Source organism: Brassica napus, chromosome C9 (assembly GCF_020379485.1).
Source record: "Brassica napus cultivar Da-Ae chromosome C9, Da-Ae, whole genome shotgun sequence".
Lineage (NCBI taxonomy): Eukaryota > Viridiplantae > Streptophyta > Magnoliopsida > Brassicales > Brassicaceae > Brassica > Brassica napus.
The window spans coordinates 11,298,930-11,353,069 of record NC_063452.1 but is presented as its reverse complement, the minus strand read 5'-3'; the positions used below and the strand labels follow the sequence as shown (position 1 = coordinate 11,353,069).

Genomic DNA, 54,140 nt, shown 5'->3' with positions numbered 1-54,140 from the left:
AAATAAACATATTAATATTCAAACTGATAAGTGTTTATATATATATATACTATTATTTGCAAAGTGATTTTTCACGTTCGAGCTCTTACGTTAAAAGTTGAAGTGGTTAATATTATTTGTACCCTTAATGAATAAAATATATATATTAGCCAAAACTAAAAACGAATTTTATTTTTTTGATTAGATAAATGATTAATATTAATAACAATTAGAATGATCCAAAATCTAAATATATATATTAAAATAAAACGATAATTATAATATATGTATTAATAAGTAATTATGAAATGTATATATCCGCATGTGCGGGCGAAACACATAGTATATATATTATTTAGTTTTAATAATAAAATCAGTGATTGTTGTATTTTTATTCTATTAGTTTTTTTTTGTATTTGATTATATTGTATATATAATTAATCTATTTTTATTTAACAAATTTACTATATTTGTTTCCTTAAAAATGTTTTGCTTTTGTTAAGTAATTTAAAATCATTTAAATATTATATATGATGTTTTTTATCAAAATATTATATATCATGTTGGAAATATATTATATGGTATAATTTCGGATCAATCCACGTTTGTTCATCAGATTGTTTTTTAAATATAGTCACATTCTTTGAAAATTCAATGCCCACAAAACATACGAAAAGAAAGCCTTTCACAAACAAAGTCTGAGAGTAACTGTATCGTACCTACATAATAAATCAACAAAAGAAACTAACTTTGTGAATGAGAGGAGAAAGAAAAACCAAAAGTGATAAGATACAACATTTGTTCAGCCAAACATTACTTCCATAGAAAAAGTTCCATCTCATGTGTGAACTGTTCTAGAGGACCTTTCTTCAGTTCAGCCGGATCAATCAATTGTACCAAAACAAAGTTGATCAATAATGAGGAGTAATGCCTTGTTTGTCTATCAAGCTGGCAATAGTTTTAATTACAAACCATTTTTACTGCAGTGCTTCTAGTCTTTAAAACTTCTGAACCTTCATAAGCGTTAAATAGTCATAAGCGTTAATAAACTGCATTTTAACCAAAAGAAGCATTTTACAACAGTTACAACAAAGATAAAGGAAAGCCAAGAGAGAGATGGATACAGTGTAAGTCCATTGTTGCCTTCACCAAAGCAAGATTGAAAAAAAGTAGGGCTTCGGGAGAGAGATGATACCTTTTTAACCTTTTCCTTTGGCATACCTGCAACAAAAAGTCCAGCATAACCGAGAAGCAGCTGAAAAAACATTCCAAAACATATGAAAACACACATAATACAATAGTTTAGACCAACAAATATAATACAACTTTAAGAAACATAGTACATAATAAAAAAGAATTTGTTCATTTGCTTATAATAATAGTATGTGTGTAAGATCGGTAATATTCGAGCCTAGAGACACTAATTCCATGGATTGATCTGTATATTTCCTTCCAGAAATTGGCTGCCCTGGTCTTGTCTAAATTTTTCATAAACAATATAATAGTCTTTTACACACAATTATTTTGTAACATGTTGTATTAATGGTTTTCTTTTATTATTTATTTTAAAATATTTTGATACAATAATTTGGTTTCAAAATTTAGCTGTTAATATAAATTTCAAAGAAATTCGTAAACAAAATCATATTTATGTGACACTTTATGAAGGAAATAGTTTCCAAATATATGAATATATCGATTTTATTTCAATTCCGGCATTATCGATTTTGGATTTTTGTAAAGCAAGTCAAAATTAAATATATACTTGTATAATATATTAACTTCTTGCAGAAGAATACTTTCAAACATTTTAGATAAGAGTACCTTGAAACCTTTTTGTAAGCGATACCTTTGGCTACAGTAAAAGGAATCTACATCTTCCCAACAAATTTAATTTTCTTCTTATTTATTTTTTGGCAAGGATCTGACGTAATAGGTAAGCTTTTCTGTAAACCCTGAAGTTTTTCATTACTATAATACTGATTTCTGCCACTTGTGAAGAACACTCATCTGCACCCCAATTTGAGAACATTCCCCTCAATCGTTTAGCATTCATCAAAATTATCACCAAAATATATCAACTTATATACATATGTTCCTGCCTGGTCATAGCTACACACATCGGATCAACTAATAGAGATCTATAGTACTATCAACAACCAAGACAGCTTTGTTTCGCTTACAACCCGACAAAAACCCATAAGATCGGACGTTAGCTGCAATCGCATGTTTCGTTTTAACCACCACCGAACCACTTATTGTGTCCCTCTTTATCAGATAGTAATCTGAAATATAAAAATTGACCTGCCAAGGTTCCAGTTACCACACTCCATCCAATGCTAGCCTCACTCTGATCATAGACACTGCTCGCATCTTTGTCTTGAACAAATTACAGTTTACATCTCTTGCTGTTGAGTCGTCACTGCGCATTAAAGAGTTATTATCATTCTTGTAACTGTTGTTCTGGAAATATAAAGGCTTGGAAAAAATGTGAACCATAATTCAAAAGACTCACAATTACTCACACACACATAAACTATGATACATCATCTGAACTAAAACCATAGAGAACAGAACATGAAAAGTTTGATTTTTTAAGAAAACAGAGTAATGATGCCATTACCTCTTGCATTTCCTTGAGGATGACATCACGCTCTCGGTTAATCCTCTACTCCTCATCTTTTTGAATTCCCAAACTATATTTATCTTTTTGCCACATATGTATATGTTCTTATCATCTTCCGACCTCGCTACAACAAAATCTGCATTAAAAAAAACTGAACTGCAACACATCAAAGAAAGTAAGAAAGAAACCAAATTTTCTAAATATGATCATTTCATTTGAAAGCTACTGACTAATCACATTCCCAAATAAGATCCTTAAAGGCGCACACCAGTTTAAACAATAAACTCAATTCAAACAGCATATCACATAATATCTTGATACATTCTAAAAAATCAAAGCTCAATAATTGCATAACCTGAGATCAAAAGTGAGAATAGCTAATCACTACGTGAAAGGCATTACTTCTCTAGTCTCACACCTATCAAGAAACCCAGAAAAATGTGACTAATCGGACAGTTCTTACTCGTATGATTCCATTTTATGGAGTTTACAACAGAACCGAGTGTGGGAGTATGGTAGATCCGGGAACCACCGGATACAGCCTCCATTGTTGGTTGACCTAATTAGAGCTTGCAGTAGACATGAACCCTAGAAACTAAAGGTCACAAAAGCTCATAAACAAAGCAAATGAAAAGAACGAATTGTGAAGATGATGTTCAAGGGATGAAGCTTACCTTTTTATAGGGGAGATACACCGCCTATATAAGAGAGATAAATAACATTGAATGTGAAATCATGACTGATGTGAATTGATGGAGTTAAGAAGTCATGAATCAAGACATCGTTTCGGAGGATATGAGCCAAATACGAATCGATGGAATCAAAGCTTAACTCACAGACTATTCACGACGGTACATCTCCTGAATCTCAATAATGATTTTACAAAACAGAAACCCAATAAATGAATACGACACAGCCTATAAAATGTAAGAACAAATGAAACAAAACGCAGAGTTTAAAGGGGGACAGGTGTCACATGTAGATTGAATGAATTTATGACGTGGCATCACCGGGAAATAGACAAAATCTACTTTATATAATAAGATATGTAGTGTTTATATCACCTAAATTTATTTAGAGAAATTCTCTATGGTAACTTTAAAAAGTCTTTATCATATAAATATAGCATAAAAGGGTTAGAATGACAAAAGTGTTTTATCATAACTTATCTCAGATGTGATTTTTTATTTGGATTATTCCTTAGAAAATTACTTCAATGAATTTTTGTATACATATTTGAATTATTTTAATGATTCTAAGAGAAACCAAATAGATATTTCCATATTTTCTTTGAATAATTTTTTTTCATATATTTTATTTACAATATAAATATATATTTCATTTTTCATTAAAGCAAACATTTTAAATATTTAATTACTTTCATATTTATTTATTTACAATACAAATGTATATTTAGTTTTCACTTAAACTGTACCTTTTAAATATTTAATTAATTTTGTAATTATGTTAAATTCATGTACAATTTTGTATTAAATTTGTGATATTAATTTAACATAATATTTTTCAACTAAAACTTTGATCTCTAACAGTTAAGGATTTGTTAATTTAGAATTTTATACCATAATGTTGATAATATGCTATTAATATGAATGATCGGTCTACAAATGCTATTTTGAAAGTGCATTTAGTTTCTGTTATTAAATATAGTGACCGATTTAAGTTTATATTTCAATAATAGAAGTATATGACTGTTTGTTTACAAAATGATAATCAAGCTCATTTTTATATAGAACATATTAATATATTATTCATTAATATAGTTTTTTTTGTTTCTTTTATCTTGTGCAATTTTGAAAGTAAAATATGTATCATACCAATTTATGTCGTTAACATAAATGACAGATGAATGATATATTTCATGTGAATAATTTTATTCTCAAGGTGTTTATTATCAAATGTAGATGTAGGTTAAAGTTTTAATTATATAATGTGATGTATGATAGATGAAGAATTGCAAAAGTTTTGACATTGAAAAAATTCATTTTAAATAATCAAAAAATTTCTGAGTAAAAAAGTCTAAATCACCAATAGACAACATAGGAAAACTAAAAAATAATAATAAAGAGAAAAAATCAGGTTTAAAAGGACAAAACAAACACAATGCATTACAAATAAATAATTAAAATATTTATTCAGAGAAAATATGGGAATACCTGTTTGATTTCTTTTAGAATATTTAAAATAATTCAAATATGTATACAAAAATTCATTTAAGTAATTTTCTAAGAGATGGTCCAAATAAAACAAATCACATATAAGTTATGACTTCTATTTTAATTGAATAGATTGAACATAATTTATTGTAAATATCATATAATGTAAGGTTTTAGTTAGTGTTCATGTATTAATAAGAGAGATATCACTAATAATCTGAAACAATAAATTAAATTATTGCATGCAAACTATAAAATTGTTATGTCTGAAATATTATATTAAACTATTAGTAGTATGGTAAATATTAAAATTATATACCACTAATCATGTAAATCAAATATTTATATGTATAAAAAAGAAAATAATCATCTGCACGGTTGTGCGGATCAAGATTATGGCTTTGAAGGTTGAGTTTAAATTTTTTAAAAATAAATAAATAAATACTTTAAATTTAAAATAGTTTCAAAAAGAGTTTTCGGATTTCAAAATAAAAATAAAAATTCAATTTTTTTTATAAAAGTTCAAATTCGAAAATAATATTTTTTATTTATTGAAATAATTATTTATATTTATATATATATCTATAAAGTAGGGGTAAAATGATTTTTTTACCTCTTTAATGAAAATTTCTTTTGATTATTTTCCTCTCAAAATCCCCTATATATTAATTGAGGTTCATTTAAAAAGTTGTAATCTTAACTTTGTACTAATTAAAAAGAGACCCTGCTTATGTGTCAATTAATTATGTTGACAATTTAGCTTACTTGGCAGCTTAAGAATTAATCAATTGAAAAAATGTTGGTCCAAATCCAATTAGTAGAGAACATTATATTAACCCAAAATATAAAAGCGTGTATTCTTTCCTTAAATAAAAGCTACGAAATTACCTAATATGATTAAAATGTATACGACAACTAATGACTATGAATAATAAAGATTTAATAACAATTTTGCATCATTCTTCATTTTGTTTAATTTATATTATTAAAAAAAATTAAACATTCACATTAATCATATAATAAAAAAATTAATTTTTTTCTTATATGTTATATTTTGTTTTTTTTAAATTACTTTAAATTAAAAAATAAGAAAACCTTATATGTTATATTTTAAAATTTTTAAAGCGACTTTAAATTACAAAAATGAGGAAACCTTATATGTTGTATTTTTCTTATATGTTAGATATTTTTCTTATATGTTATATTTTGAATTTGTTTAAAACGACTTTAAATTACAAAAATGTAAGTTTTTCTTAAGCATACGACTAAAAACATTAAAATAATATGTATCAACATGGTGGTTGATCTGAAACCTTTCAAAACCATATAGAAGATAAATGTCAATATAATTCAACTGTGGAGACAATACTGTTCACTTTTTTCAAGAATGTGTTCGGTGGAAAAAATAAGGTTTTTATGTCATAATTTGTTTAATGTTTAATCTGGTCAACCCATGATATATTAATTATACTTTAGTTCCACAATTTTTAATAAAAATTGATCCGGTCCATCGGAAAAAAATTATATAATAACAACAAAAAACATTGTAGATGTATGAATAAAATGATCAAATATATAAAAAAAATTATCGATAAAATATACAAGTAAACTCACCATGCGCAAGGCGCAGGTCTTATCCTAGTGGTGAGTGTATTTTACGAATAAATTAAAGAGGAGTTAAGGTAAGTAGAATAGAACTGAAATGATAAAAGAGTATTTCTCTGTTGGACGAGTGAATATAAGAAATAAATGTCATAAATGTTGGTAAATGAGAAATGTTATTTCTATATTTTTTTCTTTCTCATGGCCATTTGATGGAAACAATTCCGTTTTTCTTACTATTTTTTAGGGACAATGAAGCAGAAATGATCGAAAAGATTGCAAGAGATGTTTCAGATAAACTGAATGCCACACCGTCTAGGGATTTTGATGGCATGGTGGGACTTGAAGCTCATTTGAGAGAAATGAGGTCTTTGCTAGATTTAGATAATGACGAAGTTAAGATGGTTGCAGTCTCTGGTCCTGCTGGTATTGGTAAGAGTACCCTTGCTAGAGCTCTGCAAATTCAACTCGCTGATAGGTTTCAGCTTACTTGTTTTGTTGACAACCTTAGAGTAAGTTATCATAGTGGTCTTGGTGAGTATGGTTTGAAGTTGCGCTTACAAGAAGAATTCCTTTCAAAGGTTTTGAACCAAAATGGTATTAGGATAATCCATTTAGGTGCAATAAAAGAAAGGCTCCGCGACCATACAGTGCTCATCATTCTTGATGATGTGGATGATATAAAGCAGTTAGAGGCTTTGGCTGGTGGAACTACATGGTTTGGTCCTAGAAGTAGGATTGTAATTATCACAGAAAACAAGGAGATTTTGCAGCAACATGGCATCAACAATACATACCATGTGGAATATCCATCTGATGAAGACGCTGTTAAGATCTTATGTAGATATGCTTTTAGACAAAACTATCCACTTAATGGTTTTGAAAAGCTTGCCGAAATAGTAACAGAGCTTTGTGGTAGCCTTCCACTGGGTCTCTGTGTGGTGGGTTCCTCTTTACGTGGGAAAAATGAGGAGGAATGGGAAGAAGTAATACGCAGGCTAGAAACTATTATTGATCATCAAGACATCGAAGAAGTACTAAGAGTCGGCTATGAGAGTTTACATGAGAACGAGAAATCTCTATTTCTTCACATTGCAGTCTTCTCCAACTTTAAAGACGGTCATCTTGTGGAAGCCATGTTCGCTGACAATAACTTGGATACCAAATACGGGTTGAAAATCCTAGCAAACAAATCACTCATACATGTATTTAACAATGGGGATATAGTGATGCACAAGTTACTACGACAAATGGGTAGACAAGCCATTCAGAGACAGGAGCCTTGGAAACGTCAGATCTTAATTGATCCTCAAGAGATATGTGATGTTCTTGAACGTGCCAACGTAAGTTCTTTCTCTTGTATTTGTTATATTCTTTTTCACTATTAATAATGGAGGCAAGAAAATAATATCTATCCTATTAATAATATATGTATACATTGGTTTAGGGTACAAGAATTGTGTCCGGCATATCATTTGATATATCTGATATTGAAGAAGTGTATATAAGCCCTAGAGCTTTTAAAAGAATGCCTAATCTTCGATTCCTGAGAGTTTACAAAAGTAAAGATATTGATGGGAATGATATAGTGCATATACCTGAGGAGACGGAGTTTCCGCGTGGTCTAAGGTTACTACATTGGAAGGCATACCCGAGCAAGACTCTTCCTCGTACATTTCATCCTGAATATCTTGTCGAATTCGATATGCAGTTTAGCAAGCTCGAGAAGCTCTGGGAAGGAACTCAGGTTGGTTTCTATGTTTGCTTATTGTATATGTAGTTTCTCATCATATATTAATGCTCTTTTCCTTTTGTTGTGTTGTTTTACATTCAGCCACTTAAAAATCTCAGGAAGATGGATTTGTCATGGTCTTCCGAATTAAAGGAGCTCCCTGATCTTTCAAAAGCTGCAGATCTCGAGTTTTTGTTTTTGTATGGTTGCTCCAGTTTGACAGAGATCCCTTCCTCAATCGGAAATCTTGATAAATTAAATTGGTTGGATATGAGTTTCTGTAGAAATCTTCAAGTTGTTCCGACCCGCTTCAACTTGGCACCTGATGCATTTCTCAATATGAAAGGATGCCCACAATTGAGAAACTTTCCAGAGTTTTCCACCAACATCAGTGCACTAGTCATTGCAGACACAATGTTAAAAAAGTTGCCTGAAACAGTTACCCTCTGGTCTCCCCACGTGGGTCTTAGTATATACGGCGATGACGCAGGTATCGAGGAACTTCCAGGCTGGATCAAGGATCTTCATGGGTTAAAATCGCTTAACGTACAAGACTGTTCGAAACTTGCATCACTGCCAGAGCTCCCTGACTCACTCGAAAGACTAATAGCAAACAACTGTGAATCACTGGTGGCCGTAACTCTGGATTTTGACTCTCTAGTATATTGCAATTTCGTCAACTGCTTCAAATTAGGCCGAGAAGCAAGGAGAGTAATCCAGCTGTCAATGAATGCATGTTTACCCGGAAGAAACATACCTGCGGAGTTTGATCACCGAGCTATAGGGAATTCATTGACCATCCGATCACTGAGTTCAGATTCCAGAGTGTTTAGGTTTTGCGTAGTGGTTTCCCCTAAACCACATGTTGAAGTATATGCTGGCAAATTGTTGTGTCGCATGCGCGTAAACCAGGGTTGCTTTATTGACAAGAACATCTCTATGCATTTTCTGGAGACTATCCAAGCGGGACATCTATGCATATGTTACACTGAGTTGGTTCACGAACATGGATGGCTTGAACATGAGGATGAGATAATGTTCGAATTCATCAGCACCTACCCTGAGCTCGACATTGTTGAATGTGGTGTCCATGCGTTGACGGAGGAAAGCGAGATAAGAAGAAGGAAAGAGTTTGATCAAGCCAACAAAGCGTCTCAAGTCTCTTCTCTCAACACTGAAATTACTGATGGACTAATCCGCGACTCGAAAGAAGACAACAATGGCGAAGCCGAGAATCGTACAGATTGTTGGAACTGTCTCTTCCTCTGCTTTGGTCTCTCCGACTTTGTGAGAAGAACTGCAAGCTTGTTTTGGGGAAGAAGACAGATATAGTCAAAAGCTGGAAGCAAGGAAGATTTAAACAAGTTGAGCTGCAAACACCTAATGTCATTGGCCGCGACAAGATTAATTAAAAACGAATTTACTGCAAACACCGTATGTTTTTATGTAATTCAATTGTATTGTTCTTGTATTCAAACAAGAGGGGATAACGAAAACTAAATTGTAACGTTTTGATTGATCTTGCGGTATTTACAGACCAGACTCGAGTAGAGAATGCTTCTGAGTCCTGAGTTTGAGGTTGCTCAGTGACGATACGTAATGCTTCTGAGTTCTGAGTTGAGTTTGCTCAGTGACGATACGTCTTAACCACCTGATCTATGCGTCTCCGGCAAAGTGGACAGCTTGTCAAGTGGGAGGAGCATGCGGTGCAGCAGCACATATGACCACACCTGCGAGAAAAACACACAACACACACACTCTTTTTAGCAAGTTGCAAATGTGGAAACAGTTAAAGAAGTGGAAGAATGCATACGGGACAAACACAGCGTTGTAGTTATGCTCTAGACAGATCACACACAGATCAGGAACAGCGCCTTCTTTCTTGGTAGAATCTGATACGCTCTCCCCGTTTGAACCTGGTGGGAGAAAAGTTTTGTGGTCAGAACCTCTGCAACCTATTTATGAGTAGAACAAAGATTCAACAATGGATACCTTCAGTCTCATCAGCTCTCTTAGCTGCTGCATCAAGCACTCTGCAACAATAGCTGACACTGCTTAGTTTGTGCTGACAAAATTCTCGAGGGACACAAACTGAGCTAGTACTCATATACTTAAGGGCACCTATTCACTTTCTAGAAGGACGAATATGTGACAATACCTTTTCTGTAACTCTCGATGGCGTCTTCTCTCAAGAACATGATCAATGACATGCTTTGTAATTAGAAACACACCAAAAACAGTTAAACCCATGGAGGCATACTTGTACCACCTGTAAAATAAGACTTTTATCAATCAATTTGGCTCATCGTGTTTTCCTACAATAGAATAAGTACCAATAGAGAAGAGAGACATGACCTTGACCATTTCCCCAAATTGGAAATGAGCTGATCTAGTGATTTAGGAGAGACGTAGAAAGGCCCTCTTTCAGGTTTCTGAATCCTGAGATCTCCAATATCGTCCTTGACAGCCTGTCATACATGCCAGTAACAGAACTTAAAATCAAACTCTTCATCAAGTCTGCCTCTGTAGAAAGATCAATCCAGCATTCTACAAATACTATTTCTGAGAAATTTTCATATAACAAAGAAAAAAAAAACACTAAGAATACGACATACCTCACCAACAACAGTTAGAGGCATTCCAGTAGGAAGAACGCGCTCAATGCGCTTTACTCCAAGCATCTGAAACATAACAATACCCGCTTAAGCAAATAAAGAGGTCAGCAAAAAAGCAACCCGTATAGAAAAGCAGAAAACCTTAAGGCCTTGGAGATAATCAAGTGTTCCCCGTACAAGGGAACGCCCTGACTCTTCAAAGACTTCACTTCCAACAGTCAAGGCAAAGCCTGTTGCACCACGAGCTCCCACTACATTCAGACGACTTGTCCCATCATCCTATTCACAAACAAATTTCGAAAATGTGGGAGATGGTTTTAAAGAAGCATCCAATCACAGCTGCAAAAGAGTATTGTTACTATATTTGACTTACCAGGAACCAAGGAACCTCCTTGCTCATAGATAGCATCAAAGCACTATCTTGAACCCAAGAACCAGTCTCATTGTGCTTCAGAAAATGTTGCTCCGCCTGAAATACATCAATATGATTGCTATAGTTTCACATACACCTAACCAAACACAAACTAGATTAATAATAAGTAGACACATACCGTTTCCTCGACGATAACGCCGCGTATGCCACTATGCTCGCACTTGATAGGTGTGTCGGAGCCAACTCTTCCAGACACTGCCACAATGAAAGGCAGGAGCTTGCTGCTATCTAATTCTAGCAATTGCGCTGCAAAATACAGAGAAAGCAGTATCAACAATCATTGAACAGATAAAAAAAAAAACAGAGAGTAGAAGAATGAATACCTAACTCCTTGAGCTGGTTAACCCTAGTGACGGTTTTGAGAACTTCAGCGTCCCTGCCGCTACTCCTGCCGAGAAGATAAAGAGCGGCGGCGCTGAGGCAGCAGGTAACCCCACCCCAATGAATCATCTTCCTAACAATGCCTAATGTTGGAGTTTCAAGGGTTATGGAATTAAATATTGGGGATCAGGAAGGGATGGAATAATAGTAGCAATCGAATCTGGATTTACACAGAGCGGTGCGAGACGATGGCGACAATCTTCCGCTGCTGGCGAGAGCTATGAGTTTGTTGATATCAAGGAAGCGCTTCAAGGAATTAGAGACTGATGGAGTAATCTGTGAATCGAAAGAAGGCGAGAATTTCAGAACGTTGTGCAATTGGATGATGATTCTTTGCTTCGATCTCTCTCTCTCTCTCTCTCTCTCTCTCTCTCTCTCTCTCTCAGGGTTTGGGGGCAAGAGGAGGGCGATAAAAGTCAAGCCGCGGAAGCAAGGTAGCTGATGACGTGGCCACTTCCCAATATTCGTTTGCGTGGGCCTACATGTTTTTATATTTAAGCCCAACTAGGTACTAAAGTCTTTGTTAAATAAGTGTTTTATATACAAAAAGAAGACTATCATCACGATACTAAAACGGCAATAAGAAGCTCTCTGAACTATGTCACGTCGTTTAAAATAATTATCCAATGAGAAAATTTGTTTTCGCCACATCACTTTCGTTTTTTTTACTAAAGAAGAGTAAAGTCAATGTTATGCCGTGGCTTTTCCACTTCGTGTTCGTCTCCAAACTCAGAATTTTCAATTACCTTGAGACAATATTGATCAATCAATGATTATCTCTAAAATCTTCTTGATTGTTTCGTTTCACCTCCACCCAAAATCAAGTTGGCTGTAGAAACGCATCTCGAAATCGTTTTCAAACGGAATTGGTTTTATATTTTGTTGGGGCTTATGTTTTTGTAGGCAAATCCTTGCGACTTGATCTTCGCGATTGCATATTTTGGTCCAAGTTGTGGTTCATAATGATCTATCAATTAAAACACAAGCAGAAGAGTGGATGCTTATTGATTGATCAAGATTCAGATACCATGTCAACTTAATCTTTCCATCGTTGAGTTTCTTGGATTTCTAGCGACTAATTATTGGGGGTTTTTCTTAGCGCTTTATATGATTATGTAATTTAAATACTCGATATTGACTTCTCTCTTTCCTTCTCCAGTTTCCATCAAAATCGATTCTTTTTTTTCTCTCTCAGCAAAACCCTAGCTTCGACGAATCGCGTACACTTTCTTCTTCGGGTACGTTTCTTCTCAATTCAACTATCTAGGGTTCTTCTGGTTCAGATTGATTCACCGATCGTGTTTACAATTTCGAAATCATGATCTTCGTGTGCTTGAAATTTGCAGAGTCAGATCGAGTCGCCATGGCTAAGAGCTCATTCCAGCTTTCTAATCCGCTGGGTTAGTTTCTTAGATCCTCTCTTAGCTGTGTATACACATCTAAATAGCTTCAGATCTTGGGTGACAGATCATCATGATCTATTGATAATAGAGAGTGATGAACCTACGTCCTTTGAGGAAGCTATGATGGGCTCAGACTCCGATAAATGCCTTTATAATCACCAGTTACGGCTGATGTTTGACAAGGTCAAAGTGAACTAATCCACCAGTAAAGAATCATGACGAACTCAGGTCTAAGGACTATACTCTATAGTCGTAATGAGAAACTCTTATGACACTCATATAACAATCTTGCAGAGTTCTCAAAGCGGGTCAGTCCGATCATGTGTTCTCTAACACATATCCATGTGATTGACTTCAATACTACATATTGAATGAGTCCATGAAACTTAGTCATCAATCACCTTACATAATAGTCATTCTCGGTTATTAATGTCCCAAGTTAACAACCTTGACTATGGACCTCAATAATTTATAACATCTCTCACATATAGGGTTTCATGATCAAGTCACGTACTTGATGACCTATAAGAATGATATAAATTAGTTTGAGACTGTTATTTAATTATCTAATAATCAAATAAATCTGAAACAATTTCATTAGTTTGAATACATAATCAAATGTATGTCAATGTGAACATCATATCATAAACATAAAGCCTCCTACTAAAATCAAGATCACATCTTAAGATATTTAATACCCATGGATGCAGTATGACTCTCATACTTAGGCCATGGAAGAGGCTTGGTCAATGGATCAACAACATTTGCATTCATTGAGACTATACTATGGTGCTTTGTTTGGAACTCTTCCAACTCGCCGCTCCTCCATTAAGACAAAAGATGAAACCAGATTGTGATCAGAAATCGTCTTTGTCCATTTAAAAGTTGGCATCAGTGTGACCACTCACAACAAGCTCATCACTTCCTCTATAGACCAAAAACTTATCCTTAGTATTTCTCAAATACTTGAGGGTAGTCTTGACTGCTGTCCAGTGACTTTCACCTGGATCAGATTGGTACCGATGGAGGAAATTTGATCCATTCAATTTGTCCTTCTTAAGGGCATATTGGAATGAAAATGAGTTGTGAGGAGTTAACATTGCTGGAATAGAAGAATAGCGAATATTAATATGATGTTCAGGAATTAGAGAAATCTCAACAATTAAGAAAACTCATATTATATTCAAACAATTTTCTCAAATGAATATAATAATCCAAGATCCATATTTCACTAAAATTCGAGTGAGCTTTGGCTCATCGCCCGAATGTTTAGCTATTTAGGTAAGCAGCACTTTGCTAATTATATCCAATATAATTCTTGGTTGTCAGACGACATCTTATGTCTTATTCAACCTATGTCTCTAAGCCCAAAACCGTTTTGATAGCCTAGTCAAGTAAACCAATCTTGTTTCACATGGTAACCGTTACCATCCACCTCACTCATGTAATTGTAGACACCTTACTTTGGCAAGCCCATGTTACAACGAAACGAGCCTTTGATGGTTGATAAGATTGGGTAGACATCAAAAATACTTGAAATTAATTGAGGAATGAATTTTAATCCAATTTGTTTTATATTTAAAATTTATATCCAATATAAAATATAAATATAACTAATACATATCTTATATGTATTTTAATTGGGTTGTAAATAATTATATTAATTTTAATCTAATTAAAATGATTAATTATTTATATGTTTGATTTTAGAATTTAATCTAATTAAAATCTAATCAAACGACCAAACCAATTGTATTAAACAACTTAAACCAATTGTTGGTTCAATTGGTATATACACATCTCATATGTGTATTAGGTTAAGTTAGAAACATGCATTCAAGCATTACAATAATACGAGTTAACCTTTAACAACTAGACAATGCATGAACACATCATAATATGTACACGGTAAGCGACAAACAACACGTGCATCTAGCTAGTGTAATTCAAATACTAATTAACCGTACGAACAGTTCTGGGTTACAAGTAAACAGATTGACCAAATCAATATTCTTACATGACTCGTTAATTTCACATGTACAGACTAAAGATATTTACGGGGTCAATTCTATACAATAGATTTGAAACAATTTCAAAACGAACCATTACGATCAGATCATTAAACATTTTAACAAGATCTGAAGCTATTTAGATGTGTATACACAGCTAAGAGAGGATCTAAGAAACTAACCCAGCGGATTAGAAAGCTGGAATGAGCTCTTAGCCAAGGCGACTCGATCCGACCCAGCAAATTTCAAGCACGCGAAGATCATGATTTCGAAATTGTAAACACGATCGGTGAATCAATTCGAAGCAGAAGAACCCTAGATACTTGAATTGAGAAGAAACGTACCCGAAGAAGAAAGTGTACGCGATTCGTCGAAGCTAGGGTTTTGCTGAGAGAGAAAAAAAATCGATTTTGATGGAAACTGGAGAAGGAAAGAGAGAAGTCAATATCGAGTATTTAAATTACATAATCATATAATGTGCAATGATTTAAAAGTGAGTTGAACAGTGGAAATTAAGTATAAAATGATATCCAAAAGTAAGCTTCTTTATTTCCCTGTTTTCTTTAGACTGTGTAGTCGAGTTTAGTTTCATCTCTGGTTCCGGGTGGTTTCTTGTACCACGTCGGCTCTTGGCTCCGGAAAGGTTTCATATCTTTGCCGGCTTTGTGTAAGAACTGATGCAAATCGAATTTTAATCTAACGGATGATAAAAAAACATATTGGTTTGTCTTTACTACCAACAATTTTCGTCTGTACTGTAATAAATATATTATAATAAATAATTATTGATATTTTTGATGCAAAACTTTTCATATTTCTCTTTCTTTTTTTTTAAACGTCTGAATTCAATTAAGAGAAGGTACAAAGTGAGAAAAGAAGGGAAATACAAAAACCAAAAGCCAAAACAAGATAACAACTCAAAACCAACATACGATCTTAAGGGAAAGATTTATCTGATGTTGGTGTGAGCCTCATCTTGAATCATGTTATGAAGCCAAGCCGGACCGTCCAGTGCAAGGTAAGACTGGAACCTGCCATCTCGTAACACACTCCTCGCTATGCCTCGCACTATGGAATTAGATATCAATGATTCTTGTTCGAAAATCACCGTTCTAAAACAACTTTTCAAACCCATAATCCGCTCAAGTAATGATCTACATCGCGGCCAAGCTGACAAATTTGAGAGAGCTGATAATGCCTCCTTACTATCAAGGCCAAAGATTACCTCTTGATAACCCAGATAAATTAGACTTTGCATGGACCAAGCAATGCAACGAAGCTCTGCAATTAGTCTTGTCGGAGAACATGTGAAAGCATCTCGGGCATGATGTAGAACCATTCCTTGGTGATCTCTAGATATCCACGCTTCACCATACAAAGACGATGAGTTCCTCCAGTTGACATTGACATTGCACTTTATCAATCCAGTCCTTGGCGGTGACTATCGAGGTGCAATAACCAAAGCCGGTGGTTGGAAAGAGGGAGTCTGATTTGTGATGTTAACCTCCGTCCAAATCGTAGCTTCCTCAACAGCTTGACGATTTAAAGCATCCGTAGATAGTTGAGTCCCAACATACATGATGGAATTAGTGGCGGAGGCACATGGAGTAACAGGGGGCATCTGCCCCCAACTCATTTTGAAAATCCCATGTAAAGTATTGACTAATTCTAAATATGTACCCTCCTGTTTTAACAAATCGGTCCTTAGTTTTATGAATAGTTTTAATTATACCTCCTACAAACGTTTTCTCTAGCTCCGCCCTTGGATGGAATTGCGATTTTTCCATATTGTCCATAGTAACAAGGTATCGCTCTCCGGTTGATCTCTGGTATTGTTACATCAGACATCATCTCCAAGGCCAGCTTTATATTTCCACAAAGACTTCGGAGAGATGAGGGATCAGGTGGAAGATTAACCGAGTGGAGGATTTCACGTGTCGGTAGACATTGGAACAGAACATGATTTATTGACTCAGTGCTGTTGTTGCATAGTTTAGAAACAGTATCCAAAGTAAGTCCTCTCGTATGCAGTATGTCTGCTACAGCCAAAGCACCCGAAACAGCTCTCCACAAAAACACTCTAATTTTGGGAATCGTTTTAACTCTCCAAACATTCTTTTTTCACATCAATGATCTCCTGTTCCACAACAGACCGGGAGCTTCCAACATTCCGAAAGTTGTTTTAAATTATTTTGAATTTAAATTTATTTTATAATTATATATATAACTTATATTAATAATATTATATTATTTTAATTAGACATGTTATTTTAGATATATAATATCTAGTCGATTTAATTATTACTTGGATATGTTGAATTGCATCTACTTCTCGGAATTCAACTTAATACTTTTTGTTTTAAATACACCAAAATTTTGATTAATTTTGTTGTTAAATTTGTAAAATATATCTAGCAAGACTATGTACAATTATATATATATATATATATATATATATATATATATATTGTTTTGATAATGAAATGAAAAATAAAATAAAGTGTTCAACTAAAAATTATTAAAAAAATAGAATGATATTATTTTGAAATCTCACATATATATATATATATATATATATATATATATAAATTTATAGAAGAACCAAGCTGTAACTATTGGTTAATATTATCATTCATAAACCGAGAACATCACTCTTCCGCTTTTCCTCACCAGTTATATATATATACTAGAGGTATTCTGGCGCTACGCGCCGGGTTCGTATGTTTTGTTGTCTAATAAGTTGTTAAGGATTTGGTTGAGTCATTTGGTATTGGTTAGTGACAGTAATATATTTGTCTCTTTTGAAGTCGTTCGTGGAAAAAATGTAGTTTGCTGGAGATTAGGGTGAAGTTAATTCTTAGATGTGTTGGAGCTTGGGTTGAAAGTTATTGTTTTATAAGGACGTGGGTTCAGAGGATATTGCATGGGAACAGAAAGAGAAGGGTTAATAAGTATAATATATTATTGATTAATTGTAATTTTGTTTGAGCACTTTATAAGGGATAGCAAACAAAGCATAGAGGTACAAAGTGAAGATCAACAGAAATCTAGAATTCGGTAGCATCGATCCGTTATCATAAGGATATGATGTCATTGTTTGAGAGCTTAACTTGGTACTTGGTACATGTTGAATATACCAAGATGGATTTTATGGCATTGGTGATTTTATATTTGTGGTATGTAAATTTGAGTTTCTGATTTAGAAACGGAGTGGTTTAATAAATATAGAAATTTGTAATTTTGCGAAAGTAAAATATCTAAATGGTGTGAAAGAGATAGAAAAATATTTTTTAAAAAATATCTTATTGAGAACAATAATGACAGAAGTCATATTGTAAATAAAAACCCAATAAAGCCTTTTATTTTATTTTTATTAGGCAGACATCATATAATAGTGGAAAGCCTAGTACCAGATGTTATGTTGCGTTTTGTTTTTCGCTTTTTAGCGGATAGAGCCGGTGTTGTTCTAAACATTGATAATATCACATAATACATAGAAGTCAGTATAAATAACACAGATCCTTAAGTTCTAAACGTATAGATGCAAATGGTTGACACCTTAGAGTAAAAACGATCAAAATCATACAAAATCAAAAAATTATTATATTTAGCTAACCGGTTCTAAATCAAACAAAACAACAATCTAGTATAACTGTTCTGAACTAAATAAAACTAATAAATATGAAAATTATAAACAAATTTGATTTCAACTTTTGTAATCATAGAATGAAAACAAAAAGAACGGAGTTTTGTATCCCACGTTTCTCCATGGGAAGTGAAGAATAACAGCATCAGAATGAGGAACAAAAGAGGTCCCTGGGAGAGATACCTTGCCAAGGAAGGAACGTCCATTAGTAGGTCTGTTTTGACTATAAGCCTGTCCATTAGTAGGTCTGTTTTGACTATAAGCCTGACCTTCAAGAGTGAGATAGTGAAGCCTAATTTAATGGCGGATTAAAGAATCCAGAAGACGTTACGGCTCGAGAAGAGGGTGGTGTTTCGTCTGGTGTGTGGGTTCGGCGAAGAATCAGCCGGAAGAAGAAGAACGATGAATATCCCTAATTCAAATGGGCCACAAATAGGAAATGGGCTCAATTTTTTTAAAAAAGAAGCGAGGCCCAATTCTAACACAGCATTTCACCGCAACAGAACGGATCGCGCGTGAACGGTAGGGATATCAACGCGTGAGAAACACCATTATCACAAAATTTTGACACGTGTCGCGAAATGCCCCACTCTCCATAATGACGTGGCGCAAGGAGAAAAGAGTATAGTCTACTTTATTGTATAAGATATTGATCAGTGTCAGTCGGCACCTAAAATATATGAGGAAAATATTGTCATGTAGTTTTTATTTTATACGTTTTAAATATATTTTTAATTAAAATAATATAAAATGTTATTAAATTAGTTTTCATAGAAAAATAAATACATAAATACTAATAAAAATTTCACCTTTTTCATGAAAATCGGTTATCAACTTTGAATATTCACTTGTTTTATCTATTTCCTGTTCTACTGATATTATTAATAATCTATTTAATCACTCAAGAAATATAGCTGAATGTAGACATTTTTAATGAACTGTTGACACCGACAAGACCACGTCGGAGCGAGGCGCGATCTACTTTTGTTTGTTTTCGAAATAGGGAGAACTTTCTAGAGAGAGATTTATGTGCTCCCAAATTTTTTACAACTTTTTATGGTATAAACTATTGTGAGTAAATTTTTTTATAGGGATTAACTTCATCTTAAAAAAAATCACATACTCTCTCTGTTTTTTATTGTAAATAGTTTAAGCAAAATTTGTTTGTTTCAAAATATAAGTAGCTTTCATAATTTAAAATAATTTTTATTTTTATTGGGTATAGTGTTACCAATCAAATAATATATACTTATTTATGATTGATTTAACTACACCTAATTTATATATCAAATGCTATTTCTGGAAAACTTAATAACTTTTCTAATATTTGTGCATTCATCTAAAACTACTTAAAAAAACAGAGGGAGTATTAAAAAAACTCTAAAAAGATTATTTGGAAAAATATAATACCATTGTGCCCAAAAAGTATCAAACATGCGATTTTTGGCAGTAGTCTGTGAGAATCTCATGTAACCACTAGGCCTATTAATATATCATACAAACCCAGCTGTAATTCCACAAGTTTAGTTGCCTACAGCTGTTCTTGTGTCTGACTCTATTAGGTTTCGTCTTTATTACCAGCAATAATCTGTTTTCTGGCTTAATTTCTTCTCTTATATCTATCATGACTTCGTTTGAAGCTTAAACACATCTTTCTTCAACAAGAAGTCAAGAACCAACAAAACAAATGGATCCGAAGGAGCTTCCGTCCAACGTAAGAGACGACGAGATAAGTGAAGAAACCAAGAAGTTGATCTCTTCGCTTCCTTCACGCATAGATTACCAAGGGAATAAGATTTGTAAATATCAAGGATGTTGGTACTTTTACAACACCCTCCAAGGTGTTCTCAATTTCCAGAGAGGTTTTCAACCGCAAGACACTGATATAATCCTTGCTTCCTATCCCAAATCAGGCACTACTTGGCTCAAGGCCCTCACAGTCGCTCTCCTTGAGAGATCTAAGAAACATTCTTCTGATGATGCTGATCACCCTCTTCTATATGATAATCCTCATGGCATTATACCATTCTTGGAGATCGATGTGTACTCCGAAAGCTCAAGTCCTAACCTAGCCAAGTTCTCAGCACCTCCGAGGCTGTTCTCGACTCATATGCCACTGCACACAATCCACGCGCGAAGCCCTCAAGCACTCTCCTTGCAAGATTGTGTACGTGTGTAGGAACGTGAAGGACACGTTGATTTCGTGTTGGTTTTATAGCAGTGCTATTTATAAAATTGAACCAACCAGAAGCGTTCTCGAGTCTAGGTTTGAAGAGTTCTGCAATGGAACTAACTATTTTGGACCTTTTTGGGAACATATATTGAGTTACTGGAGAGGAAGCTTGGAAGACCCCAATTATGTCCTTTTCATGAGGTATGAGGAAATGAAAGCCGAGCCTCGTGATCAGATCAAGAGACTTGCGGTCTTCTTGGGTTGTCCTTTTACTAAGCAAGAAGAAGATAGTGGATCTTTGGACAAGATCTTGGACCTTTGCTCTCTGCGTAATCTGAGAAGTTTGGAGGTTAACAAAACAGGGACAGTCCATAAACAATGTGGAGCACAGTTTTTTTTTCCGTAAAGGGGAAGTCGGTGACTCGAAAAATTATCTTACACCTGAAATGGAGAACAAGATAGACATGATCATCCAAGAAAAATTGCAAGGTTGTGGTTTAAAATTTTAGAGTTTTATGGATTGTGTTTTCTTTGATATGATGCAGCATAATAAGAGCACCTTCCGTTGTTATGGTCATTTTTTCCTTTTTAAAGACAAACTACTCTTCATCCAGTGAAACACATTTTTTTCTGTTGCATTTCATTATTCTCTCATTCATGCTTATTGCTATGTCTTAGCCTACCTTCTGGTTTATAATGCTGATCTTGCAAAAACAACACAAAAATTTCCAAAGCGCGCAGTTGAGGTTGCTCCGGAAGATTTTGACTTAGTCTTTGATGTGCACGTTCGGTTTTGATAACCACATAGTTTTCGTTCAACGTTTCTAATGATCTTCTTCTTTTCTTTCTTGAATCCTTTTAAGGCAATGAACCAACCTCCAGTTGTCAATATAAACAACAACACCTTGATCTTCAAAAGTACTGTAGTACGAAATTCTTTTTGAATATTAAACCTAAAAAGTTTAACATAAATATTTTATTATAAAAGAGACTCCAAATAAATAACAGAGTTAAAATTATATTTACTAATATGTATATAAAGAGTAATTATTTTTACTAATTATACTATTTTGAAAAACTTCATTGGTTTTAAAAGAAAATAATAACTTACAACTAAACAACTAAGAGCATGTTTATTGTAATCCCTTAAGAAGGGATCTTAGCTTAAGTGTGACTAAAAATAAATGTAAAACCCATTTTAAACGAAGACGCGTCCCTTAATTAAGGGAGCGAAGGCACGGCTCTTAATAGCCATGTGTCTTGATTTCATTGGAGAGAGGAGCGGTGGTGTCGCGATGTTTCGTCTCGTTTCTTCTTTTCCTTTTTTCTTTTTTCCTTCCCTCATCTCCCGGCGACGAAATGACGATTTCTCTACTTCTCGGTGGCTCTACCCAATGAACGGCGTGTCTCTCGGTGGCTCATGTCGACGAAGGAAATCGGCGTCTCCTCTAACGGTTGCTCTCATTGACCAAGGAAAACGGCGAGATCTCTCTTGTGGTTGCTGTCGGAGACGAAGGAAAACGGTGACTGTCGGCGAATCGAAAAGTAAAGATGAGTTAATATGTTTTAATGTTTGAATATTTTAATTATGCATGTCTTAGATTGTACAATTTCATCGTGAATCTTGGACGTGATCAAGACAACAATTGAGCTTGGATGCCTCTTTGAAATTATTATCGTTTATTTTAGTAATCTTTGTTTTATGTTTTTATGTTTTTATTTTAAAATCTATGTTTCAAATGTTATGTTTAACTTTGTTTTTGTTTAAAAAAATAAATTTTATCTTTAATAAAATAATGTTTAATTAATTTTTTTTAAGAACCTCTAATTAAAAAAATATCAATGGAGCACTAAAATTATAAATCTCTTACATGAAGTTTTTAACTTTACTTTAATATTAAAAAAAATCACTAAGAACTCACTTAGGGGTTGCCCTAATATGTTGAACAAGGGGGAGACTTCCCATTAATATAGGAGCCACACTTATCACATCATTGACCATGATCCTATCAGTATGCAGATGCAAAAATATAAACAAACAACATCCAGATGAATATCTTGATGCACCTTCCAATATACAAACGAACAAATGAACAGTATTTTTAAAGCGGTCAGATAATGTTTGTCAAAGTCTATAACTAATAAACACAAGGGTGCTCTCTTTTTTGTTTTTATGTACAAATAATTAAAAATTTAACGGTTGTATTAGGGCTGGGCAAAAAATCCGAATCCGAAGAACAGAACCGAATCCGATCCGAAAAAGTAGTACCGAATCCGAACCGAAATTGATTAAATATCCGAACGGGTTCAAAATTTTGGTATCCAGAGAACCGAAACCGAACCCGACCAGAACCGAAGTATTTCGGGTACCCGAATGTATCCGAAATAGATTTATATATCTAAATATATTAATTATTTTTAGATTCGATGTATATTAAAAACATTCAAAATATATAAGATACTTTTAAGTTGTCTAAAATACTTGAAAATATATACAAATATTCAAAAGTAAATTTCTAAAATAGTATAAAATATACTCAAAAACCAAAAATAGTTGAAATGTCTACTGATTGTCTATCAAAATATTCAAACAAACCAATTTATATGTTAAGTTTAGGTACTCTGACATATGTTATTCAAGTTTATATGTTATATAGTATTTTATTTACAGATTTTGAGAAATTGAAACTATATATTGAATTTTAAAATTTTAAAAATCATTTAAATGGGTTATCCGAACCCGAACCGAACCCGCAAAGATCCGAACCGAACCCGAACCGAAATTTAGAAATACCCGAATGGAGCTAAAATCTTTAACCCTGAAAACCCGAAACCCGAATAAACCCGAACCGAACCCGAATGGATACCCGAACGCCCACCCCTAGGTTGTATATTGAATATAGGCAAGTACAGTTTACCGAAGAATATGACGAGCAGAATATCTGATTTTATTTTTATCTTCACCAACTCATGTCCCATTTCCATCTTTCTTAGCTCGTCCGTCTCTCATGGCTTCTTCTTCCTCTTTTACGTCTCGTAACTACAGTTACAATGTCTTCCCGAGCTTCGACGGGCCTGACGTCCGCAAAACACTTCTCAGTCACATGCGTGATCAGTTTAAACGCAATGGGATCACTATGTTTGACGATCAAGAGATTGAGAGATGTTTAACAATTTCCCCTTCACTCACAGAAGCTATAAGAGAATCGAGGATCTCGATCGTGATTCTCTCCAAGAAATATGCTTCTTCAATCTGGTGTCTGGATGAATTGGTGGAGATACTGAAGTGCAAGGAAACTATCGGGCAGATAGTGATGACCATCTTCTTATTGAAACCCAAAGAAAAGCCCAACCTTATGAGCTTTTAGACTAGGGTTATAGACTCATATATATATATATATATATGTTGTTAACGGTTCTGAAGTTGTAATTTTGGCTGCGCTTTCTAGCAGCCTCTCTTCTCATCTTTGTGAATCATCAATACAACTCTTGAATCTCTTGCAGACAACCCAAAGTCTTTCCCTTTCTGTTCTTTATATTTCAATAAAGCTCATTGAGTTATCTTAGTATATGTTTCAATAAAACACAACTCTATCTAGTTCTCAAATGTTCACATGGTATCAGAGCACCAGGGATTAGATCTTGGTGTCTAGACTTCATCTCAACTTCTCCCAAGCTCCATCAGTCATCTCTTTTTCCTCTAAAAAAAAAAAAAAAAGAAGAACCAGCGACCAAGACAGATCCTATCAACACTGTCCTGACCAAAACCAAGACTTGCTTCTTTTATTTGAAGAAGCTGGCTTGCCAAGTTGTCTCATTTCTCTTTCTGTCGGATGGCACAAGCAAGGAGTCCAAGGTCGAAGCTTTCATCAGATCTGAACACAAGCTGAGACAACAGTGGATTGTTTCTGGGTTCAGAGACACGTGACAGCAAGGGTGATAATTCTTCTGAAGATGCAATCATCAGACATAAATCATGGTAACTGTTTCTTTTCATCTGAAAAAAAAAATGAAACTGACGTTTGATAGATGGAGAAGAACATTGTGGTCGCTTGGTTTGGTGGTTCTGTTGGCTGGCTAGGATTGGAATCTGGAGTAATGCCGGGTAGTCATAGTTTCATAGGACAATGCCGGTATGGTTTATTGGTCTGGAACTGGTTATTGATGGAAGATAGATAGTGGAAGGGATCTAAGTTGTTGTGGGAAAGTCCCTTTTGTTATTAGACAAATTTGATGAGTTACATGGGTCACAAAAGAACCCGGGCTCTTTGTGAGAAAGAAAGGTCACAGTGTACCTCTGAGTGAGATCGACTAAGCTCTCCAAGTTCAAGAGAAACCTCTGAGTGAAGCCATGCGATACTCTCCAAGAATAGACCAAACAATCTCTTCTGTGTGGTGAATTGAAGATTACACCTATAGCTCCATGTGATCATTCTTCCACTACTTTTTCCACCAAGCCATCATTTGAGGTTCAAACTTAGGCTCCGTTGAGATCCACCTACGCTAAGTTTGCGGGGGAGTATTGAAGCCCAAATAAAAGCCCAACCTTATGATCCAGTAGAAGCTTTTAGACTAGGGTTATAGACTCATATATATATATGTTGTTAACAGTTCTGAAGTTGTAATTTTGGCTGCGCTTTCTAGCAGCCTCTCTTCTCATCTTTATGAATCATCAATACAACTCTTGAATCTCTTGCAGACAACCCAAAGTATTTCCCTTTCTGTTCTTTATATTTCAATAAAGCTCATTGAGCTATCTTAGTATATGTTTCAATAAAACACAACTGTATCTAGTTCTCAAATGTTCACACTTCTACGGAGTGAAGCCATCCGATGTACGGATACAGACAGGCGATTTCAGGATAGTTTCAGTGAAACTTGTGCACGTAAGAATCTGACGGATGAGGAAAAACAGAAATGGAGCAAAGCTTTGAACGATGTGGGAAACATTGCTGGAGAAGACTTCTTAAGATGGTTTGTGCTCAATTAGTCTTTTATTTCTTAGGTTCTTTTTTGTGGACAAATTATTTCTTAGAGCATATAATTAATGGAAAGTTCTTAAGGTGATGTTCTTACCGGAATATAAGGGGAGGTATTGGAACATGAATTTCTGTGAAATTTGATGATTTTAATAGTTGAGAGGATTTTACAAGTTAACTAGATTTAACAAATTTTATCAAATACTTTTACATAGATTTTTTTACTTGTGTATAGAATTCTACTGATTGTTATTAACTTTTAAAGTAAAAATTAATGGTGGTTGAATAAAAGGAAAGAAAATCATTTCAATTAAGGCAATTCTTAAACAACTTTTAAAAAAGTTTTTGTCACAAAAAAAATCTCAAGAAATAAAATAACCAAAAACATTAATTTCTACTTCTTACTTTATAGATATAAATAATAAAAATAAAAATAAAAATTTTATATAATTTCGAAATATATGTTTTAAATTTGAATTTTGTAAAAAAAAATTGAATTATTATTTTTGAAATGTTTTTTTTTAAATTCGAAAGTGCTTTTGAAAACTATTTTTACAATTTTTATATTAAATTTTTAATATTTTTTCTATTATTTTTAAGTTGTGAATTGTATTATGTTAAAGTTGTGATTTGTATATTATTTCATTTTTCAATTTGAGTTTTTGTATGTGAGTGTATTTTATTACATTGATTTCAAAAATCTTATGGGTATAGATGATATTCTCAAAGTTGTGTACTACGAGTAAAAACAAAGAAAATTTACATCCCAATAACAATAGATTTTAATAGAATCTTAAAATCAATGAAAACTAAACTTTTCCAATAACAAATTTGAGTGGAATTTAAAAATCATCACTCAAATAACAATGGATTCTATTTAGATTTTAAAAATTCACAGATCAATAACAATGGAATCTCAAAATTTAATAACTCCTCTAGAATTTTTTGCCCAATAACCCCTCTCCCCCTAAGAACCCGTCGCTAAGAACTCCACCTTAGGAACCTCCCATTAATCATGCTCTTAGGTTCTATTAAGCGTAATCTCCAGGGAAAATAAAATAAAATAATGGTATGGTGTTAATAATGAATAAGGATTACATTTAATTACGAGCATGTTTTTGTTGAATAAATATTAAAAATGCATGTCATAAAATTATAAATGATTGGGAACAGAGGAATGTTTTCTCTGTGACTATTTGACGGAAACAATGCTTTTTTTTCTTTTCTTTCTCTTGTGATAGGGATAATGAAGCAAAAATGATCAAGAAGATTGCCAGAGATGTTTCAGATAAACTGAATGCTACACCGTCTAGAAATTTTGATGGCATGGTTGGACTTGAAGCTCATTTGAGAAAAATGGAGTTTTTGCCAGATCTAAATTATGATGGAGTTCGGAATGGTTGCGATCTCTGGCCCTGCAGGCATTGGCAAGACAACCATTGCTAGAGCTTTACACAGCCTACTCTCTAATAGGTTTCAGCTTACTTGTTTTGTTGACAACCTTAGGGGAAGCTATCATTGTGGTTTTGATGAGTATGGGTTGAAACTGCGTTTACAAGAACAACTCCTTTCAAATATACTCAACCAGGATGGTATCAGGATATGCCATCTAGGTATGATACAAGAGAGGTTACACGACCAAAAAGTGCTAATCGTTCTTGATGATGTGAACGATGTAAAGCAATTAGAGGCGTTGGCGAATGAGACTACATGGTTTGGTCCAGGAAGTAGGATTGTAGTTACCACAGAAAACAAAGAGATTTTGCAGCAACATGGTATCAATAATATGTACCATGTGAGGTTTCCATCTGATGAAGAAGCTCTCAAGATCTTATGTAGATATGCATTAGACAAAGCTATCCACACAATTGTTTTAAAGAGCATGCTAAAAGAGTAACAGAGCTTTGTTGCAACCTTCCATTGGGTCTCCGTGTAGTGGGTTCATCTTTACGTGAAAAAAATGAGGACGAGTGGAAAGGCGTAATCCACAGGCTAGAAACTATTCTTGATCGGGATATTGAGGACGCAATACGAGTCGGTTATGAGAGTTTACATGAGAAAGAGCAATCTTTATTTCTCCACATTGCCGTCTTCTTTAACTATAAGGAAAGTGATCTTGTGAAAGCCATGTTCGCTGACAATCACTTTGATACTGAACAGGGGTTGAAAATCCTTGTAAACAGATCTCTCATATATATGTCAACCAAAGGAGAAATAGTGATGCACAAGTTACTACAACAAATGGGTACACAAGCCGTTTATAGAGAAAAACCTTGGAAACACAGGATCATAATAGATGCTCAGTAGATTTGTGATGTTCTTGAACATGCCAAGGTAAGTTCTTTCTCGTGTATTTGTTATATATTCTTTGGTCATGATCATTTTTACTCTTGGCATTTGGTGAAGATTTTAGAATCAATTTTTTTTTTTTTTGTAACACAACATTCATTAATTCATAAGTTTTATGCAGCAGAGCCACATGATACAAGGCTTAGAGCCTGTTTTGCTAGCCGATCAGCCTCAGAGTTGTCACCTCGAGGGATCCAAGCAAAGGAAGAAGAAACAAAGTAACTACAAGCAATTCTAATGTCAGCAACAATTCCATAAATCTCTGGAGGCTCCACCATGGAGTTTAATGCCTTGATAAGTTGTGATGAGTCCGACTCAAAGCTGACGTTCTGGAGCCCCAGTTCCTTACATTTCTCCACTGCCTTTCGCATTGCCAAACCTTCCGCAACTAGCGGGGAGTTCACGAGCCTGTTTGATCCTTGGAAGCGAAGAGTGCCCTCTGTTTTCCTGATGATCCATCCCAAGCCTGCATTCTTTGTCGTCCCATTCCAAGCTGCGTCTGTTTGTATCATTATGGCGAGGGGTGTAATAGGTGCATATCTTCGAGGAGGGAGAGGCCTACTAACTTCCTTGCACTGTGCATTCAGCCATTCTCTGGCTGCTGCCACCGCTCTAGTGACCACTTCCTCCGGCGAGCAGAGTTTGTTGTTGAAGATCATTTTGTTGCGCGCTGTCCAAATAGACCAGATAATCCATGGCGCTAATTGTCCCGCTACAATCCCCACTGGAGGTAGACAAGGTACCTCAATCAATCTCATCCAATCAGTTTCCAAATCTAGTAATCCTCTCCTATCGATTCTATTTGCAAAAGGGGCTGCTTTCCAGACTTTCTCCGCAAATTCACATTGAAATAGAAGATGATTGATAGATTCGAGTTCACCGCATCTTTTGCACAAAGGGTCGATCTTGACTTGGCGTTGAAGTAATTTTTCTCCCACCGGGAGAATGCCTTTAAAGGCCTTCCAAACTAACAGTTGAACCTTGGGAGCTGTCTTCAAGTTCCATACTCCTTTGTTCCAGTCTAGTCGATTCTGATTTAGATTTTGTTGGCCATCTTCCTGCTCTGTTCTGAAGGCCACCGCAGCGGCATAACCCGTCTTGGTTGTGTAGATGCCGTCACTCGTATGAATCCAGAAGAGGCGATCTGGAGCTCCCAATGTACTTGGTTTTATGCTCATGATCTTATCTGCGACAAAAGGAAAGATTTGATTGACCTTTTCTATATTCCATTTGTTGGTGTCGCTACATCGAAGGTCTGCTACCCTGAGTTCGTTGTGTCCTTCTGGTTGTGGCCCCCATAGGTCTGATCAGACTCGTAGTACTCAGCCAGGAGTCGTTACAGGCATTGATCAGATTGCCATCGCCAACCGACCATCCCATATTTTGCATCAGAAGGTCTCTGCCTAGCAACATGCCTTTCCAGCCGTGTGATTATGATGTTCGTTCAGGCAGTGTAAAAAATCCTGAAACTTGCAGTATTTGCCAAACAGGATCCGAGCTAGTAGGCAAGAGGGGTTGTTTAATATTCTCCAACTTAACTTGGCAAGCAAAGCATCGTTGAAGCATAGGAAGTCTCTGAAACCGAGCCCTCCATTGGATTTGATTTGCGATATAGCCTCCCAAGAGACCCAAGCCATCTTTTTTTCCCCGGTGTTGGAATCCCACCAAATCTAGTGACAGCGGATTGGATCCGCTTACAGAGTGATACCGGTAGTTTAAAACAGGTCATGGCGTGAGATGGTACAGCAGTGAGAACGCACTTGATCATGACAAGCTTACCGGCCGTTGAGAGGACTCTGTTTTCCAGCTTTTAGTTTTCTGCTTGATTCTATCAACGATTGAGGCAAATAGATCTTTTTTACGTCTCCCGAAGTACTCGGGTAATCCAAGGTATTTCCCGACTCCCCCTTCGTTGTAGATTTGCAGAGTATCTTTCACCCCCGCTTTTAAGAAAGGCGGAGTTCTTCTCGAGAAGGAAACAGACGACTTTGCTGTGTTAATCGCTTGGCCGGAGGCTGTTTCATATATAAGCAGGAGACGTCTAAGAGCTTCGCTGCTGTCTTCGGTGGCATTGACAAAGAACATCGTGTCGTCTGCGAACAACAAGTGATTTACCCGAGGACAACCCCGTGCCACTTTAATGCCTTTCAAGGTTCCATCTTCTTAAGCTTTGTTACATAAACCCGAGAGAACTTCACTACACAAAATAAATATGTATGGTGAGAGTGGGTCTCCTTGACGGATTCCCCTATTCGGTTGTACCCTTCCTCTAGGCGAGCCGTTGATGAGAAAGGAATATGTAACAGTGGTAATACATTGCATGATCCATGTAATCCACTTTGGATGGAACCCCATCCTATGTAGCACTAGAGAGATGAATTCCAATTCAAGTTTGTCATAAGCTTTACTCATGTCGGTTTTAACCGTCATCACGCATCGAACTTCCGCTTCCGAGTTCTTCAAATAATAAAGAACTTCGTGAGTAATGAGAACATTATCAGATATTGCTCTTTCGGGAATGAACGCCGACTGGTTCTCCGAGATTATTGACGAGAGAAGAGGCTGTAGTCTCTTTGTCAAAATCTTCGATATGATCTTATAGTATACGTTGCAAAGAGCGATCGGCCTGTACTCCATGACCGTCTGCGGATTAAGACCTTTCGGGATGAGCCTGATATGTGTATCGTTGATCCTTTCCGGAAGAGAGCCTGAGTTGAAGAAGCCTTGTATTTCCGATACTATCGATCCCCCCCCCCCACACTGTCCCAATTTGATTGATAGAAACATGCGGAGAACCCGTCCGGACCGGGTGCTTTGTCCGCATGAATGGAGAAGGCAGTTTCTTTGATTTCCAAAAGGGTGGGAACTTGGATTAGTTGAGAGTTAGTCTCTTCTGAGATGACCGGATCCAGTGCGTAGTTGACTGTTTCAGCGCTGTTTGTATCAGCTGCGGAGAAGAGTTTCCCAAAGTACGAAACAATAACTTGAGCAATCTGTTCTTCTTGATGCACTCCATTGCCATGTTCGTCCTCGATAACAGTGAAAGTATTTGTCCGCCTTATGCTCTTAGTCACCGCATGAAAGAAGCCTGAGTTTCGGTCTCCGAGTCTAAGCCATAAGAGTCGGCTTCTTTGTTTCCAATAAGCTTCCTCCGCAAGGTTAGCCGTTCTTAGGTCCGTAGCTATTTGCTTGATGAGCACTGTATCATTCTTCTCGTCTGTCAGTGCGGCTTCCAACTTGCACTGTTTTGCTTCGATTTGCATTCTGCTATTTTGCTGTTGGCTTTTGTTCCATAATGATATAGCTTTGCGGCTCGCTTCTATCTTTCCACGCACTGAAAGTTGAGCATCATCTTCCCATATTGCACGGACTATCTCCTTAACTCCAGGGTTATCTTTCAACCGCATATCTTATCTGAATAGACCATGTCTTCTCTTTTTGTGGGGCTCTAGCAAGGTTAGAAGCGGCTTGTGATCTGATCCCTCATAGTTGAGGTAGTGGCATCGCGCTGTGGGGAAGATCTCTGTCCATGCAGTGTTCGCAGTGGCTCTGTCGAGCCGGCATCTCACAAGATGGTCTCCTCTCTGTCCTCTCCAAGACAAAGGGTCACCAGAATGTAGCAGGTCATACAAGTCGCCTTCCGATAGGAAGGTGCGCAGGTCTGTGAACTATCCTTCGGGCCGAGCAGGGCCACCAGTTTTTTCATCATTACCAATGATGTCATTAAAATCTCCGGTGACAAACCAAGCTGCATCGCGGGATTCGTTCATTCGAATCAGCTCGTCCCAGAATAATTTTCTATTTGCTCTGTTTGTGTCACTATAGATGAACGATGCATAGAAAAGCTTGCCTTTGAAGTCAATTGATGTATCAACCAAGTTATTCGTAGCATTAAGTACATCAAGCTTTACACTATGTTTCCAAAGTAAGGTGAGACCTCCTGCCCCAGGACTAGTAGGAGGGATAATATGGTGAAACTCATACTGTAGCTCTTGAATCTTTGATAGTACTGTTTCGGGGGGATTTTTCGTTTCAGAGAGGAAGAAGATGTATGGATTTAAAGTGCACTTAATCTCTCCTAGCCTCTGAAGTGTCTCGGGACTCCCTATCCCTTGACAGTTCCACCCCAAAATTTTTAAGGAACGAGAGTTGATGGATTGTGAAAATCCATCTTCCTCTTTGCCTTATTTGGGAGAAACGTGCTTAGCGGTTGGTTCTCTGAGCTATGATTGGAGCTGGTTTGGTGCGCCGTTGATCAGGAGCCCCCCTCTTTGTCTCTACCTTTAGCACTCGTTTTTCCGGCTTGAGATGATTGTGATGCAGGTGTTCCAGGTCGACGTCTGCAGGTAGTGGGTTTTGGAGCTATTTTCCTCTTTTTCGCTTTTGATCCTGAGGCCTTCTCAGGGCTTGTAGCAAGTTTCCTTGGGCCTGGTGGTCTTCCTGGCCTTCGTTTAGGTAAAGGATCAGACAGCCCGAGCCGGAGTGCTGCAGGTACTCTAGGAGATGCCTCCATGATTTGTTCAGGTTGGTTTGACTCGTACGGTTCCCCTTCTCTTTGCTCGACTGTGATGGGAGGTCCAAGTCGTAGTACTGCAGGGACTCTGGGCGATTTTTCCCCGTTTATGTCAGGTCTGTTGGTCTCGGGGGGATTAATCATTGATATTTTGACCATTTGAATGGTAGTTTCCTCCACTTCTCCCAGTGCTTAAGCTTGACGCATTCTTTCTTTTCTCGCTGCACTCTCTGTGGGATCTGCGCATGAAGTGTATTGCCTCATTGCATCGCGGACTTCACCTTTGGCCTTATCAATTGCTTCATGGTAAATGGGGTGCAGTAACTCCCGAGGAGGAACCCCTCCTACAGCAGAACTGGCTTCTGTTTTTGAGTGGGATGACTCAATATTGGCGCCTTCAAATCTAGTTTTTGGGGTATTAAGCTCTTGGTTGGTGTGTCTATCCTGGTGCGCATATGGGTGCTCTCTTAGAGAGGAAGAGCTTCTGATCACCGGCCTGTAAATGAGCTCCCGTGAGGCCTGGTCATTTGTGTGATACCGAGGTTGTCTTTGTCTTTGATTTTGAGAAAGTTGTTGGTGACTTTCTCTGTCCTCGTGATTGTCTCGTGCAGGTCTTTTATAGGGATGATAGTGATCACGCTGTTGGTTCCTTCCACTAGTGTATTGAGTTCGCCTACTGCGGTAGTGATCATCTGCTTCATTGTACCTTCTTTTATCCTCCCTGTCCTCAGAGTAGAGTGAAGTTCGGTTGGTTTCATACATGACAGGTCACTGCTCTGCGGTTTCTTTTTCTCTAGACCGAAGCTTATCCTCCTCTTCCTTAGCTTTTAGCGCCTCACTCTTTCGAGCTTTTGCCTCCAGACAATCACGTACTTCATGGTCAAGGCGCTGACATTCCGAGAAATGTTTCTCAATTTTTTCGTAAACGAAGTGTGCAGTTACTTCATTTCCTCCTTTGTACTCAATGACAGATTGCTTTATAAGCAGAAGGCGTCCATTGATATGAACTCTCATTCTCACCGCCAGCGATGTAATGTCTGCTTCTTCAAAGATCCCTATATCTTCCCCGAGTCTTCGAATAGTGTCTTCCGTCCATAAGTGCACCGGAATCCCTTGGATCTTGATCCAAAATGGAATTAGAGATGGGAACTGTGGCGAAGTAGTTGGCTCCCAGCGTTGGAGTATTACCATCCATCTTAGATAGTGATATGGTCTTTTGTCAAGAACCGAGAGCAAATCAGATTCGAGTTAGAATTGAAATTGGAACATTCCTTGTCCAAGGTCTGCTCCCACCGGTTTCCTCTCAGTTTTCCAATGTTCATAGAAAAACGCTAATAGCGCCCAAACTTTTTGAACATAAGGGTTTGTAACTTTCCCAATGAGGGAGAGGGTATGCTTGTGTGTTAGATAAGCACTTTCTGGTTCTTCGATTTGGATTCTTCCTTTTCTTGGAGCTTGGTACAGCTCTGTTGCTGCGCTTTTTCCTTTCTCTGCCGCAGATAGTCTCCGAGTCGTCATAGGTATATAGTTGGTAGCAGGTTAAAACTTTAGTACCACGTAAATCCTCCTTTAAATGCTTCCAGATCTACCGTCGCTCTTTGGTAGCTTTGTAATAAATGCAGGTTCTCCTTTAATTTCTTCGGGTTGTAGTATAAAAGCCAGTTGATGGTACACTTGAACTTGTGTTGAAACGGAGCCCCGTTCGAATCTTCTTAGAGTCGTCACAAAGGTAGGGTAGCGCAGTGAACATAAAACGGAATCCCGTTTGAAACTTTGAGTATAGTAGACCCAGAAGCTTGACGTAGTTGGTTTTAGAGAAAACCTGAGAAGGTTTCGAGTTTGGGAGAGTTTCCAAACCACGGCGTCAGTTCCAGCAGAGTTTTCATCTCGGCGTTTTACCGGTGAAGATGAAGACGGTGGCGGTCCCTCTGACTAGGTCGAGGGAAGAACCGGTGTGTAATCTACCAGTGCTTGCAAAGATCTAGCGGTTATGACTAAAAAAGAAAGAATTTGAAATAGACAGCGTATTGACTGGTGGTCTATATCATACTCCCGGTAAGCACCTCAAAACAGACTATCGGTTACAAACTTTTCTCGATAAAGTCGCCCGAGAAGAAAGAATTTGAGAATTATTCAGTAAAGTCTAAGATTTTAGAATCAATATTCATCGAAAACAAAAGGGAACTCCAATAACACATCTATTTTACTAGAAATTCTTTAAACAATTTCTTATAGACTTGCTTCAGTTACTTGATCCGAATTACAGGACAATGTTACAACAACTCGAAACGGATCAACATCATTTTTCATTTTGACGTTTGCCAACCAACAATCTCTAATATCGTGCTGATAAATGCATTCTTCTTATTTGGTATATTGGTTTAGGGCACTAGAGCTGTGTCCGGCATATCATTTGACATATCTGGTATCCATGAAGTATCTATAAGCAAGAAAGCTTTTAAAAGAATGCCTAATCTTCGATTCCTCAGAGTTTACAAAGGTAAAGATGATGGAAATGATGTAGTGCATATACCTGGGGAGATGGAGTTTCCTCGTCGTCTAAGGTTGCTACACTGGGAAGCATACCCAAGCAAGTATCTTCCTCACACAATTCATCTTGAATATCTTGTCGAGCTCAATTTTCAGAATAGCAAGCTTGAGAAGCTATGGGAAGGAAGCCAGGTTGGTCGGTATTGTACTGTTAATATATAAATATGTACTTTGATTTGCCGTCTTTCTCTCTTATTGTGTTTTCTTTTCTTTTTTTTTAGCCACTTGCAAATCTCAAGAAGATGGATCTGTTAGCGTCCGGGAATTTGAAGGAACTCCCTGATCTTTCAAAAGCTACAAAACTTGAGAAGCTGAATCTGAGTTTTTGCGTGAGTTTAGTAGAGATTCCATCCTCTTTTCTGCATCTTCAGAAACTACAGACGCTGACAATGACTGGCTTCATAAACCTAGAAGTCATGCCATCTCACCTGAACTTGGCATCCCTTAAACAAGTCAATATGATGGGATGCTCAAGACTGAGAAACCTTCCAGTTATTTCGACCAACATTCGAAGATTATATATATCTGAGATAGAGGTAGAAGATGAGCGTGCATCGATTAAGAGCTGCTCTCGTCTTAAGAATCTCACCATAAGGAAAGGTGGAAAGCTCAAGGGATTAACACATCTCCCCACAAGTTTAACAACCGTGAACCTAAGCAATTCTGATATTGAAAGGATTCCAGAATGCATCAAAGATCTTAATCGGCTACAATACCTCAATCTATGTGGATGCAGAAGACTGTCATCATTGCCAGAACTCCCTGTTTCGCTCGTGTTTCTATATGCAGAAGATTGTGAATCACTTGAGACGGTATTCTTCTCTGTAAACACTTCATATGTGCACCTCTTTTTCACGAAAAGCCATCATCAGACAAACAGCTACACATGGAAAAGCATGCCTACCGGGAAGAGAAGTGCCTGCAGAGTTCGATCACAGAGACAGTGGAAATTCATTGACCATCAACAGACTTCTTTCCTCAGACACAAGTTTCCAGGTTTGCCTCGTGGTTTCACCTAAACGGCAAATCAAAGAATATAGAGGTTCTATATTGTGTAGCCTAGTCATAGACGGCTTAGACCCCATTGATCAGGTGGTGTCAATATTCACCATCTCAATATGTCGAAAGGAACATCTATTTATATTTGGCAACAAGATCGAAGACTTTAGAGCTGCAATTATCACTAACGTGAGCAGAGAGATGATGTTCGAATTCAGCAGCCAATACCACGAATTCTACGTCACTGAATGTGGTGTCCAAGAAATCTATGACTCTGAATTAGACCAAATATTTGAAGACGGCTATTATAGTGACACTAGTGGTGGAAGCAATGAATCTGAGCCCAAAGAAGTATTTGAAGACCAAGTATCTAAAGACGACGATGATGGCTCGAGCTTGCGTTCAAACCCAGCGAAGCGTCTCAAGACTCAATAGAAGACGAGAATTCTGAAGGAGAAAAACATACAGGTAGTTGGGTTTGATTAAGTATACGGTCCAAATATTCATTGGCCGGACACACAACACTTGATCTTGGTTACCGGAGGTGGTGCCGTGCTCTCTGAGAGCCATAGACGCTGATCCGTTGACGTCAAGTATCCGGTGCGACCAAAGTCAACACAAGGAACTGGTTAATAGTGCCAACATTTGTAAATTTCCTTGTGGCTAATGGAATTGAACTGCGACCGTATTGGGATTACCCATCATGTGCCACTAGCCCAATGCGGTCTATTAAAGTTTGGAGTTGGCATTCCACACGTGAGACGATGGTGCTCGAACACAATACCGGATAAAAGGTTTTGAATCATTACTTGAAGCTTGTTTCCTTCAAAGGAAAACATGTCGACGCGGCTCTCATTTTTATTAAAGATTATTCAACACTTGTGGGCTAGTCAAAATACATCATCGTGATGTCCGGTCGTTTGCACACTTTTGAGCACTTGACTTGTATAGGTCGTAATAGTTAGAAATTAAATCATGGGCTTTAAATGGTGCTACTCAATGGACCAATTATTGCCACTCCAGCGATATCTAAATTAGCTCGTTTGCTAATAATTTCATACAAAACACCCGACAAACATTTCCGGAAATTTGAGATCAAAATGATTTGTTGAAAATATCGATTCTGTATTAATATGAAACTCATGTAACTATATTCTAGATTGAAATGATGTTTAATTATTTAGAAGTCCATTATATAGCTTACAAATTAAGAACATATATAAATTAATTATGTTATAAAATACTCTCTAATAAATGAGTGAATTTTAAAATCGTTTCATAATCTATATATAATAGCAAACCTGATTTTGTCCTCCTATAACATCATCATTTTTTATAGGAAAAAAAAAGTTTGATCCAATGATCAACATTTTTCATATTTTATGATTTAATGGATATAAAACACTCTTTCTATAGATGATGATGTCATCAATTTTTTTGGCTACCCTTCTATCAACAGACATCTATTTTAAACAACACATCTTTTTAAGAGACACAATGACAACTCTTCTTTCAACCGTCATCTATTTAAAACAACACATCTTTTTTAAAGACCCAAATCATACATTTTCATCTAAACAACACATCTCTTAACCAACATACATTTTCATAATTTATTTAAACATTCAACCCAATGGTCAGAATTATTTGTTTTTATCATCTAAAAGACATAAAAACACTTTCGTTGAATTTATTGTTGTCAGCCAAAAAATTATATTTGACAAAACTTTCTTTATTTATTTAAACAATGCGTCCTTTCGCAAACATACATTTTCCTAATTTTAAGTATTTTTTATATACTAAAGCAACACATCCCTTAACAAACATATGTTTTCATTATTATTTAAAACAATGCATCCCTTAGCAACATAAATTTTCCTAATTAAAATAATTTTTCAAAAAAATCTGAAGAGATACAATCCGACGGCCGTAATTGTTTGTTTAATTATCTAATGGTCCAAAATTATTTTGGTGTATTTCTTAAGTCGTATCGTAACTTTTTCTGAAGAGTTTTCATCTGAAAAAACACACACCTTCTAGACTTGTCTTTGATGTATCTTTTCATGATCTATATATTGAACTTTTTACAGCAAAAATCTATTAAAAATATACTTGGTTATTCATCTTCTATTTCATTTTATGTATTTGTTTTTGATCTCTGTCAAGGTATGTCATCTTCTCCTTCCTTTTAAGTCACATAGTTATTATTGAATAGTTGATCTGTTTACGGTGAGAGTTATCACTAGGTTTTGATGGTTTTTAAGAAGCAGATATCAAAGTCTTACTACTTTTAAATAAATATCGTTAACGTATCACGAGTTTCGCATGGGAGAGTTTGTATTACAGAAAATCATTAGTATTTGTATAAGAAAATACACAAGACGACACTCATTATAAAGTCACTAAATATAGGGGTCAGACAGTGAGTGGAAATCAGGGATTTGAGAGATATCTCGACTGAATAATTAATGACGTAACTTGCGATTTATACATTTAATTCCCGTGTTGTATGAAAGAAATATCTGATTCATTTGTTTTTTCTTCAGAGCCTTTCATTCCATTTGTTTAAGATCAGTTAATACAAAACCACTATTGCATAAACTATCGCAAGCGACCTTTGTTGTTGTCGCCAGGACGTTAGGATTCTAAAATCAGATTGCAAGTCTCATTTTGAAAAGTAGAGTAACTCCAGTCTTTTTTTTTTGACATCTAGAGTAACTCCAGTCTCAGATTTATTATTTTTTTATATGCAACTTCCATTGTAAAATAAATCAGATTGCAGGTCTCATTTTGATCTCCGTGTTGTCTCCTCCACGTCTCCATCATTTGGATCCATTTCGTTGGATTTTGATGGCACAACTGCTTCTTCCGGTAGTTGTGTCCGGTGACGACAACAACGGTTGTTCTTCCTCAACCAAATAAAAGCCAATAGATGAAGAGTAGAGAGGAGAGAGCAATGGTGAAGTCTGTATTAGCATTAAACATTAACAAACGTTTTGGGTGAAATGAGATGACTGGAATGAAACAAAGGCTAATGGTTTCACGTGGGGCAATGGGTTTTTGGTTCCAAGAGGATTTGTATAACTCAATGATTTACAATGGTGAAAATACTCAGAAAATGTTTATTACTCATTAACCAACAAATTCACGCTTCTGCTGGACAATTATTTAATCTTTGAATATTAATCAATTATAAAAATATTGCCAAAAAATAAAAGTTAGTTATATAAAATACTATAAAAGTTTTAACCACGCGTCAGTGGTCCAGTGGCGATCCTCGACCTGGGAAGTCATGGGTTCGAGTCCCGCTGGCGGATGTTGCTCTTGAGGGCCTTCGGGCCCGATACGGACACTTCCAACTGCGCTGGCCACTGGTGGGATTTAAATGGGGTGATCACCAGCCCTCCTGGAGACCTCGGCGGGCTCCCCGGCTTAGCTCCGGTGGACGGTCATTGGTTGCTAGTCGGAGCCTTACGAGGTCTTCGGAAACCAGGATCATCAAAAAAAAAATACTATAAAAGTTTTGAGAATATTAATGTTGTAAAACTTTATTAGACATGCACGTGTTGCAATGTTTTACCAGCAGGTAGACATAGAGTTTCAAATGCAATAAAAGTAACATTTTTTTATATATTAAATATATAATATACACCAATGGCGTCACTTTGACATTAGTATATTAATATCTTTTAAAAAAATGCATCACTTTGACATTAGTATTTTAGTATATTTATATATACACCAATGGCATCACTTTAATAAATCATTTATATACAACAATTGTTTGACCAAAGAAATCACACCAATTGCCACTTTGATATTAGTTAATATATTTTATCTAAAATCAAATTCGTATAATCTAATTTTTCATCTTCAATCTTTTTAATTTTTAACTATATCATTATATATATATATATATATTAACAAATATTTATATATTATCATTTTAAAACATTTAATATATAATCATTTCTAAAATAATATTTTAAAGTAATATTGATTATTAAACCTAATACTTTTGAAGCGTTGCGTCACTTTAGAATTAGTATTTTCAATATTTTTTATAATACGGTATTTAGAATATTATTTTTTATCTTTAGTTTTTTAATTTATATCAATTAAAAATATAATTTTAATTTATTTTAAACATTTGATGTCCCACGATCTCGCGTAGTATAATATAAAACTAGTTTATAATTGAAATAATTATTTTAATTTTATGTAAAAAACTATATTGTTTTCTGAAAGAAAATAATAATAAATTAAATTATAAAACTGAATCAAAAAGATTTTATGGAAAAAAAGTAGACCAATCAGGAGAGGGATCAGATGGTAAGACAAAGGAGAGCGCTCAATTGTCGTAACAGGCGGAGCGAAGAGCTCTTCTCGCATAATAAAAGCGAGTAAATAACCACTCCTCATTTCCCCTTTCACTTGCCTGAAGGATCATGCTTTTACTTTAACACAACACTAATCGTTTTATACCCAAACAATAGCGTCCCCAACTTCACTACTTACCGATGTGGGACTTTCCTCAGTTTCTCTCTTCGTCTTCAGTTAAATCAAAAACCCTAATTTCAAAATCTCCAGAATATGACCACAACGACTACCATCTCTCAGCATGATTTCTACGGTGATGATGATGGAGATTCGGAAGGTTCAGTCTATCTATCTGTTATCGAGGTATGAATGGCGATCTTCTTTCTGCTTCTTTCTTCCGCTGGTTTCGTTTTGATTGTTCGTTTGTGTGTAGAATATGAAGGAAGAGTACGGTTTGTTCGTTTGGCCTTGTAGCGTCATCCTCGCCGAGTATGTCTGGCAACAGCGATCTCGATTTCGTGGCTCTACCATTCTCGAGGTAAAGCAACCACTCCTGCTTTCTCAATTGAAATGGAGAACAAGGATTGCGTTAATGTTTCGAAGTTGGCAAACACCTGTGTAGTTTCTGCTGATTACAGAATTGGATTATGTTATGTGTTTTAATCAGCTGATGAGTACATCTTTTGAATTTTATAGTTTCTCTAAGACTTGTGTTGGTGTAATTAGCAGCTAGGAGCTGGCACTTCCTTGCCTGGTTTGGTAGCTGCTAAGGTTGGAGCTAATGTCACCCTTACTGATGACTCAAGCAAAGCAGAGGTGTGTAAATTTATTGATAAGCTTTTCCTCATTTGGTTCAGAGATTAGGAGTTTATTACTTATCTTTCACCATACATGATACATGTGCAGGTTTTGGAGAATATGACAAGAGTTTGTGAGCTTAACAATCTCAACTGTAATGTAAGTTTGTATACCACGTTTCACTTTCTTCAACTTAACACCCGCTGAATTAACAACTTCCCCATATATAACGCTTAGGAGCGTATATGTTTGTTTGTATCTCCAAAATATTTTTTTCATGCTGTTTCCTCCATTTTCATTAGCCTTTTAGTTCATTCATTTAAACGCACCTTTACCTTATGGTTTGTCTATTATTGCAGGTAATGGGTCTCACATGGGGAGTGTGGGATGCAACCATATTTGATCTGCGGCCTAACATTATACTTGGAGCCGATGTTTTATATGATTCAAGTGGTTAGTTAGTTCATCTGTTTTCTCTGTTTTTTCCCTTGTGGAGTCGTTACTTCTCCTAGTTATTCTTACCATGAGCTCAAATGTCAATTTTCGAACCTTTTGTTTTCTATAGCGTTCGATGATCTCTTTGCCACCGTCTCTTTCCTGCTTCAGAATTCTCCAGATGCAGTTTTTATCACTACTTATCACAACAGGAGGTACACGATTCATTCATCCTAGTCAATCATCTAACTTATCTGCGATAGATTAGGATGGTGATTTTGTGTTTGGATTTTATACTGCAGTGGGCATCATCTGATCGAGTTCCTCATGGTGAAATGGGGTCTGAAGTGCGTTAAACTTGTGGATGGCTTCTCATTTTTGCCATCTCGAAAGGCATCTTTACTAAGCGGCAACATTCAGCTTGTTGAGATCGTATTGAGTTGTGGAAAATCAGCAGCCTAATAAGACTGTAAAATAAGAGGCCAAAGGTCAAAGGTATTATTAACATTTACTATATTATAAGATAATCCCTAGTTAATCTACTATAGATGGTATGAGTAGAAATCCGTAGAGTCTGGTGTTTAGGGTTAGTCAAGCGCAGATACTCTGATAACTCTTTGCATAACCTTGCATTCTTTCTCGTAGATATATTCCCTTTGTTTCTTTAGATAAACACTGTTTTTGATGTCCATCCAAATCAAGCAAAGCATTGTTAATGAAGATATTAGCTTCAAAACCATACTTGAGATTGAGAACCTTTGATGCGCTCTAAGAAAATGTTTTCTGTAGATTTGACTGTGTGACTGCAACGGGTTTCTGTGTGTTTGTAGGAAAAATATCAAACTAATGGTTGAGCTTGTCTCATTTGGCTGAGAATGAAGGAGGATCGATTTGGTAAGAAGATTATGAATCTCAACAATTTGTGAAAAAGATTTCTAAGTATGTCAAAGCAGGATAAAAGATCACGGATAAGATTGAATTGGAGCCTAACAAATACATCTTCACGACCAGTTTGCAACAATTGTCTTTTTCTTTGCTCATATCCATTTGTTCTTAAAGACCACGAGCACACACCAACGCATTCTTTCGTTCATATTATTGTTTCAAAGTTGTTTAAATTAAGAGCTCCCATCGGTGAAAATAGGAGATCTTTTGCAAAATACAAGTCTGTGATCCTTGTTTTCTCACAATTTTTGTTATAACCAACTTCCCCATTCTTTGTTGTTGCTTCAACATAGTTAATAAGAAGTTCATCACTATGGTAGGGTGACGAGGGATCACCGCCCACGCCAACCTTTAAAATAACCTTGAACCACTCTATTATATATCCCACCGTAAAATTGGTAGTGCAAACACATGCCTTTAATCATTTGATGAAAGATTACCGGAACTTGTAAATTTTTCAAACACATGAAAAGAAAGTCTCACTTCACAGTACTAAATGCGTTAAAAATGTTATGAACCAGATTGTGTATGGCTCATAACCAAGAGATTATGATTTGTAATCTTTCCATTTATCTATGACGGTATAATCTCCTATATAAAAAACCTCTATGTTATGAATAAATATAGACTTTTCCATTACTTTTATAACACGTTATCAGCACGAAACTCTAAATCCCTAATCTAATACCCAAATCGAAAAACCCTAAAACCCAAATCCTAGCCGGCGATCCGACGAACCCTAAACCCCAATCGCGTCTCTTGTTCCCGCATCTGTTCCGGCTCGCGTCCCCGATCAGCTTCAGCCCAAGGCGTTCCTGATCCTAGCTCAGACGTTCGCGACCCGAGAGCAGCTCCAGCACGCGACCTCTTCCTCGTTCGCGACAGCATCAGAAGCTCGCGTTCGACGATCAAGGCGTTCCCGATCAAGCAACAAAGGACGTCTGCGACCCGATAGAAGCGACTCGATCCATTCCAGCCCGCGTCCCGTTCGTGTCCAGTTCGCGGCTCAACTCCTTTGGTGGTCCGATTCAACAATCATCTAAGGTTAAAAGGTAATTCAAAACCTAAGAACCCATAATCGAACATGGATTGATTGATAAAGAATGAAACCCTAAAACCCTAATCTTTATGAATCAAAACCATAGGGTAATAGATCAAAAATCCTAATTGAGTAAATCGAAGCTCTAAAAGTTTGATACCCCCAAACCCTAAATCATGTTCCTACATGATCAAAATCCCAAATCGGTTTTTACAAGTTAAAATCCGATAAACCCTAATCCTATATCTATAAACCCTAAACAATATAAGTATCAGAATTAATTATACTATAATTATCAAATCACATACTAAAACCCTAATCGAATATTTTGAAATCAAAAACTGTTTTCGGTTTTGATCATTGAGGTTTTAAATCTGATTGAATCTGATGCTATGTTGCTAGAATTGTTTGACAGTTAAGTTGCTAGATTTATTATTCTCATCCTGCTAGTTTAATAATTATGATATGTTTAAGTCTTGATTAAATCCGACCTGCTTGTTTTTATTAATGCTTTGATCACAGTTAGGATTGATAGATTTATTTTCTCATCCTGCTTGGTTAATTGTTCATCTGATTTAGAATTGATTAAACCGACCAGCCTGTAAAAGCATTGATTGAATCTGATAGGTTGCTAGCTTGCTTTGCTTATATAATCCGATAGGTTGATAGATTCATGATAAAATCTTATGTCTTGAGGTTTAAGATTTTATGCTAAGTTCAATTAAATTGATTGATCTGATTATATGTTTTTGAGGTTTGATAAATTCGGATACTAGATAAATTATTTACACATGGTTTATGCTAAATACCAATCAGCCTTGAAACTGATTCATTGAAATTTATGCTTGAAATCTATATTCTAGTATTGCTAAAATCAGCCTTGAAACTGATTCATTGAAATTCATGCTTGAAATCTATATTCTAGTATTGCTAAAATCAGCCTTGAAACTGATTGAGTGATTAATAAATCTTTTTACTAGTCTTGCTAAAATCCATTGATCGTTAAACCCTAATTGCATGATTAATTGAATCTGTTTTTGCTAGTCTTGATAAACCATAATATTATGAGCACATAGAAATAGTATTGCTGAGACTTGCTAGAAATTGACTGATTGATTAAATGCCTTTAAGATTGATAGTCTCATTGTCCTCACAAGATTAAAATCCGAATTGATTGTTTTTAAGAGTAAGGCCGCATGAAAATTATACATAAATATTGAGTGATATATGATTTGAGATGTCAAAAATCAACTTGGATTTTGCTGCCCTAAATCTCTCTGGAGATAATTATTTACGGTGGACATTGGATACAAAGATTATCCTAAAGTCAAAAAGACTTGGGGAATGTATCATAGAAGGAAATAATGCCAATGAGAACAATTGATACATGATAATATTAATTATTAGCCATCATCTTATTAACAATCTCAAAGATCAGTATCTGACTATAGAGAATCCTCTAGACCTTTGAACGGAGTTAAAAATCGAGATATGATCACCAAAGAACGGTGTTATTACCAAATGCCCTATTTGATTGGAGGAATCCCAGAATCCAGGACTATAAGTTTGTGGATGAGTCTATTTGCTAGCTGGGCAAAATAATGGATTACTGATGAGAAACAGTGAATTGAGACCTCCTGGATTAACTCCATTACTTGATACCAATAAGGCCGCAAAAGAAAAAAAAAGGTAACCACGTCTAGAATGATAGACCATACGGTCATGGCCGTGGAGGGTGGAAAGGACGTGGCCATGGCCACTATAACACATTTGGCCGTGGGAATCACTATGGTAGAGGCCGTGGGTATCAACCCAATTTGAGCCATGGTCAAGGCAGTGGTTGTGGTATATCCTTTAAACCACAAAGCTCGACCAAATCAGTGTGCCATAGATGTGGAATGGGGAACCATTGGGCTAAGATATGAAGAACTCCCAAACATTTTTGTGACCTCTATCAAAGAGAGTCTGAAAGGGAAGAATCCTTAAATCCACTTGGTCTATAAAGATGGTGAAAATAATTTCGAACAAGATCTAGATGATCTTATGGAATATGAGACTTAAGATTGCCTAAAAGAATCAAGTTGATAATCTGATTTCGACATCAAACTTGTGTGATTGCTTTGCTTGTATGATTTCTCTGATTTTTATCTCCTTGAATTTATATATGTTACATTGTCTGCTTAGATTAAATGAATGAATGATTTTTCTATATGAGTACACTGAAAAACGCCAATATAAGTACTAAAGCAGGTATCATCGGTATGAAAGAAGACTATGGCTAGGCTAATATATTATTGCCTAAGGGTATGCATCTAGAAATCACTGATGCCTTATATTCACCCAGCTCTAAGAGCAAGAGCAGCCTATTGAGTTTTAAAGATATAAGAATGAATGGTTTCCATATTGAAACAATGGACGAAGGAAACAAAGAGTTCCTTCAGATATATGTATAAAATCGCCCAAGGCCATAATAAGTCCTAAAGACTATACATGCATTCTCTACTGACCTAGACTATGCATAAATCAGTATAATAGAGGCTAAAAGCCTGCGAAAATATACACTTTATGGCACGATCGGTTTGGCCATCCTGGTCCAAACATGATGCGAAAATTGATATTCAAAAGGCACACATTAAAAGATAAGAAGAGTTATCACAAAGAATCTCACGTGTGTAGCATATACACAAGGAAAACTCATTAGGCCATCACCAGTAAAACGGCTACAAGCCCTTTTTCATAAATAAAGACTATATGTCTAGATAATACTGGTGAATACATGTCCCAAGCGTTTAAATGGTTATGGTATGTCCATGGGGGTAAGTGTGGACAATTCTGTGATACATGTCCATACCAAGAACGGTTTGGCCGAAATCTTGTAAAACGCAAATAGCTGATTGATAGACCATAACTTATGAGGTCAAAACTCTCATTCACAGCTTGGGCCACACGAAATTTACATGCACTTAAGTTAATATGCATCATGCCATTTAGTGAGCATAGATATCCCCTATCACAATTATTAACGGGTCAAGAGCCAGACATACCCCATCATAAGACATTTTGATGTGTTGTCTATGTACTAATTGCTCCACCACAGAGAACTAAGATGAGACCTCAAAAGGAGGATGGGGATATATGTTGGATATGATTCTCCCACAATAATAAAGTACCTTGAGCCAACTATGGGTGATTATATTTGAGGCCAGGTACACGGATTATTTTAAGACCAGGAGGAGAAAAATAATAAAGCTGGTAAAAGAATGGTAAAAGAAATAGAATGGAATCAACCATCAATGTCTTGGCAAGATCCTCGGACTAAAGAATGTGAAATAGACGTCCAAAGATTATACATTTACAAAGCTAGCTAATTAAATGCCAGACACATTTGCTGACTCGAAAAAGAATGACTAAGTCATATATAAACCAGCTTGTAAAGCACCAACGAATTTGATGTCCAAGAAGAGACACAGTCAAGTTACTACAGAGTCTAGACAACGTATAAAACGTGGTAGACCAATAGGTTCCAAAAGATAAGAATCCTCGGAAACAAAAGAAAGGTGCAGAGAATGATAATAAAAAAAAAACCATCCCATACATGGAGATAAGGCCGGACGGCTTTAAGGTACAAGTACCAAAGAATGTAGCTTGGGACGCCAAGCTGCAAAGTATTAATGGTCCTGATAATAATGAATCTCAATCGATTATATCATGTCTGGAACATAATGGAACCAATAAAGAATGTCGACATAAGATGATTTATTTGCATACAAGGTAGCACTTGAATTTATGAATATAAGCAAGGATCATGAACCCACGTCAATATAAGAGTGCGCACTCTTAGAACAGATTGGATTGAATGGAAACGTGGGGTTAAATAGTTTAAAGAAGAAAGACGTATTTGGCCATATGATTAAGACGCCATATGATGTTAAAACCAGTGGTTATAAATAGGTCTTGTGAGGAATAAAAATCGTGAGATATAAAGCTGATGTTTCACAAGGATTCTCACAAAGACCAGTAATAGATTATGAGGAGACATACTCTCATGTGGTGGATAGAACTACTTTTAGATTTCTCATAAGTCTGGCTATATAAGAGAGAAAATTAGACTTGCAGCAAATTGATATAGTGACTGCATATTTATATGGTCCACTGGATAATGAAAATACTAGAGGGTATTGAGCTGAAAGTACAGCAAGTTCTCGAGAACAATATTGATAATCATCAAAGTATATGATCTGAATATCTTAGGAACCTCTGGATACAATTTTCCAAACAGTTGAATATCTCAAGAAAGAGTTTGAGATGAAAGATCTTGGAAAACAAAGTTTTGTTTGGGATTACAGCTTGAGTACATTAACAATGAAATCCTTGTGCATCAAATAGTATATACAGAAAAGGGTACTCAAGATATTTAATATGGACCAGTCTCACCCATTATCTAGTACATGGGCGTGAGATCACTTGTTTTGGACACTGATCCATTCAGTCCAAAGGTGGACGATAAAGAAGTCCATTTAGTCCTGAGATGGACGATGGAGAAGTCTTGTTTTAGACACTGATTTGTTTGGTCCATAAGAAGGATGATGAAGAAGCCTTTGATTTTGGTTTATTTTATACTAATCAGCCCAAAGAGAGGTTATTTAGTTTTGTTGATTTGTTTTTCAGACAGGTTATGTTTTACACATGGTAGTACACGCATATCACAGCAACATCATCCAAGATTTTGTGTGTGTGTATTTAAGGTCGATGACTCAATATGTTCGATCATATTGTGGCATGGCCGATGGTAAAGAAGAACCAACTATCATGTTCGAGGACGAAGCATATTCTGCCCAAACTCTTTATCACCCACGGATTGCAGAAAATTGGAGAGGTCAAAAGGATCTTCAGTAATGTCCAAATCAGGGGGAGTAATGTGTGTTGTACTCTTTTTCTTTCACTATGGTTTTGTCCCAATTGGGTTTTCCTGGTAAGGTTTTAATGAGACAACATTAAAGCACATTACAAGCTCTAAATGGTTATGGCATCCAAGGGGGAGTGTTATGAACCAGATTGTGGAAGGCTCATAACCAAGAGATTATGATTTGTAATCTTTCCATTTATCTATGACGGTGTAATCTCCTATATAAGGAACTTCGGTTACTTTATAACAAAAAAATATCAATTTTTGGGTCATTCTTTTCCTACCTCTGCTCTTGTGATACCTATTGATCAGGTCACCAGCAAGGTCCAAGGATGAGTTTTAATCTGGATAACTATGGAATAGGTTGTATTTAATTGATAAACAAAGAGACAGGTGTATATATATATGGATACTTTAATTATGAGTTAGCTGGCTGCTTAAAACATTTAGTGTATAATTAGTTGGTCGCGTTCTGACAAAACAACAATCTCTGACATGCAAAACTGGAATAAACTTTGTAGTTTTCCGTTGAATTAGCAGACAAGTTTCAAGTTAAAGATGTTTAACTCTACTTTTAAAACTTAAAGCAAAATTCTTTTAATTTTTTTTTACTGTTCCCTTTCTTTTTTTTTGTGAATCAAAGCTTGCATTTAAAGAGATCATGTTTGGTACATAGACAGAACCTGTTTGGCAACATAGTCTGCCCTACAGTTATCCAGTCTAAGAATAAACTTAAACTTAACAGAATTAAAGAGAGGAGAAATTAGTTGAATGTCGATGAACAGAGTCGCGATCTCCAAGTGTCTACCTTTAGAGTTCACAAGTTTGATGAGAGTCTGTGAATCTGAAAGTATCAAGAGATCTGTTGTTCCACGATGTAGGGCAGAGGTCATGGCCTTTCGCAAGGCCAACGTTTCCGCCATCAATGACGACACTACAGAAGTTTCGGTCGCTGAGTGAGAGGAAGATGATACCGCATCATCGATGATCCAAGCAAGACCGGCGCATTTAGTCACCGGATTCCAAGCTACATCCGTGTACATGCGTGTGAGTGAGGGGTCTGGATCTGGATCCTGGGCAATACGGTTTTGGATTGATGGGGTTTTGGAGGATTGGTCTTGAGCATAAGTCCACTCCCTAGCCTCACAGATGGCTTTCAAAAGGGTCTCCTTCGGTGTGAAAATTCGCTTCTGGAAGATCACTGTTCCCTTTCTTATAATAACTTAAATCCTGCAAAGCATGCCACTACAGTAATCTCCGTATAAAATAACAAATATATACAACAAACTCTTTACATGTACATAATACAACAGTCCAAATAAAATTGACATTTTACAAAATGACTCCAATATTTGTTCAAGCCAGAGGACCAATGCAAATATTGACGGTTTTAGATTTAAGAAATTAGATTGAATAGTATGAATATATGAACTTACAAAATAACCGAGCGAAATTTAGGGCTGTCATAATCCAATCCATAAAGAGTATATATATCACTAGCTACTAACTCGTCGGCTACGACAGGACCGGAAGTTTCTAACAAGTTTGAATCTATTAGACGTCTTTGTACATTATTTAGTTTTGATATTTTCATGTACGTAGACTGAAGAAAATAAGTTAACAAAAAATAAAAGTATGCTAAAAATGGATCGAACTTCGACGTACCTTCATCAACGGCAGAGTGCATCTAAACTATAAATTTTGAACACTGCAGCTCTTAATTTGAAAGAAAAATAAATGATTTTCCTTGTTTTCCTCAAATAAAATTTGGTTGTTAAATTAATTGTCCAGACAAAAGGGGTTAATCTTGGCTGGATTCAGCTGGCTTATCAGTTAAAATATCTTTACTAACGCCAAAAACTGACAGTGACACTTTTTAATTATTCTATAAACCCTTGTTCCTTCATAATATAAACATGAGTGTATGGTAAACTTGATGTAGATAAACGTACCTGGGAGACAAATAGCCTGGTGATTTTTGTCCTCTCACACCTTTTACCATGTGGTGGATTCAATTTTTCCAAAGTATGACAAAGCAACTACTTATTAAACATATAAATCCAATCAATTGGAAATTTTTATATCCAGTAAAATATTGGTCAAGTTACATAGATGCATAAACAAACTTATATATAAATATATGTATATATATGTTTCAAAAAAATGTATATTTTTGTGTGTGTGTTTAAGTGTATAGTTGCAAAAAGTGTTAATTAAATGGTGGAATGTGAAATTTTGGAGGTAGGCCTGGGCATTTTAACATGTACCCGAAAACTCGAACCGGAATCGACCCAAAAATACTCGATCCGGAACCGAGCCAAAAATTTACAAGTATTTTTTGGGTCTAAATTTCTTTTACCCAAAAGAACCGGAACCAAAAAGAACCAACCCGAATAGACCCGATCCAATAAGAACCAATTTGTACCCGACTTAAAAACATGTATATCCAAAACTATGATTTTTTGTGTTCAATTTTATATATATTATTTTATGATTTAGTTGAAATATCTTTTGTTAATAATATTTGTTATTATTTTGAAACATTTTTAAGTAATACGAAGGTTTAAAATGTAAATTTAGAGTTTAAATGTTAAATGTTAAATTTATGATGGAATTAGGTATGTCATGTCCTTTTCAGATATTAAATACCTGAATCCGATATGGATCCGAACAATTAGGGGTATTTTAATCATAGATCTGAACTGATCCGGACCCGAAAATAACCGACCCGAACCCGAACTGAAAATTTTTAAATAGCTATTGGGTCTAAATGTTCAGGACCCAAAGGATCCGGATCCGAAAAGAACCGGTCCGAAACCGATCCGAAAATCTAACCGCTCAGGCCTAGTTGGAGGATAAGATGGGGAGGGTGTGAGGTGGGTCAGAGCTGCTTCGGCTCTTTCGTACATTTTAGTTAGATACCCCCCCCCCCCCCCCCCCCCCTAACGATCTGTCTTACCTTAATAATCTGTAGTATTTCTGGATTTCTATTATATATCTTTATAGGAAGTAGGAATAAAAACAAGTCAATATACATATACTATAACCTAAAGAAACATCATTGCCACATTCCTAGCTAGATCCTCATCAAGCAAAATAATTAAATACCAAAGAAAAACACGCAAATAAAAACACATTATTGAGTACTCCATTAAATCAACAGGGCAACAATTATTTAACAAATCACATATAATATTTAATATATATGTACATCATATACACACATACCCAACTATATATACATCCTACCCCTCTCGATCTTTTCATCTCTCTTCTCTCATATTTGTTTAACAGTTCCTCTTTCTAACGGCGAAGCAATGGGTTTTCCGTTGGGCTATTCCGAACTCCTCCTCCCAAAAATCTTTCTTCACGTACTCTCTTTCTTAGGTCTAATACGAAAACTAATCTCCACACTTTTCTGGTTCATTGGTCTACCCGATTTTTTGGAAGCCGAACCGGTTACATCTTCATGGCCCGACCCACCACCAAACTCCACCACCTCAAGCCACCATGACTCTAACTTGTTTTCAGCAGCGCTGCTAGCTGGGGAGATCTTGCCCATTGTCAAATTCTCGGATCTAAACCGACCCGAATCCGAATGTTGTGCGGTGTGTCTCTACGATTTCGAGAACGAGGATGAGATCCGACGGCTGACGAATTGCAGGCATATATTCCATAAAGAATGTTTGGACCGTTGGATTATGGATTATAGTCAGATGACGTGTCCACTTTGTCGTACGCAGTTCATACCTGATGATCTTCAAAGGTCGTTTAATCAAAAGCTTTGGTCTGAATCTAGTGAAGTTTGGTGAACTCGCTGAATCATCTTAGGACATGGTCTTCGTTTTTCTCTCTCTCTCTCTCTTGAAATGGTTGATATAAAGGTTATTTTTTTGTTAGTACTTTGTTTTTTTGTTCACTAGTACTTTGTTGTTAGTATTTTGTTTGGTGGCTGAGGGATGTAAATTAAAAATAGGTAGTGGTTACAGGCTAGTTAAAAAAGAAGAAGAAACTTGTACCATCTTTTTTCGGGAAGAAACTTGTATCATCTATTCAGAATAAAAAAACTAAAATTTAATTTATTATAAATTTGTACTCTTGTTTCTTGTTACTGAATGAAAATAATCTGTTCATACACAGTTTTTTGTCATCTAACTTTTATTGAAATAGTCAGATGGAAACAGAAGTTAATTTTGTCGACTTGCTCATAACAAATGTGTAATATTTCTTATTTTATTAAAAATGTCACGAACAATGATCAAACATTAGTCACGTTACAATGCTTCGTTTAGTGATGAAAAATTGTAAACATTTTCATGATATTCTATAATACCCCAATTTCTTATATATTAATTTTATTGTGTATGATTTATTTAGAAAGTCTATAATTAAAAATGGTTTCAAGTCATTTCTCACTGCAAATTGTAAATCACGAGTTAACCTAATTTAAAATATAGCAAAAGAAACCACGCTCTGCAGTCGGTTGATCAAAGTGTTATGTGGATCACCGAGGGATCCGAATTCGAATCCACACTACACCAGATTTTTACGCGCGTGACCACCAGGACTTTCACATTCTCTCTCCGGGGAATGGTTTACCATTTTTTTTAAATATAGCAAAAGAAAATTTTGAGGTTTTCATAACCATCCGCATATAAAAGACCCATGAAGCTATTTGCTTTTGGTTCACGGAAAATAGATGGACTTATCTCAGACTTAAGTTCAAAACCAAAGAAAAATAATGCAAATAATCAACGATGGGGGCAGCCTCCTGGAGGCTATATGCTCTTCACACAAAAAAAATCAAGGGACATATAGGCAAATAAAGTGCATCATAAACCATAAACTTGAAATTTGTTGCATGTATCATGATGCAAAAACACTAAAAGAATGTTTTTCCAAGTATCTAAGTAAATGAATTTTTTTCATCATCAATTTTAATTATAACTCACGCTCTTAAATATGAACTAGACCCTGACGAGGGTATGAATTTTCAGTTTTTAATTATTTATTTTATTAAATGATGTATTTGTAATATTCGTTATTATATTCATTAAGTAAATATTTTTTTTTTGCATCTTAAACTATCTATTTTTTTAAGAATGTGTGATATCATATAAAAATATAAAAAAATGAGTATATAGAGTTAATTAGATAATTGTAAAAATAGAAGAAAAAAAATTTGTGTGCGATATCATATAAATAATGATCCGCCTAGTTAACAAAAATCATGATTTTTATATGTGTAATTTTTTTTATTTTAACTATTTCCTTAAAACTATATTAAATTTTACATATTTTAATTAGAATATTTTTAATATCTTTACCTTTTTTATTTGAAATGCAACTCAATATTTTTTAAAAAATTATAACAAAAGATTTAAAAAATATTTTTAGAATTTGTTTGAAAAATACGAAAATTACATTTTAAATTAAAATTATCCTAAAATATGATAAGTTTTGATGTAAACTAAAACTCAAATTATGTCAAAAATAATTATATTCAATGATAATAACAATTTAAATTGATTATT

At 35.7% G+C, this 54,140-nt stretch overlaps 6 protein-coding genes, 1 long non-coding RNA gene, 1 other non-coding gene and 2 pseudogenes across 9 annotated transcripts; 6 read left to right on the top strand and 4 right to left on the bottom strand.

The window, feature by feature from the left end:
* Nucleotides 1-1,990: 1,990 nt before the first annotated feature.
* On the bottom strand, nt 1,991-3,512 carry LOC106390250. The gene is made up of 4 exons (XR_001278221.3): nt 3,280-3,512; nt 3,069-3,200; nt 2,603-2,756; nt 1,991-2,401 (listed from the first exon to the last, which is right to left on the bottom strand). It is a non-coding gene; the product is annotated as an uncharacterized LOC106390250 (long non-coding RNA).
* Nucleotides 3,513-6,407: 2,895 nt separating this feature from the next.
* Nucleotides 6,408-9,450, top strand: LOC106390249 (disease resistance protein RML1B-like). The gene is made up of 3 exons (XM_022695173.2): nt 6,408-7,724; nt 7,829-8,128; nt 8,216-9,450. Exons 1-3 carry the CDS (start codon nt 6,555-6,557, stop codon nt 9,443-9,445), a joined length of 2,700 nt encoding a protein of 899 aa, XP_022550894.1. The 5' UTR covers nt 6,408-6,554; the 3' UTR covers nt 9,446-9,450.
* A 67-nt stretch (nt 9,451-9,517) lies between these two features.
* On the bottom strand, nt 9,518-11,969 carry LOC106390246 (E3 ubiquitin-protein ligase SP1). Its single transcript, XM_013830667.3, has 11 exons — nt 11,713-11,969; nt 11,485-11,625; nt 11,280-11,407; nt 11,102-11,197; nt 10,870-11,007; nt 10,729-10,794; nt 10,469-10,581; nt 10,272-10,382; nt 10,106-10,146; nt 9,927-10,029; nt 9,518-9,843 (listed from the first exon to the last, which is right to left on the bottom strand). The coding sequence occupies exons 2-11, from the start codon at nt 11,609-11,611 to the stop codon at nt 9,741-9,743; spliced, it is 1,026 nt and encodes a 341-aa protein (XP_013686121.1). The 5' UTR covers nt 11,612-11,625; nt 11,713-11,969; the 3' UTR covers nt 9,518-9,740.
* Nucleotides 11,970-20,193: 8,224 nt separating this feature from the next.
* On the top strand, nt 20,194-21,411 carry LOC106390247 (annotated as a pseudogene).
* A 5,443-nt stretch (nt 21,412-26,854) lies between these two features.
* LOC106390248 lies at nt 26,855-28,086 on the top strand (annotated as a pseudogene).
* Nucleotides 28,087-31,769: 3,683 nt separating this feature from the next.
* Nucleotides 31,770-32,758, bottom strand: LOC125592469. The gene is made up of 2 exons (XM_048767657.1): nt 32,383-32,758; nt 31,770-32,212 (listed from the first exon to the last, which is right to left on the bottom strand). Exons 1-2 carry the CDS (start codon nt 32,756-32,758, stop codon nt 31,770-31,772), a joined length of 819 nt encoding a protein of 272 aa, XP_048623614.1.
* A 1,957-nt stretch (nt 32,759-34,715) lies between these two features.
* Nucleotides 34,716-38,170, top strand: LOC125575560 (disease resistance protein RML1B-like). The gene has a single exon (XM_048769965.1). It carries the CDS (start codon nt 35,407-35,409, stop codon nt 36,181-36,183), a length of 777 nt encoding a protein of 258 aa, XP_048625922.1. The 5' UTR covers nt 34,716-35,406; the 3' UTR covers nt 36,184-38,170.
* A 1,165-nt stretch (nt 38,171-39,335) lies between these two features.
* On the top strand, nt 39,336-42,932 carry LOC106391010 (histone-arginine methyltransferase METTL23). Of its 2 annotated transcripts, none has more exons than XM_013831577.3 (8): nt 39,336-40,846; nt 40,917-41,021; nt 41,213-41,299; nt 41,390-41,440; nt 41,641-41,734; nt 41,847-41,931; nt 42,019-42,211; nt 42,547-42,932. In XM_013831577.3, the coding sequence occupies exons 1-7, from the start codon at nt 40,757-40,759 to the stop codon at nt 42,176-42,178; spliced, it is 672 nt and encodes a 223-aa protein (XP_013687031.1). In that variant the 5' UTR covers nt 39,336-40,756; the 3' UTR covers nt 42,179-42,211; nt 42,547-42,932. The 2 variants fall into 2 exon arrangements, with proteins under 2 accessions (XP_013687031.1, XP_013687030.1); XM_013831576.3 differs by having other exon boundaries at nt 41,210-41,299.
* On the bottom strand, nt 40,485-40,590 carry LOC125593736. The gene has a single exon (XR_007329630.1). It is a non-coding gene; the product is annotated as a small nucleolar RNA Z279/snoR105/snoR108 (small nucleolar RNA).
* An 8,795-nt stretch (nt 42,933-51,727) lies between the features above and the next one.
* Nucleotides 51,728-52,688, top strand: LOC125593398 (brassinosteroid-responsive RING protein 1-like). The gene has a single exon (XM_048769964.1). The coding sequence runs from the start codon at nt 51,924-51,926 to the stop codon at nt 52,416-52,418; it is 495 nt and encodes a 164-aa protein (XP_048625921.1). The 5' UTR covers nt 51,728-51,923; the 3' UTR covers nt 52,419-52,688.
* The last annotated feature ends 1,452 nt before the right edge of the window (nt 52,689-54,140 follow it).

Coding starts and splice junctions, on each gene's coding strand:
- LOC106390249 (XM_022695173.2), top strand. CDS start 6,555: ATGTTATTTCTATATTTTTTTCTTTCTCATGGCCATTTGATGGAAACA. Junction 7,725..7,828: donor ATGTTCTTGAACGTGCCAAC/GTAAGTTCTTTC, acceptor ACATTGGTTTAG/GGTACAAGAATTGTGTCCGG. Junction 8,129..8,215: donor AGCTCTGGGAAGGAACTCAG/GTTGGTTTCTAT, acceptor TTTTACATTCAG/CCACTTAAAAATCTCAGGAA.
- LOC106390246 (XM_013830667.3), bottom strand. CDS start 11,611: ATGATTCATTGGGGTGGGGTTACCTGCTGCCTCAGCGCCGCCGCTCTT. Junction 11,408..11,484: donor TAACCAGCTCAAGGAGTTAG/GTATTCATTCTT, acceptor TGTATTTTGCAG/CGCAATTGCTAGAATTAGAT. Junction 10,383..10,468: donor AATTTGGGGAAATGGTCAAG/GTCATGTCTCTC, acceptor CTTATTTTACAG/GTGGTACAAGTATGCCTCCA.
- LOC125592469 (XM_048767657.1), bottom strand. CDS start 32,758: ATGATTAATCCCCCCGAGACCAACAGACCTGACATAAACGGGGAAAAA. Junction 32,213..32,382: donor CGGAAAAACGAGTGCTAAAG/GTAGAGACAAAG, acceptor GGAACTGTCAAG/GGATAGGGAGTCCCGAGACA.
- LOC125575560 (XM_048769965.1), top strand. CDS start 35,407: ATGGATCTGTTAGCGTCCGGGAATTTGAAGGAACTCCCTGATCTTTCA.
- LOC106391010 (XM_013831576.3), top strand. CDS start 40,757: ATGACCACAACGACTACCATCTCTCAGCATGATTTCTACGGTGATGAT. Junction 41,022..41,209: donor GTGGCTCTACCATTCTCGAG/GTAAAGCAACCA, acceptor TGGTGTAATTAG/CAGCTAGGAGCTGGCACTTC. Junction 41,300..41,389: donor ATGACTCAAGCAAAGCAGAG/GTGTGTAAATTT, acceptor ATACATGTGCAG/GTTTTGGAGAATATGACAAG.
- LOC125593398 (XM_048769964.1), top strand. CDS start 51,924: ATGGGTTTTCCGTTGGGCTATTCCGAACTCCTCCTCCCAAAAATCTTT.